The following is a 60,948-nucleotide window of genomic DNA, read 5'->3' on the forward strand; positions in this document are numbered from 1 at the left end:
ATAATTAACTTTAACTTAGATACTTAAGAATAGGAGACCTTAGAAACGTTTTTAACTACTTTTAAACCTTTTACGGATAGCTAAGCCTTTAATATTACGACCGTATTAGCCAACCACTCCTTTATACACTTAATTACACCTAAAAACTAGCCTATAAGCATACCTATTAAACTTATTATGGATGTTATAGACCGCAAATAGGACCTATTTATATATATCACTATAGAACGCTATACCCCTAAAGAATTTTACGGCGTTATAATTAATATAGGTGCCTTTAAGAAGTCTACTGTAGGTTATAGACAATACCTTATATATAAGACCACCGTAAATAACAATACGGACATTAATACTATATAAACTAGGGCTATAAACGTCCAATTTAGTATCGGCTTAACTACATTAATTAGATTAGTTGCAGTTAAGACCCTAATTAGCCTAGTTAACTTCTACGTAATAAAAGCGGACACCCCTTTTCTACTCTATCTTACAGATATAGATAGGCTATAGGTCTACTATAACAATATTACGGACACTATAATTGGCCCTATAACTGCCCTAGGAAGCAAGTATATTACCCTACTAATTATATAACGATTTAGACACCCGTTCCTTATATAGGGAGAGACTTTACAAACCTATATTTAGAAATCTTTTAACTATAACCCGTACTATCTTACTAGTATTAAGATCCACCGCCTATACCGCCGCTTCGGCCACCTATTAGCTAAAAAGCTATATAAAGTCCTTAAACGCTCTAGACATAACGACGTTAATAGGAAGGCAATCGACCACCTAACTAAATACTGCTCTTTTTACTAGAAATACGGACGTTCCCTAGGTAGATTTAAGTTTACCCTTTATAAGGACCTTAACTTTAACCACTTAGTATACGTAGATATTATATATATTAACGGTAGTTTAGTATTATATATAATTAACGAGGCAACCTACTATTAAGCCGCCCGTTAGTTGCAAAATATATTTATAAAATATACTTAGGACATTTTATAGACCTGCTAGATTAATATATACCTTAGACCTCCTAAGTATATTACCCACAACGCTAGTAAGAACTTTATTAGTAAGGAATTCCAGTAGTATACTACGGCTATAGCTATATTAATAAAAGCCGTTCTAGTTAAGGCGTATTAGTCCGTTAGGCTTATTAAGTAAGCTTATCTAGCTTTATAAAAAGCTTACTAGATTATTACGGACGAGTATAAGAACATCTAAAAGGAACTAGCTTTACAAATAGCCGTAAAAGCTGTTAATAATACCGCTAGCCCTAATAAACTGGTACCTACCCTCTTAGTCTATAGAGCCTACCTAAGGATAAGTAAACTAAACCCTTCTACCCCGTCCGTTACGGATTAAGCAGCTATAATATAAAAGGTAATAGCCGAAAGAGTTAAATTACGGGCTAAACAAACTGTTAATAACGCCTTATACTACCGTAACGGACCTAATATAACCCTAGTATATAACCTCCCGCTTAATTCTAAAGTCCTTATATAGCGTAAAAGCGGCAATTAGACTAGACCTTACCATCTACTAGCTATAGAAGATAAGACCTACTATATATAGCTCCCTAGCGGACCGATAAGCTTTAGAAGTATATCTATAAAACCCTATTTTCAGTCCAAAAACACCCATAATGTTAAACTAGATAAACTAGAAGCACCCCTACCTACTCTAGAAGTCCCTTATAAACCTACTAAACCTACTAAACCTACTATAAAGCGTAGCCGAGGACGCCCCCAAAAGCACCCTATAATAAAGAGCTACCTAACCTCTATAGGCATATCCGTAAGGCAATCTCCGCCTATAAATATATTAGTTCTAATATAGGAAACCCCTTTTATAGACTTATAACGTAAAGAGATTAATAGACTACTTAAAAAGGGTATCTTTATAGTTATAATAGAAAGAGACGTTCCGCAAGGCGTCTGTATATTTAACTCGCGCTTTATTAACAAAATTAAGCACCCTAGTACTAATAAAGCCTTTAAAAAGTTAAGGCTTATTATATAAGCTTATAACAACCAGGGAAAGGACTTAGTCCTTATATAATTACCTATAATCTAACAAGTTAGCTAATGGATTATACTTATACTTATACCCGGCCTACAGTAAAATAAACCCGTAGCTCTTTACCTACGGGATATCTTATAAGCCTACGTATAATCCAATATCTACCTAAGTAGGGACATCTTTATACAACCACCGCTTAAGCTTAATTTATAACTAAGAACAATTTTATAGGTTATAAAACCACTTTACGGAGTACCAGAAGCTGGAAACTATTAGTTTAAAATATACTACTAGCACCACGTCTATAAACTTAGGATAGAGTAGTTAACCTATAACCCCTACCTTCTATACACCCTATTAAACGGCGTTAGTATTATTAGACTTTAAATAGATAATACTCTCTTTTTAGCGGACTAGACTTTTATAGACGCTAAAGAGACTAAACTCTAAGAAGCTAAGTTTCTAGTAAAGCCGCGAAAGTAGTTAACTAAGTAAACTCTAATTAAGTTTAACGGAGGCTTAATTATATAAAAGGGCAATTTAATCTAGCTAACTTAGGAACGCCAAGCTTAAAACCTAAAGCCTATTATAGTAAAGCCTATAGACCTTACCAGTTCCTATAAAGAGACCTATAAAACCGTAAATATAAAGGACTAATACGCTGTATAGCGTATAAGAGGCGCCTATATAGCTATAGTCGGCCAACCCAAATCTGCCTATAACTTATCCTTTACGGCCTAGGCAGTAGATCCGTAAGAAGAAAATATTAAGCAGCTTAATAAGCGCATTTAATGGCAAATTAATAACGCGGTAAGAGGACTTACTTTTATACCACTAAACCTAAATTCCCTTAGCGTAATAGTATTTATAGATGCCTCCTTCGCTAATAATAGGGACCTATTATCGCAAATTGGCTTTATAATCGTACTTACGGACTATAATTAGGACGCAAACATTCTATATTAGTCTTTAATTAAATATAAATAAGTAACCCGCAGTGTATTAGCTTCTAAACTATATATACTAGCCTATAGCTTTAATATAGCAGCCGTAATCAAATTAATAATCTAGAAGATCCTATAATTAAAGTAGCTACCCCTAGTTTTATACACCAATTTAAAGTCCCTCTATGACTGCCTAGTCAAACTAGGTACAACATAAGAGAAGAGGCTTATAGTCGACCTAATGTGCTTATATTAGGCCTATAAACAACATAAAATTATAAAGGTTAAATAAATTAGTAGCGGAGACAACTTAGTAGACGCCATAACTAAGGCAAAGCTATATTAAGCCCTTAAAACCCTAATTAATATAAATAAGCTTAACCTAAAGGTTATAAAATAGGTAGAGCGAGACTAACGGAATATTTATAGTTTAGTTACGGCCCGCCGGAAGGCAGTATAGTTTATTTACGGCCTATTAAAGGGCCGTATAGTTCATTTTATAGACCGTAAGTAGGACTTACGGCTAGCTTAGAGCACCGTTTAGAAGGCAGCCTAGAAGGCACCTTAGAAGGGATTTCCTATATATTTCCTTACGTGTTTTATAGTTCTATTAAGGCAATTACGGAGGCTGTATATAAGTGGTTTTATTTTCCAAGTACCGCTAGTATATAATTACAGCACCTAGTATACAAACGCGTATTTACGCGTTTGGTGCACTAACTACCTACATACTAACTAATTAGGGGGAAGGCGCGTTAGTATATAGACTACGTAGTCTACCTTAATAGAATCGATAGTTACCACCATCTAAATAAGCATACGATACTATATGTATTTCGTACCCCTAGATACGACTCACTTATACTATTAAATTAATACAAACAATTAATAACCTAAATTAAGGGTTTATTAAGCTAAGTTAAGCCCCTTTTACTTCCCTTATTCTATTTATAAAAAAGCCTAATAAAGGCCTTTGTTTTTATATTAACTATTAAAAGCTAAACGCTATTGCTTAAAAGAACCAGTACCCCATTCCTTTAATTAATAAAACCTTTATATATTTAAGTTAGGTAAAGATCTTTACCAAACTTAATATCCGCTAAGCTTTTTACTAAATTAGGATAAACCCTATATCTAAATATCTAATAACGTTCCATACCTATTATAGTTCCTATAAATATAAAGTTCTTCCTTTTAGACTAATAAACGGACTAGCTATATACCGAAGGTATATAAATAATATTCTTTTTAATTACCTTAATAAGTTCTGTACAGTATACCTAAATAATATTCTTATATACTTATATAACAAACTTAAGCATTAAGTTTATATTAAAAAGGTCCTAGAGAAACCACGGAACGCAGGCTTATAAGTTAATATTAAGAAATATAAGTTTAGGGTAAAACATATAAAATACCTAGGGTTTATTATAACTATAAAAGGAATTAAGGTTAACCTTAAAAAGGTAAAGATAATCCATAACTAGAAGCCCCCTTATATAGTAAAAGGAATCTAATTCTTCCTTAGTTTTTATAACTTCTACTACTAGTTTATCTATAACTATAGAATTGTAGTAAAACCTCTTATATAACTAACTAGGAAGAATACGCTTTTTATCTTTAATAATAGCTATATAAAAGCCTTTAAAGAGATAAAGGATCGGCTTATCTCTTTTTTAATTCTTTAATACTATAACCTAGACCTTAAATTAATGCTAAAAACGGATACCTCTAATAGGGTTATAGCGGGAATCCTATTATAGTTATATTTAGATAGTGTATAATTATAGCACCTGGTATACAAATGCGTATTTACGCGTTTATTGCACTAACTACCTATATACTAACTAATTAGGGGGGAGGCGCGTCAGTATATAGACCATATAGTCTACGTTAATAGAATTAATAGTTACCACTATCCCAAAGAGCATACGATACTATACGTATTTCGTGCCCCTAGATATAACTCACTTATGCCATTAAGTTAGTATAAACACTAATTAGTAAGCGCGTATATATTAGTAATTACTTAATACCTCCTACCAAGCGATATATACGACAGCGACCACCTGTTTAAACTCCTAGTACAACCTACTAGAAGGTTAGAAGTTGGGGATTACGGACTTATTACTAACTCTATATACTTATTTAAGTCTTAGTATAGTTTACTAAAAGTTTATAAACGCGAATATAGACCTTTACAGAACCCCCTATCCTTAACCCCCTTAAACCTTAAACCTCTTCGGACCTTATAGAAACCTTCTACCCTTTTATAAACTATTACGGACCCGTTAATCGCCTTTACGGACCACTATAAGACCTCTTAAACTATTACGGACCCGCTAATTAATTTTACAGACCGTTATAAGACCTCCTCTACCCGCTATAAGCTACTACTACCTACTACAGCTTATATAGATATACTACGCTATATAATATAGCAGATATAACTAAGCAAATTAGTAAAGGTTAAAAGAAGTAGAGTTAGGGAGTCAACCTTACGTCTATAGACAGCGTCAATAACTATATTAATTTTAAAATCCTTAAATACGGATACTATAAGCTTCTAAATAATAACCTATAGGAGCAATATAAGGAAGACTTTACGGACTTTACGGAAGCTATTCTTAAGGCTTATAACCCTACTACTATCTATAACCTATAAACCCTTTTACGTCACTAAGGTATATAGGTTAAAAAGGATAAATAAGTTATTATTGTATAGTCCTTATACAATATAATATAGGAGGAGGACTAAACGGAATAGACTAAAGAGGAAATTCTAGATTAGGTTAAAGCTACTAATAAACTCTTTACTTCTTTTAAACTTAATAGCATTGCTAGCCTTATACCTAACCTACTTAACTAAATTCGTCCTATAAATCTAAGTAATTTCGGAATTAATCTTACGGGCTAAAGTATACCTAGCACCCAAGTTACGGACTATAATACCCCTATAAACTAAAATACAAACTAAAACCCTCCCATTACCTAAGTTATAGATCTATAACCTATTTAAATAAAGACCTATAGTAAGAAGCTAACTAACTTAGCTAAGCTCTATACCAACAAATCTAAGTATAGCGGTAAAAACGATAACTTTAACTTTAAACTTACTATCTTTACGGACCTCTGTTAGAAGGCTAATATTCTTAAACAGAAATTTAGCTAAGCCTATTCCACTATACTGCGCGGCCTAGCCCTTAACTACTACTACACCAACCTTAAGAGTAACCCCCTTAGTATTCCCTTTAATAAGCTATATAAAGCTATATATAACTACTTTAAAAGGCTAAAATATAGGCGTAATATCCTTACCTAATAGAATGCGATTAAGTTATAGACCGTAATTAATAAGAATACTAAAAAGTTAACCATAGAGTGCCTACAAATTCTTATTAAAGACCTCCGGCACCTATAGCACGGCCTTAATATTAAGCTTTAAACGGACGACTTTCTATATAATAAGCTTATTACGGCTTACCAGGAAATAGAACCCTATAAATACGCCTATTATAAGCCCGCAGACACTATAGCTAGCCTTATTAATAATTTACGGTCCTCTATTACAACGTATAAAGTCTTAAACCCGCTAGGTAGTACTTAAGCCTTTATTACGGACCTATAAAACCCGCAAACTAACTTAGATGCCTACTTTACGGACCGCCGCTACCGCTAGCAGCACCCGCATCGACTAGGTCCTACCCGTAACCCCTATAGTAACTCCTATATAAAAGCATACCCCTATAAATAAACTAATTAGAGGTGCTTTATATGTAGTAAATAAGGATATTAGTCTATAAGGCATACCTAGAAAGAACGTAATAAGTCTAAAAAGAGATTTAATAGACGGATTAACTAGTTTATCTTAGACTATAAAGGAAAGGAAGTAGAAGAGTCTCTTAATAAGTTAATGGAAGCCCTTATAATTAACTTTAACTTAAATACTTAGGAATAGGAGACCTTAGAAACGTTCTTAACTACTTTTAGACCTTTTACGGATAGCTAAGCCTTTAATATTACGACTGTATTAGCCAACCGCTCCTTTATACACTTAATTATACCCGAAAACTAGCCCGTAAGTATACCCGTTAAACCCGTTATAGACGTTATAGACTATAAATAGAACCTATTTACATATATTACTACAGAATACTATACCCCTAAAGAATTCTACGGCGTTATAATTAATATAGGTGCCTTTAAGAAGTCTACTATAGGTTATGGATAATACCTTATATATAAGACCACCGTAAATAATAATACGGATACTAATACCACGCAAACTGGGGCCGTAAACGTCCAATTCGGCATCGGCTTAACTATATTAATTAGATTAGTTATAGTTAAGACCCTAATTAGCCTAGTTAACTTCTACATAGTAAAAGCGGATACCCCTTTTTTACTCTGTCTTGCGGATATAGATAGGCTATAGGTCTACTATAATAATGTTACGGACACTATAATTAGCTCTATAACTGCCCTAAGAAGTAAGCATATTACCCTACTAATTATACGACGATTCGGACACCCGTTCCTTATATAGGGAGAGACTTTATAGACCTACATTTAGGAATCTTTTAACTATAACCCGTGCTACCTTACTAGTACTAAGATCTACTACTTATACCGCCGCTTCGGCCACCTATTAGCCAAAAAGCTATATAGAGTCCTTAAACGCTTTAGACATAATGATGTTAATAGAAAGGCAATCGACCACTTAACTAAATACTGCTCTTTTTGCTAGAAATACGGACGTTCCCTAGGTAGATTTAAGTTTACCCTTTATAAGGACCTTAACTTCAACCACTTAGTATACGTAGACATTATATACATTAACGGCAGTCTAGTATTATATATAATTAATAAGGCAACCCACTATTAAGCCGCCCGTTAGTTATAAAATATATCTATAAAATATACTTAGGACATTTTACGGACCTACTAGATTAATATATACCTTAGACCTCCTAAGTATATTACCTATAACGCTAGTAGAAACTTCATTAGTAAGAAATTCCAGTAGTATACTATGGCCATAGCTATATTAATAAAAGCCATTCTAGTTAAGGCGTATTAGTCCGTTAGGCTTATTAAATAAGCTTACCTAGCTTTATAGATGGCCGTAAAAGCCGTTAATAACACCGCTAGCCCTAACAGACTGGTACCTACCCTCTTAGTCTACGGAGCCTACCTAAGGATAAGCAAACTGGACCCTCCTACCCCGTCCATTATAGATTAAGCAGCTGCAATATAGAAGGTAATAGCCGAAATAGTTAAATTACGGGCTAAATAAACTGTTAATAACGCCCTATACTACCGTAACGGACCTAATATAACCCTAGTATATAACCTCCCACTTAATTCTAAAGTCCTTATGTGGCGTAAAAGCGGCAATTAGACTAGACCTTACCGTCTACTAGCCGTAAAAGACAAGACCTACTATATATAGCTCCCTAGCGGACGATAAGCTTTAAAAGCACATCCATAAAACCCTATTTTCGGTCCGAAAACACCTATAACGTTAAACTAGATAAACTAAAAGCACCCGCCAAACTAAATAAACTAGAAGCACCCCTACCTACTCTAGAAGTCCCCTATAAACCCACTAAACCTACTAAACCTACTATAAAGTATAGCCGAGGACGCCCCTAAAAGCACCCTATAATAGAGAGCTACTTAACCTCCGCAGGCACATCTATAAGGCAATCTCCGCCTATGGATATATTAGTTCTAGTATAGGAAACCCCTTTTACAGACTTACGACGTAAAGAGATCAACGGACTACTTAAAAAGGGCGTCTTTATAGTTATAATAGAGAGAGACGTTCCGCAAGGCGTCCGTATATTTAACTTACGCTTTATTAATAAAATTAAGCACCCTAGTACTAATAAAGCCTTTAAAAAGTTAAGGCTCGTTATATAAGCTTATAATAACTAGGGAAAGGACTTAGTCCTTACGCAATTACCTATAATCCAATAAGTTAGCTAACGGATTATACTTATACTTATACCCGGCCTATAGTAAAACAAACCTATAGCTTTTTACCTACGGGATATCTTATAAGCCTATGTATAATCTAATACCTACCTAAGTAGGGACATCTTTATATAACTATCGCTTAAGCTTAATTTATAACTAGGAACAATTTTATAGGTTATAAAACTACTTTATAGAGTACTAGAAGCTATAAACTACTGGTTTAAGATATACTACTAGTACTATATTTATAAACTTAGGATAGAGTAATTAACCTATAACCCCTACCTCCTATATACCCTATTAAACGGCCTTAGTATTATTAGACTCTAAATAGATAATACTCTCTTTTTAGTGGACTAGACTTTTATAGATGCTAAAGAGACTAAACTCTAAGAAGCTAAGTTCCTAGCAAAGCCGTAAAAGTAGTTAACTAAGTAAACTCCAATTAAGTTTAACGGAGGCTTAATTATATAAAAGGGTAATTTAATTTAGCTAACTTAGAAACGCTAAGCTTAAAACCTAAAGCCTATTATAGTAAAGCCTATAGACCTTACTAGTTCCCGTAAAGAGACCTATAAGACTATAAATATAAAGGATTAATACGCTGTATAGCGTATAAGAGGCGCCTATATAGCCACAGTCTGCCAACTTAAATCTGCCTATAACTTGTTCTTTACGGCCTAGGTAGTAAATCTATAAGAAGAAAATATTAAGCAGCTTAATAATAATAATAATAAATTCAATTTACCGCCCGTCCCGGTCCCCCTAGTGGGTCCACACAGGCTAATACCTTCTATAGGAAAAACTCTAACTTAGAGAAAACCCAACCTCGGGCCGCGTTAGAGAGATAGCAGCGTTCCGATATCGGAGCGCCGGCGGCTTACCTTTTACCTGCCTTTAAGTCTGTATATTAAGCCAACTAGCCACGCTTTGCGGACAATCTTACTCTACCCCCTTCTTTTCTTATCCTTTTACCCTTATTCTTTTACCAGTCCTTTAGGCTTTAAAAGGGCTAGTATCTACTTATATCCTCTATATCTATTACCTTTACTGCCTAAAACTAGGGTAAAATACCTAACTATACTAGCCATTTTGCTGCCGCTTAGGCGCTTTCTTTATTATTTAAAATATCCTAAAGGCGTTTAGAGGCGCATTTTGCTATAAAGTCCGCCCTTTGGTAGTGTGGACACTGGAATAGCATATAGTAGACTATCTACCTTATCTAGCCACATTCGCACCTTAGGAAAACCGCCGGTACACTAACGGATATAAGCTATACGTTAAGCCCTATTACCTCTATACAAAAAAGAAATAGTGCTATAGCCTCTGCTTTTATTAGGCCTTTATATAATAGGCAGGTAGTTATATAGTAGAGTTTAACATACCTACTTATCTAGGCCTCTACCTTAGTTTTTAAGTAGCTTTCCCTTACTAAGCCTAAGGGCCTAGGGCTTTCTATAAGCAGTTAGCTACCACCACTAATAATATAGGGAATTTTACCAGTTCTCTCGGGTATCTTATAATAGGTTATTAGCCTAAGTACTAGTCTACCCCCTAGCAGTCTATATAAGAGTCTCCTCCTAGAGTTAGTACGCTTTTGTACGGCTTAGGAGCCTTCTATAGCCTCTAGTTTTACGCCTCTTATTATTATTTCCGCTAGTACAGGCATAAGCTGCCATTTATAGGGGTCGCAACTCCTGTCTTATGCGCCTACTAACGTAATCCTATAAGGGCGTTATAGCTACATCCTGTAATATAGAAGCCTTAGGTACCTTCTACGGTTAAGGCCTAGCTAAAAGCCTCCCCTACCTAAGTAACTCCTATTTGCTCCTTAAGCGTACCTTACTAGCGTACTACTTTAGTAAGCAGCCGTACTGCCCTAGTGAGTAGCCGTACTGCCCTAGCGAGTAGTCCTATCTATTAATATACTAACACGCGCATCCGTTCTCTTAAGCTATATAGTAGTCTCTCTAGCTAGGATATAATCCTACCTACCTACTAGGTGCACTAAGGGTTAGAGCCTAGCTAAGGGGTAAAATCCCTAGAGCTAGCAGTGGCTACTATATACTACGCCCTATAGGAGGCTAGTAGTAGTATAGGGGCGTAACACCCTATACTACTACCAGTTCCCGTTTTACGTTGCCTATAAAAGTCTCCTTATAATAGGCCAACCGTGTCTTATAGGAGGGGTTATAAATACTTAGTCCCGCGCCAGGCGACCTACTCTACCCTCTCCTACTAACTAAGCTTGTGTCCCCCCTTCTTATAAGCTAGCCTATATCTCTAACTTATTAAGTCCTCGTACGACTGGCCTGTATTTCCTTAAAGCCTCCCCTATATATATGCGTAGGTTACGTACACTACGCCTATTAAGACCCTCCTGTAAGTTACCTAGTTAAGCGCTATAGAGCCGTTAAAGCTGGCCTATATTTCCGCTACTTAGAGCTTTGCCCGTGTTTTTACCTCGTTAAGCTGTCTGGTCGCCGTCGCGTCGCTATTACGTCGCTATCGCGTCTCTATCGTCCAGGTCGCGCGCACTATACCTATTAAGACCCTCTTCTAAGTCACCTGGGTGTTATATACCAGATAGGCCCTCGTAAAGGGGCCTTAACGAGTTCTCTAGGCGGGCCTTAATAAGTTCTTCGCGGTGGCCTTGGGGCCTTAACAAGTTTCATACAATTCTGTAACGCGTTAACCTTAACAAGTTCTTATAAAAAGAGGTTCCCTACGCCCTCGCCGTGTCCCTATAGTCTTAGAGCTAGTGTAAGCCTAAGGGTGTCCTGTTATACGACTAGGACGCGTTTATATTAACTGGCTAGGTAATAAGGCCAGTTTCGGGCCTGGCTACAAGCCAGGTAGTTGTATATCGGGTGGTTTTTATATCTCAGTTTCCCTTAATGGCCCCCCTAGATGGTAGAGTAGGAGCCCTAGGCGGGGGCAGTAGGACTCCTGGTGTTGTTGAGGGCGATGCTTTGTACGATGCTTCGTACGCGTCGCAGGCTCAACACCACAGAACCGCGACGACAGCGCGCTGCACGCGCTGCGACGGCTCCCTACCATCGCCTCTGCACTTGGCCATCAAAAGAAACGATTTCCTGATGATGTTTCCACCCGCGGCGACGTGGACGCGTGTAGTAGGGCTTCGCGGGCAAGCAGCTTAATAAGCGCATTTAATGGCAAATTGATAACGCGGTAAGAGGACTTACTTTTATACCACTAGACCTAAATTCCCTTAGCGTAATAGTATTTACGGACGCCTCCTTCACTAATAATAGGGACCTATTATCGCAAATTGGCTTTATAATTGTACTTACGGACTATAATTAAAACGTAAACATTTTATATTAGTCTTTAATTAAATATAAACGAGTAACCTATAGTGTACTAGCTTCTAAACTATATATATTAGCCTATAGCTTTAATATAGCAGCCGTAATTAAATCAACGATCTAGAAGATCCTATAATTAGAGCAGCTACCCTAGTTTTATATACTAATTTAAAGTCCCTCTACGACTGCCTAGTCAAACTAGGTACGGCATAAAAGAAGAGGCTTATAGTCGACCTAATATGCTTATATTAGGCCTACGAACGACGTAAGATTACAAAGGTTAAATAGATTAGCAGCGGAGATAACCTAGTAAATGCTATAACTAAGGCAAAGCCGTATTAAGCCCTTAAAACCCTAATTAATATAAATAAGCTTAACCTAAAGGTTATAGAATAGGTAGAGCGAGACTAACGGAGTATTTATAGTTTAGTTATGGCCCGCCGGAAGGCCGTATAGTTTATTTACGGCCTGTTAAAGGGCTATATAGTTCATTTTACGGACTATAAGTAGGACTTACGGCTAGCTTAGAGCACCGTTTAGAAGGTAGCCCAGAAGGCACCTTAGGAGGGATTTCCTATATATTTCCTTACGTGTTTTATAGTTCTATTAAGGCAATTACGGAGGCTATATATAAGTGGTTTTATTTTCTAAGTACCGCTAGTATATAATTACAGCACCTAGTATACGAACGCGTATTTACGCGTTTGTTGCACTAACTACCTATATGCTAACTAATTAGGGGGGAGGCGCGTTAGTATATAGACCACATAGTCTACCTTAATAGAATCGACAGTTACCACCATCCTAAAGAGTATACGATATTATACGTATTTCGTGCCCCGGGATATAACTTACTTATATTATTAAGTTGGTACAAATAGATAGTAAATAGTACCCTATTACTTTCTTCTTAAAAATAATAAACCTAGCTAAGTATAACTATAAAGTACACAATAAAGAAATACTAGCTATTTGTTAGGCTATAGAAACGCACTAGCCGTAACTGGCTTAGCGCAGGCGAGGCGCAGGCGAGGCGCAGGCGAGGCGCCTACAAAACATAGTCGCCCCGCACCAGAGAACAGCAGAATTTAGTTCTATAGTTCTACTTTATTAAGAACCAGATACTCTTTACATCCTATTACTATTATTACGTTACTACATGCCCTAAGGACCTTAGCGTCCTAACAGTACTAAATTCTCATCCCTTTTTAGGGGTAGTAGCCCGACAACGGTCTGCGAAGGCTATAACTACGTAGCAGCAACCCTCTATCGAGAAGACGACCTATATTTATTAACTATATCGCAGCCTATTGACCTAATGGCGAGACGCGGGCGTACTAGCGCAGTGCATACTACTAAGACTAGGGATCGGCCCTAGGATAACATAGGCGAACCTATGTCGTCCTAGATAGAATCGGAAGCTATAGGCGAAGGGGATATATAGAAAGAAATATAATAGCTAGAGAATAAGAAGCTACAACTCCTAGAGTAAAGAAAACTATACTTACTTAGAGAAAAGGTGGAAGTACTAAGACGGCGTTAACACGGCAAGGTGACGTTAACTCCTATTCCTAACCTATCTCTATAATCTTAAATAATCCCATTAGAGTACTTAGGGGGTAGCCTAATGCATTCGAGCCTTAAGCGGAGGGCTATTAATATATTAGGTGCTCCATTAAAACAGGCTGTTAAGATAGAGAAGATTGCTCTATATTATAGCAAGTCTATATAAAAGCACTAAGACTTTCGCGATAGCTTAAAGCTAGCATTCCGCCTAGAGCGCGACGGCTTTATAAATAAGGATACTAAAGTCGCGTTTATTATATAATATATAAAGGGGACTAACTAAACCCTTTAGCTATAGTACGAAGATAACTATCTAGATATATAGTTTACCTAGGAGGAGCTTATGGAATTCTTACTTAACTAGATTAAAAGTCCTATTAATTAAGAACTCTATATAGCCCTAACCTATATAAAGGCAATATAGTGAACCGATTAACTAGTAAACGAGTTTACTGCTTACCTAACCTCCTTAAAAGCGTAAATTAACCCTCCTTATAATATAAAGTATCTAATAATATATCTATTCGCGAAGCTGCGGCTAGAGCTATAGGTTACTATTACTAACTATTAAGAATTCCCTTAAACTCGAGACCAGCTAGTTTCCCTAGCTGCCCTATTAAAGGAAAACTAGAAGAGCGTAAGCGCCCTATAGGGTAAAAGCAATAGGCGCGCCGCGAACTTAAATATAAAGACTACCTAGTTAGGTAATTTAGGGAAAGCGGACTCCAAAACTACCGCTAGCGACTTAATAGTAGGGCGAAGCAATACCGCCGGGGGCTTAACTTAGCCTAAAGGAAACTGCTTAAAATGTAGGTAGCTAGGATATTAGTGGCGATAATATAAAGAGTAGTAACGGAATTAACCACTACCTAGCAGCGTAAACGCTACCTCTATACTAGGAAAAGATAAGCGCCCTTAGACCCTCTTATAGCTATAGGGTGCAAGCTCCTACTAAATCATAAGGAAGCTATTACTATCTTAGGTAAAGTCCTCCTAAAGAAGACCTAGAAGGAGACCTTAGTAATACTTAATATTAGTGCCGAAGTAAATATAGTTAACTAGCGATTTACTATAGAGTGTAACTTTAAAACGCTAGACGTAGAGCTGCCTACCTACTCCTAGTTAAATAAGACTTAGGTATATTACTATAAGGCCTATAAGGTACCACTAAGAATAAAGGACAGCTAGGGCAAAATTAGGGAAGTAACCCTTATCTACTATAGAATGGCTAACGCATCCCCTACTGTTACCCTAGGTATACTAGGGTTAAAGAAGGCCCGACTTCTTATTAACTATAAAGAGAAGGTATAGCGATAGAAGCTAAACGGCTTGTCCCTATTACTATAAACCCCTAAGGGTTTTATAGAGTCTCTCTAAATAAAATCTAGAGTCTTTACCCTATTGACTTCTGGAGTAATACCTAGTAAGTAAGATAACAGCAGCTTACTAGTCCTCCCCCCATAGTTAAAGGAAGTTAGTAATATCTTTTCCTATAAGGAAGCAGAAAAGCTACCCTAATACCACTAGGGCGACTATACTATTAACCTAGAAGAGGGATAGGAGGCCCTATATAGGCCGCTCTATAACTTCTCAGCTAAGGAGCTGGAAGTCCTAAGGGAGTACTTAGATAACGCCTTAGCTAAAGGCTAAATCTAACTAAGTACTAGTCTTATAGGGGCACCTATCCTCTTTATACCTAAAAAGGATAGAAAGCTATGGCTCTATATAGACTATAGAGGCCTTAATAAGGTAATAATTAAGAATTGTCTTGCACTACTATTAATTAGTAAGATCTTAGACTGCTTAGTAGGTTCTAAGATATTTACTAAGCTAGACCTAACGTATGCGTATTACCGCCTTTATATCCGTCATAGTAATAAGTAGAAGACGGCGTTCCACACGCGCTATAGCCACTTTAAGTACTTAGTTTTGCCTTTTAGACTAATTAACGGACCAGCAACCTTTTAGGGCTATATTAATCGGGCCTTATTAGGACTAGTAGACGTCTTTTATATAGTCTACCTTAATAATATTCTAATTTTCTCTGAAAATCTAGAGGAATATTAGCGCTACGTAGTAGAAGTATTACGTAGGTTATAATAATACCAACTATATACAAACCTTAAGAAGTGCAAGTTTGGCGTATAGGAGATTAAGTTCCTAAGATATATTATTAGCCCTAAGGGCGTAGCGATAGATTCTAGCTGGGTAGAAGCCATTACCAAGTAGGAGAGCCCTTAATCCTATAGGGATATCCAGGTCTTCCTAGGTTTTGCCAACTTCTATTATTAGTTTATCTATAAATACTCTGCTATTATAAAGCCTATTACTAATCTCCTAAAAGGAGTAAAGAACGGCCGTAAAGCTAGGCCTTTTAATTAGCTAAAGGAGGCGGAGTAGGCGATACACTAGCTTTGCGACGCCTTTATAACGGCGCCGCTTCTATAATACTATACGCCGGGCTTACTAACCTAATTAGAAACTAATACCTCTATATAAGGCCTAGCAGCAATTATATTACAGCTATTTAAAGATAGCCTTTAGCATCCAATAGCCTTCTAGTCTAAGAAGCTTTCGCTAGTAAAGCGCAACTATAAAACCTATAATTAAGAGCTACTAGCTATTATAGAGGCTTTTAAGCATTAGAGATACTATATTAAGGGGCTATTAAGCCGCCTAAAAGTGCTTTTAGATTATAACAATTTAAAGGGTTTTATAAAAGTAAAAGCCCTTAATAAATAGTAAGCTAGATAGGCTATAACCCTAGCTGCCTATAACTTTATTATTAAGTATAGGGCGGGAAAAACGAACCCTGTAGACGCGCTGTTAAGGCAACCCCTAGGCATAGGGGGTCCGCTAAAAAAAAACACTATACTACTACTGCTCTAAAGGACTTTAGGAATATAGGGCCACTAACTTAAAGTAAAAGTCCTATTAGGTGTATAGGAAAGCGAGCCTTCTATAGAGGTGTCGCTTTTATAGCTATAAGCCAGCGACCTAATGGAGGTACGCCTAGGCAATATAGCATTACGGTTTAACTGGGCAACCTATACGTATGCTGTTAAGCAGCGTATAATAAGGACCTAAGTTAGAGTAATAAGCGCTTAAGAGAGTGCCTATAAGTCTAGTACGGAAACAGTTGTTAAGCTTATTAAAGAACTTCAAACTATAGATAACTTTATACTATAAAAGCGCAGCAACAGCGTAGATATGGCGAGACACCGTTAACGCGCCCACTTAAAGCCTATGTGGCAGTTTAATTCTAATAGACTACTTTATTACTGCGGGAGGCTATATATGCCCCTAGATCTAGTAGTTTATATAGAACTCCTACAGATCTACTACAATAATGCCCTAGCTAGGCACTTTGGTAAGAAAAAGACTCTAGATCTACTTATACGTAAGTACTACTAGCCTAGTATAAATGCGGACGTTATAAGCTATATCTCTACCTATAATCTATACTAGCGTATATATACGCCTTAATATCGCCCTTATAGCAAGCTCTAAGCGCTACCTTACTTAGATTAGCTGTGGTAGGAGATTATAATAAACTTTATTATAGGCCTACTACCTAGTAAATGAGGCGATAAGGTATATAACGCGATATACGTAATAGTCGACCATTATACTAAGATAGCCTTATATCTGCCTATAGTAAAAACTATTACTACAACTAAACTTACGGATCTTTTTCTTAATAAAGTAGTACGCCGTTTTAGAGCCCCTAAAGGGATTATATCTAATCGCGGTAGTATCTTTACTAGTAAGTTCTAGTCAGAGCTATACTTTACTGCGAAGATTAAATATAGGCTAAGTACGGCCTTTTACCCGTAAATAGACGGGTAAATTAAACGCTAGAACTAAACCCTAGAGTATTACCTCCGTGTATTCTATAATAAGAAGTAAAGTAACTAGGTAGGCCTCTTATTACTAGCCAAATTCGCCTATAATAATACTAAACATAGCACGATGGGTATAAGCCCGTTCTATACCTGCTATAGGTTTTACCTACGTCTAGAATACGAGGTTAAGGTAGATAATAGTAGTTCTATTCTAGCCGCCTCTAAGAGGATTAAAAGAATATCCCTTAAATATAAAACGCTGGCGAAGCGCTAGGAATACGCCGCCGAGGCGTAGGTAAAATACTATAATTATTATTACTAATTATAGGTATATAAATTAGGGGATCTAGTTTTACTATTAACTAAGAACCTTAAACTAAAAAGGCTAAGTAAGAAACTTATAGCACGCTTTATTAGACCTTTTAGTATAGCTAAACTAGTTAGAAAGTAAGCATACTAACTATATCTACCTACGTCTTACCATATCCACGTAGTGTTTTATATTAGCTTACTAGAGCTATATAAACAATATAAAGGCACTACTAGAGACCCTTTACTAGGGCCTATTAAGCTAGACGATTAAGAGGACTAAGAGGACTAATATAAGGTAGAAGAAGTACGTAGAAGGAAGGGATATAACTAGACCCTATAGTACCTAGTTAAGTAAAAAGGCTAGTTAGAAAAATATAACAAATAGGTCCTAGTAGAGGATATTAATAAGGACGTAAAAGAGACGTATAATAGTTACTTTACCCTAAGGGGTAAATAAAAAGAAAGTAGGTAGGAGAATAAAAAACTTTTAATTATAACTAAGATTACGCCCTACTAGTGGGGCGATGACGGAACGACGGTGGAGTAACGGCAGTACGCTAATAGAAATATAGATACTCTACAGCTCTAGCGAATCCTCCCTCTCCTCCCCTCCTTCCTTATCCTCCTCCTCCTCTCCCTCCTTATCCTCCTCCTCTTCCTCCTCCTTATCCTCCTTACCCTTATCCTCCTCCTTATCCCTTATAATAGGAGGCATATTAGCCTATAGGTACTATTAGTATACGCTATAACGGCGAAATACCTACGCTACGATATGTACTAAAGCGCGCATTATATTAAGAATTCCTTTAAAAGTATAACGGATAGCCTATAATTCCTATACTTAAAGTAGGGGAAAGTCTTCGCCCTTTAGGCGCTAGCGGAGACCGTGCTTAGCGCTAGTACGTACTAAGGCCTTAACATCCTTTATAAAGGACTTCTGGGCGGCAGCAACGCGAGCATTAAGGTTAGCTATATCTCCGCCAGTAACCCGCCGGCGCTTAGCCCTATTAATAAGGGCGAGTAGCTTATTTAGGCGGCTATAGAAAGCCTTAGGGACCTAGTCTATTAGCTATTAGAACCTAAACTAACGCACTTAGACTTACTAGTTAGCATAACTTATTTAGTCATTAGCAGTACCCATAATTGCGGTTAGCCTGCTTGCCGTAGGTGGCCTACCTAGCGGTGGCTACGCGCTTAGCGTAGCGGAGGTAAATTAGTTCGAGTAAGGCTAGGGAAGCACCTTACGAATAACGAGGAAGCTTAGACGGCGTCTAGTAGGGTTAGCGACAGCTATAAGCTAGTATAAAGAATATTTACGGAAGACTCGCCAATAGGCGGACCGGCGGCGCTACGCTTGCGATTTATAATTGATTAGAAGTTATAAAGAAGGCGAGTCGTAGGCTAAACGAATTAAAATAGAATTAGAAGGGAAATCTAATATCCTACTTAGGTGGGAACTCCTACCTTTATAGATCTCTATAAGGTCCTATTATTATATTATCCTATTATTATATTATCCTATCATTATATTATCTGATTTACTTAAATTTATTAAAAACTTTTTATTTAGAGAAGGACAATAATAGCACTCCTATTGTATAATAGCGTTGGCTAAGGACAGCCGCTTAAAAAGGGGGGGGGTAATTATTAGGCTATAGAGACGCACTGGCCGTAACCGGCTTAGCGCAGGCGAGGCGTAGGCGAGGCGCCTATAAAACGTAGTCGCCCCGCACTAAAGAATAGCAGAATTCAGTTCTACAGTTCTACTTCATTAAGAACCAGATACTCTTTGTATCCCGTTACTGTTGTTACGTTACTACATGCCCTAAGGACCTTAGCGTCCTAACAGTATTATTTAATTACTCTTTTAATAGTATATAGAGCTTAAAGATATAAACTTCTAGATTAAGATATATATGGATTATAAAGCCCTAAAGTACTTTATAACTATAAAGCAGCTTACTAAATAATAAGCTTAATAGGATAAAATACTCTTCTAATTTTTCTTTATAATTATATATCGTTCTAGTAAGTAAAACTTTAAGGCTAATACCCTAACCTAAAGAAAATAAAATATAGGACCCTAAGATAAGCTAAAGACCTAATATTAGACGCGCGCCCTCCTTTATCTAGAATAGCTTAACCTACGGATTTTTAAGGAGCTAGGCTTCTAGTAAAATAAGCTAGTACTAATAGAGGAGTCCTTAAATAAGCTAATAAGGCTAATTAACCGCCTCCTAACTGCAAACCGCACGGCTAATACCCTAAGGGCCCTCCGCAAATAAGCCGTAAAAGTAAACCCCAATTTTAAAATAGAGGAAGGATTGCTCCTATACTAGGAGCGGCTTATAGTCCCTAATATTAATAATCTACAGACTAAACTAATCCGCGAAGCTTATTACTAAGTCTTTACGGTATACCCTAGCAAGAATAAAACCTATAAAATTATTAACTGCCGCTACTACTAGCCGAGAATAGTTATAAATATTAATTAATATATACGGAACTATAAAGACTGCTAAAGAGCTATAATCTTATAGGATAAGACCTTAGGACTACTTAAGCCACTCCTAATACTAAAGCGCCCTTAGCAGTATATTTTTATAGACTTTTATAAACTACCTAGGGACCATAACGGATATAATATAGTTATAGTTATAGTTAACCATTTTAGTAAACGCCTATTCTTAATTCCCTATTATAAGAACATTAATGCTAAAGAGGCAGCCTAGCTATATATCTATTACGTCTACTAAATCTATAGACTACTAGATACTATTATATCTAATTATAGGCTATAATTTATATCAGCCTTCTAAAATAAGTTTACCTAGATCTTAGGCATTAAGCTAAAGCTTTTTATAACTTATTACCCCTAAACAGACGGTTAGACGGAGATTATAAATTAGTACCTAGACTAGAGGCTTAGGCCCTTTATTAACCATTTCCAGAATAACTAGTTTAAACTACTACCCTTAATAGACTACGCGTAAGCAACCCTACCCTATAACTCTATAGGGTTTACCCCAATTTAGCTAGAAATGGGATACTTACCCTATATAAGCTTTAACTAGAAAAGGCTAGAAGAACCCTAGACTATATAAGAGAAGCCATCCTATACTAAGGCCTAATAGTACGCCTAATAATTAGAGGAAGCCTAAACGGTAGCCCGTAAGAACTTAGAAAAAGCTTAAAGGTTAATAGAATAGCAGGCGAATAAACACCGTTAAGAGCCTAACTTTGCCCCTAGTAATATAGTCTAGGTTATAATAAGGAATTAGAAAACTTAACAACCTAGCCGTAAGCTAGACTACTAGATAGCAGGACTATATAAGGGTTTTAAAAAGATAGGCAACTTATTTAAGATAAAGCTCCTAAATTTAATTAGGGTTTACCCTATCTTCTTACTAGATAAGTTACGGAAAGCTATAAATAACTTATTACCTAGATAAAAGAATAAGCCTCCCCTACTAGTTTAAGTAAACGGTAATAATAAATAGGAAGTTAACGAAATACTAGCCTATAAGATAGTATAGGGAACGCTAAAATACTATATTTAATAGAAGGGCTATAATCCTAACCTAACCTAGTACCGTACGTGGAACTTTATAGGCTACCCCTAAAAGCTTAAAGCGTTTTATAACTAATACCCTAATATACCTAAACCCCTAAAGTACCTAGATAAATAAATAGAATACTAGTATAATAAAACAATAAGTTACTAGAAGAATATAGGGACAAAAACGCCCTAAAGCCCTAATATAGCTATTTACCAAATTCTGCCATATTCTGCCGTTTTCTGCTAGTACTATAAAATATCAAATATCTAGGAACTTTGACCGCCGGTTAAAGTTATCTAATTAGTTAAATCCATGCCAAGACTTTTAGCGGCTACTTTTTTAAGCCTAGTGCTTCCACTTAGCCTATAATTGCCTTTATACTTAGTCTGGACGTACTTATATCCCCTTTATCTCCTTATCTTATATTTTATAATCCTACGTTTATAAGCCTAGTACTACCCTACTTCTAACTAAGCCTAAGGGCAGGCTTTCTTTCAAAGAGGGGGGTGATGTAACGGCGCTATCGCACGTTACCTGCCAAATTCTACCATATTCTGCCGACCTGCGATTGGCCCACCCAAAGCTAGCGCCTTAGCGGCTTACCCTATATATTTATTTACATCGGTCCTAGCGACCCCTTTTCCTTCTCTTTAGCTTAGTATTTTTATAAGATAACATTATATAAGCTTTGGTTCAGAAGCATTTATACAAGCCGTCACAGTAATTAGGATATATCGGGCTTATACTAGGAGTATTACAAAGATATATAATCCTAAATGCCTCTTCTTTAGCGCTAGTAATAAGTAGAATTCTATAATGCGAGCTATATATAATATATAAACTAAATTGCTTAAAGTAGAAAGACTTATATTTAGTTAAAAGATACCGGAATATCCTATATCTTCTAAGTATAAGGTTAGATATATTATAGATTTATCTAGCCTATAGCCAAATAATAAGAATGTTACTAAAATATATAAAAATATAAGAGATTATATCCTAGATAGATTCTATATATAACTAGGTTCTAATATAGATAGATATAATACTTATATATATTAAAGAACAAAATAAGTATAATATACCCTCTTCTTGGCCTCTAAAAGTGCTTTAGAAGACAGATACTCTATTTAGGCGTGTTTTATTGCGAATATTTAGACCCTTAACTATAAAACTTTTACTATAAGTAAATTACAGTAGAGGACTAGGAAAGAATATATAAATTATAAGAAAAAGTATAATATATCTATAATATTATATTACTATATTTAAGTTATAATATAGACGTTATAAACTCTTATATTTTTCCTTGGCGATTTAATATAATATAATTAAGATAATATTAAACGAAGAGATACAAACACGTAAGATATTTATTTATATTATCTACTCCTATTAACGTAGATATGGGCTTTATAATAGTATTTGTTATATATTTTAGTACTAGATTGCCTACATAGAGCAGAGTACTAATTATAAGCCATATCTTTATTGTAAGGCACATTGCTAGGGTGTATGGTAGGGAGTAGGCAAGCCAAGCATGAGTTACAGAAGAGTCGATAGAAGAGGACGATATAGTAATGAGGGTAGGCAATAGCCTAAGTATAAAGACGAACCGATGACTCATACTCGGCTTGCCTGCTCCCTACCGTACACCCTAGCAATGTGCCTTACATTCAAACCGATAAGGAGGACAGGAGGGCTATAAGCCCGAGGAGCTTATAAGGAGGTTCCAAGGGCTAGCCAAAGGCTACTATAGCCTTGGCAGCCTAAGAGCTTCCGGGCGTGCACCCGAGTAAGGGTTAAAATAACCCTTATATTGCCCCCCCCCCTTCGTTAAGGGGGTCGCAGTCGTCTAAGTTAATGTAAGCGTTATATAAGCAGCTTGTGATTGGATAATCGCCTGGGTCCGAGATAATGGTTCTGCCAAGAGACGGCCCGGATACGTCCTCGTCACCGCGACTTTACTATTAGCACCTCCACTGATCCACGCATTATTTGTGGTTCCCGCGGGGTTGCTTCTTACCTTTTATTCTATTCTAAAGAATCTTAGCCTGATAATGGAAACACACGGTCGTGGCGCTTCTCTGCGGAGAGTGGACCCCAATTATTCTTAGCCTCTCTTATACTCATGCATTTTATGTAACACCCTACCTTCCATCTTACGAAATTAATGATAAGAAAAACGGAGCCGTGATGCATGTACCTTCTTAGGGAGGCAGAGTTATTTTTATGGTGGCTTACTTGGCAAGGCTGCAGCGGATCCACGCAGCAGGTCCTAGCACTGCCCACGAGGGAGAACGCCATTCTCGCTGCCGGGCGCTATCTTTCCCATCCCAAAAGTTGTAGTGGCTTTGCATATGTGGGGTTTTTATGGGATGCTGGCCTTCCAGACGTCTGCGCCTTCCAATAAACGATCATTTATCAGTTGAGGTGAATGTGTACATACGCTCTACCTACGAGATATGTGTCGTGCTTATCTTGCCCCGGTATATGGCTAACGGCCCGGGCTAAATGATAGGTAATGGCTCTGGCCGAACTATAAAATGTATGGATAAGTAGATTTTCCTTTAGTGATGATAAAGTTAAGTGGGGGCCTTAGCAAAGCATTTATCTTTATTTAATGCGTTAGGGGCCACTCCGCTGATTTCCTCGTCTCTTTCTTCTCATTTAATCCTCTCCATTCCATCGCTCTAGCCTGAAATATGTCTGACTTTCCTCCTACCCTTCGTCACACTTCCAGTCAAGATTCCTACCAGGAGGAGCCGGCCTCAGCGCCGGGTCTTCGCTGGACTCCACGACTGGCCATACTTTCAACCGTTACTATCTCAGCCTGCATAGCAGCATCTATCGCCATCATTATGATCTCAGATACAAAGATTGTGGCATCATGGAAGGTCTCGCCCGCAGTACTTCTTGCTATACTTTCATCAATCATGAACCTCGCATTCAGCACAGCGCTGACCGGCGGGGTTGCTATCACATGGTGGCTATGTATTTCTCGCCATCAAGGCACAAACGTATCACAGCTGCACTATATCTGGGATCGGGGAGAAGGGATCGGCTTTATACCTGCCGTTCGTGCACGCTTTGACGCCAGGCGTGTGGCGCTAATCGCAGCCTTCGTTGCCACGGTGCAGTTCGTTCACAATCCCCTGCTGCAAAGAGCAACGCACCAGAAGACCCATGCCCATATCACAAAGTTACCTATGCAGTTGGATATAGCGCAACGTCTACCGGATGGTTGGACAGGCTATATCGGAAACGGCTCAGCTATCACCATGATAGGATCCCGCCTTGGCCTCTCCGATGTACAACAGTGGTGGCGAAACGATACCATCTTGACTCGAAATGAAGATGGTTACAATTGCAATGGAACATGCGAAGGCACGGTCAAAGGCGCAGGAATATGCTATCACTGCTCATCCACTACAGAGTATCTTGACTTATCTACAACCGAGACTGATGGTTCAATCGTCTTTGCCATTAACTCCACCATGGCTCAAAATGCTACTGGCGTACCCTTTCTTCGGTTGACGACTCTCTACTCGTCAGACGTCAACGACTCATGTATTGCAACTCTCACCGTAGATACCTGTGATATTGGAGCGGCTGTCGTAGAATACCCTATTACCATCCAGAACTCTACCGTCTTACTCAACCGTGGCGAGCTCCAGAACATGACGGTCGTCTCGACATATATCTCCGCCGGGGATTTACCCACCGCCCCAAGGAATGCGGGAGCCGGGCCCCTCGCCGGGCTCAACAACTTCTTCGGCTACTATCTATACGCTAACGTCACCGAGATGTATGACCCGGACCTGAACAAGTCCACTTACAGCGGCCCTAGCATGATCGCTGACCTATTCTTCCAGCCCGAGTCGTCGAGCTACTCCGCCTACACTTTCTCCAAATGTGGGCTCAAGTGGTCCAGTCCTACCGAGTACGTCCTGAACTCGATGCACGACTTCATGTTCCGTGCCGCGTTGCGCGCTGGTAACAGCATCGAAGCGCAGACATTCACCGCAAGGCGCACCAGCCAGGCGTTGGTGTTCCACTCGGACCATCGCTACCTTGTTGCTGCTCTGGTTCCCATTCTGCTTGCGCTTCTCTCCGTGCTGTCCCTACTGTGGGGATGGTGGCGGCTCGGGAGGCCGGTTAATCTTAGTCCGCTGGAGACGGCTAGGGTGCTCGGCGCGCCGATCTTACAGACTACCAGGCCGGACGCTACGGTCGAAGAGATGCTGCAAGATGGGGAAATCGGCCAGAGGAGGGTCAGGCTTGAAAGAGGGCTGGTGGTGGATATCACGCATAGTAGGGGAATTAGTGATAAGAAAGTGACAGAGTGTGGACAAGGCGCCCAAGAGGAGACGAGCAGGGCGGGGAAGACTAGGTGTGATGTTGCTGCTGTTAAAGTTAAAGATGGAGAGGAGTGAATAAGATGGGTTAAGGCGCCCGTAGAACTTGCGACGAGCAGGTGGACCGGCCGGATTCTCAGTTTGCCTACGATACGGATCTGAATTTCGACGATATAGATCTGGATTCTTGACAACATCATTCTAGAAGGCTTTAGGCAGTCAGGCCTATCTCCCCCTAGCCAGCCTTGAACCCCTTCCGACGATAACAGTCCGCCTAAAATTCCTACGCCTAAACATGCTAATAATGCGGACGATGCAGACGATCCTATATATTCTTTTTACTTTAACTCTACTTAAAGTAGTAGACCTTACTAATTTTATTTTACAAATCGATTCTATAAGTCTTAGATAATATCTTTTATATATAAAGTTATAGCTTTACTAGTTCTAATTAGGTAAATACTTAAGGAAGTAAAGGGAGAAGTAAAAGATTTTTAATACCTAGCTAGCTTGCCTATATATATAATCCTATAAATTTTGTTTTAAAAATGGATTTTATATATAACGAAGCCTTATAGTAGATACTATGGTAGACTTGTTAATAGGCTAGGTATATAGGTAAACAAGAAGTTAATAACGTAAATATAACTAGTAGAGTAGTTGCTCAATAAATTAACTCTAATTATATTCTAAGATTATAGAATTTAAGTCTATTATTCTATATTGTTAAAGAGCAATCGTATAGAAAGTCGCGTTGATTTTAGTAGGGCTACTAGATAACTAATAGAACACGTTAATTTAGGTTTTACAGCCGTTGCAAAGCACCCCCTATAGCCTTATAATATGGCTCTATATTTAATAAATAAAGACCGATTTTATAACCCTAGAATAGAGCTATAAAATGGGCCCCTATATATAAATTGGATTAATATTAGTGGAATTATATGGGGTGGATTGCTTTAATAAGAGGGTGTGCTGCTGCGGCGTGGCGATTTTTACCAGTAGACGTACGGGCACCCACCTCGTGTACGGTTTTCCTCACCAAAATATCCCCAAATACACCTTTTTATACCACCTATAACTTAATAACCTTTAAATAAATTTTTGCAAGAATTAAAACATGGCTTATTAAATACTGAAACTGTAATTATATATATATATATATATTTTTTTTTTAAAAAAAATAAAATTAAAAAAGGACTTTTTTGATATTAACGAATATTAATAATATTAATATTAATAGGCCTATTATATAGCTGTATTATTTATAAATATATAACAATTATATAAATAATTCTTTTTTATATAAATTATATTAATATTTATAGGTAAACTATAGGCCCCTTCTTTATAAGAGTACTATAAAAAAATTAAGGATATTACTAGCCTATAGTCCCTTAAAAAAGGACTACTTAAGTACCGTAAATAGCTAGTAGTAGTAAAGGAATAGAACTTACGGACTTGGCTTATCGCTAAAGCATATACTTAGGTCTCTACGGCCTACCCAAAAAAATAAGACCTATAAGATTATTAGCGAATAATACTACTAGCCTAAAATAGTTATAGATATTAACCGTTATATATAAAACTGTAATAACTACTATAGGTTTATAATTCCACGAGATAAAACTCTAGGACTATTAAAACCTCTTCTAATACTAGAACGCCCCTAATAGTATATCTCTATAGATTTCTATAAACTACCTTTAGACTATAACGGATATAATATAGTTATAATTTCAGTTAACCGCTTTAGTAAGCGCCTATTCTTAATCCCTTATTATAAGAATATTAATGCTAAAAGAGGCGGCCTAAATATATATCTATTACGTTAACCGAATTTGCGGACCGCTAGATACCATTATATCCAATTATAGGCCGTAGTTTATATTAGCCTTTCAGAACGAGTTTACTTGGATCTTAGACATTAGGCTAAAGCTTTTTATAGTATACCACCTCCAGACAGACGGTTAGACGGAAATTATAAATTAATACTTAGGCCAGAGACTCCGGCCTTTTATTAACTACTTTTAGAATAACTAGGCTAAACTACTACCCTTAATAGACTATACCTAAGCAACTTTACTCTATAATTTTACGGGATTTGCCCCTATTTAACTAGAAATAGGCTACTTACCCTATATAAGCTTTAACTAGGATAGACCGGAAAGACCCTAAACTATACGCAAAAAAACTATCTTATAAGGAGGCCTAGTAGTACGCTAAGCGCTTAGAAAAATCCTAGACAGTAGCCTGTACAAATTTAAAAAAGGCTTAGAAATTAATAAAATAGTAGGTAAATAAGTATAAACACGAGCCTAACTTTACCGTAGGTAATATAGTCTAGGTTATAATAAGGAACTAAAAGACGGGACGGCCTAGCTATAAGCTAAACTATTAAATAGCAGGACCATATAAGGTCCTTAAAAAGATCAGCAACTTATATAAAGTAAAGCTCCCAGATTTAATAAAGGTTTACCCTATTTTCTTACTAGATAAGCTATAGAAAGCTACAAACAACCTATTACCTAAATAAAAAAACGAACCTCCCCTACTAATTTAAGTTAATGGCGATAACAAATAGGAAATTGAAGAAATACTAGCCTATAAACTAGTAAGGAGAACGCTGAAGTACCGTAGTTAGAAAGGCTATAACCTAGATCCTACCTAATACCCTATATAGAACTTTATTATAGTCCCTATAAGCTTTAAAAAAAATTATAATAGTTACTCTAATAAACTAGGACCCCTAAAGTACCTAAACAAGTAGATAAAGTATTAGTATAGCGAAGATAATAAGCTATTAAAAGAACATAAGGATAAGAACGCCCTATAGGTATAATACGGATATATAAAGCCTAAGGGCAGCTTTACTAAGGGGGGGAAGTAATACTATAGTATTAGTAGAACCCGGTAGAATCTAGTTAGTAGAATTTAGTAGAACTTTATAGTTATGTAACTAGAGGACCGTATTAAAAAACCCTACTTTAGCTGGCACTACTCTTCTTCTCCTTTCCTTTCTCTAGCTTTAGGTCCTTATTTATAGATAATCTAATTATATAGGCCTGCATATCCCTCTTGCTATACTTATATCTCGATTAACTAAGTCGCTAATACTAGGGATAGCACGCTGTAGAAAGCTTTAATTTAATGTTTAAAATCTAGGTAAGTTTGTTCTAAAAAGCCAATATAAACTACAGCCTATAGTTAGATATAGTAGATATATAATTAGGCCATCTCCTTAATATTAATATTTTTATAATAGGGGATTATGTTACGGACCTTATATTGGCAGTAGTAGCACTACTGAGGAGAGACATAAACGGACTAGTGGTGGAAGCACGGGAGGTGCTGGAACCAGTCGCACCATGGGACGAGGGGTAGCCAAGTCATATGACAAGTCACGGGAGGGGATCTGTTGATCTGAGGTCTGCTTACGTACCTCACGTACCTTGCGTACCTCACGTACTCAGTATTTCTAAGGCGCAGTATTGTGTATTTAAAGGACCACAGTCCCTACCTAGATAGTTCTCTTCTTTGTAGTGAATCTCAGAATACAATTAGAGTTAATCTGTTAGGCAACCACTCCACTAGTTATGTTATTGTTGTTAACTTCTTGTTTACTTATATACTCAGCCCATTAATAAGTCTACTATAGTTCCTGCTATAAGGCTTTATTATAGATTAAGAATAGGCGCTTACTAAAGCGGTTAATTAGAACTAGAACTATATTATATCCATTATAGTCTATAAGTAGTTTATAAAAGTTTATAAAGATAAACTGCTAAGGGCGCTCTAGTATAAGGAGTAGTTTTAGTAGTCCTAGGGCTTATCTTATAGGGGTATAGCTCTTTAGTAGTTATTGCAGTTCCGTATATATTGGTTAATATTTATAAATATCCTAGGCCAGTAATAGCGGCTACTAATAATCTTACGGGTCTTATTCTTATTAGGGTATATATCATGCGATACGCTACCCATACCTGCGGTATGGGCTGGAGAGCTTATAAGGCATTCCAACCGGCAGTCCGTCCAGTCGCGAGACACTACTGCTACCTTTTTGGTGGTTTGTATGGTCGAGTGGGTTAGGCTTAGGCATAACAGTATACTATAACGACTTAACTATAAGCTTTATAGATTAGCTCTATTTATAGGTTATTTATATTTAGTACTATAAGCCGCCCCTAGTATAGAAGTAGTCTTTCTTTTATTTTAAAATCCTAGTTCTTTTCTACAGCTTATATACAAAGGGCCTCTAAGGCGTTAGCCATATAGTTTACTATTAAAATGCGGCTAATAAGTCCTATGATTTTGTCTAAGTCTTCCTCTATTAGTACTAGCTCGTTTTACTAAAAGTCTATTTCTTTAAGGATCTATAAGTTAAGCTATTTAGGACAGAAAAGGATATATATCTAGTACTAAGCCTTTAGCTTATTCTAGGGTTCTATATCTTACTCCCTTTAGGTTAAAGCGTTAGCCTTAAAGTTTTACTTATTAGAATAATAAATAATTATAAAGAAGAATTAGAAGAGTATTTTAGCCTACTAGGCTTATTAACCAGTAAGTTACTTTATAGTTATAAAGTACTCTAGGGCTTTATAATCCGTATATATCTTAATTTAGGAGTTTATACCTCTAAACTTTATACGCTATTATTACGGAGTAAGTATAAGCGACGATAATATATAGCGGAGTAGATACTGTCGGGAATGAGGCAATTTGCCGTCACGTACGGCAAACTGCCGTCACGTGATGGCAAGTTGCCATCACGTGTCGCCGCGGCACTAACGTGGCGAGGAGCCCTAGGCTCCTCGCCCTTCCTCATTCCAATCAAAAAAAAGCTTTATTAACTAACATCACTATAACCCTACTCGAGTAGTCGTTATTGGTGAGTCACCCTATATAACCAATACTAATCAGTAGTTAAATACACAGTTAACTATAGAGCAGCTAGGTTTTCAAATAGAAGAGATAGTCTTATATAGGGGTGCCATATACGCTTATATGAAATGGATCCCAGCAATACTATACTACCTTAGACTTACAGAAAACTAGTAACAGAAGTGTTACTAAGTACTAGGAGATACTAAGTTACGTCTATTACGTAGAATAACCGCGTTTATAAAGATTTGGTTAAGTACTTTAGGTCAGAAGTATCACTAAACCTAAGGTCCTAAGTTAACGTCCAAAACGCGTTAAACAACATCTTAAATTGCCTACCTCTTAATAGCAAACCTATGAGATCCTATAAAACCGAAAATCCTACCTACCTTCGACGTACGACACCCCGTCAATTCTACACCTACTATAGCATTAACCTACCTAAAGAAGTATAAGGAAAACATTAACCTAAAGACATAGAATAAAGCTATAATTGACTTTACAAACGCTAATGAACAAGACTTAAATAGATTTTTATTATACTATATAGCATATTATAAGGACAGTAAATATAATAATACCGCGCTATAGGAATGTATAAAGGAGGACTTTATTAGATAGATAAAGGAAATATAGGCCCCCGTAAACAAGGATATCATATAGGACTTTTATAACTTCCTTTAGGAGAATAGAGTATTTGTCCCTAAGGACGGGGATACTATTAGAGATAATATTTAGAAGTAGGTTCTTAATGTAAAAGAAGAGCATAAATAGACTATATAAGAGATTAAGCACTAACTACGCACTATAAGGAAGCTTAACTTACAATGGAATCCAAGTAATATACCACAAAAGACGCGTTCTAATTCCATTGCTCTAGGTACAAGTTCTTCTATTCTATATCTATCGCCTCTACCTCTATCTTTAGTTCCCCAGAATTCACTAATTTAACCTATAACTTTAACCACTGCCTCTTAACACAAGCAAGTATAAGATCCCCTTACTTCGCAATTTACTAACCTTTAAACTCCACCAACTAGACCTACGTCCCCACTATAGCCTATAATATAACTCCTACCTCCTCTATCTTAATCTTAAATTGGAGGCAGTTTAAAATTGCTTATAGAGCTTATAAAGCTCTATTCAGATTAGGAGAAGAAGTTTAGCAGGGAATTATATAATATTCTTAATTCAAAACTACGTATCTTCTATAACTATTACCAGAAGGTAGAAATAGAGTCTAATTAATACTATAACGCCTATTCCGTTATGCTTAAGGGCCGAGCTAATACCTTCTATTATAATCGTTTAGTAGGAAAAGGATATAATTTTAACCGCATAATATATAAGTTAAGATGCCACTTTAAAATAGAAGAGAATAAGCAGCAGTATATATTAGAATAGAGAAAGACTACCTTCCTAAGAATCATTGCTATAAACCCAGGTGTCCCTCGGCTTAATTATCTTTAAAAGCTCTTTAATTAACTTTAAACAATTTAGCGTAGTTTATCCAAATTATATTAAGAGGACTTCAGCCTATATAATTAAGTCATTAGCGTATATTAAGGTATTAAAGAATATAACCTTACTCTCTTTAATCCTGTAAATACTTACAAAGGAGTATATACTTAATTAAGATCTTCTATTAGCACCGCTCTACGCTCTTAAGAAGTATAGTAATTTAACGCCCAACTCTAACCTACTTTAATTAACCCGCCTAACCAATACGATTATAACTGGACTAATCAAACATATAGTGGCCAGGGTAGGTAATACGGCAGAGGGTATAATTAACAACCACGAGGTAAAGGTAGAGGTCCTTATAGAGGTTCATTTTAAAGTAATCGCCAGAAGAAGTACTACGTTTATAAGAAACCAAATTACTAGTTAACTAGGCATTCTCTTAATAAATAAAAGGAGGTATATAATAAGTTCTACTAGAGTATAAGAAACGTTAAAAATTATAAGGTTACTATAGCCTACTTCTAAAGCTTCCTAGTTTAATATAAAGGTATAAAAGATCTTAAGGGTAAGGTTAATAAGGCCGAATAGCTCCTTATAGATATAGAAATTAAGGAGTACTTACCTAACCAATACTTTACTAAGTATAGTAAGGTAGATGGCATATAAACCGTCACTATTCTTAATAACTAATCTACGCTCTATTTTACTACGAAGTTAGATATCTTTAATAAGCTAAGGGAGAGTTCCGCGTTCTCCTTTAATAACAGATACTCGGCAAACGTCTTCTATAGTATTATGCTAGATACTAGAGCCGCAGAAGTATCTATAGTAGGAGAACCTTAAGTTCGAGCCCTTCAGTAGCTTAATAGCTCTGTTTAGATTAACTATTTAACAGTAGGCCAATATACAATTCGTTTTGGCAAGGGTACTATAATCTCTATTAGCACAATTAGGGTCTAAACCCCCTTAGGGTATATTACCTTTTACGTCATTCCTATAAATACCCTATTTCTATTTTACATTAGAGATATAGATAAATTAGGCGTTAAGCTTAATAACCTTAAGAATATACTTATTTAGGGAGATAATTAGGTACCCGTTATACGCAAGTAGGGTTACCCCTAGTTACTCCTTTATTAACTAAAAAAGAGTATTACTTAGAGCCATTTAACTAAGTTAGAGTTACGTTAACTACACCGTTGTTTTAGCTACCTATCCATTCACCAATTACTTAGGGTTCTTTAATAAGTAGGCCATAAAGTTAAGGTTAAGGCAATTAAGCATCTTATAAAGTACTACTATTAATACTAAATAAACCAGAAGTCCCCTAGCCGATTTAAGTTTACCCTTAAAAATAACTACAACTTTAACTTCTGTATTATCGTTAACGTTATATATCTTAGCGGTAAGCCAGTACTCTAAGTTATTAACTTCTTAACCTTCTTCCAAGCCACACAATTCTTAAAGGATATGTCAGCTAGGAACGCATAGAATACCCTTTAATTATACTAGATTAATATCTACCTAAAACCCCCTAATTAAATTATCCACAATATAGGAAAGAACTTCTTATCTATAGAGTTTTAATAATAGATAAAGGCAATGGCAATTAAGGTTAAGAAAGTCCCTATTAAGGTATATAATAGTGTCGGAAAAGTAAAACAATATTACGCGCCATTACACCGCGTATATAAGATTATCTCTTTAGAACTAGAGGATGCTAGTAAAAACTTACCTTATAAATAGCTATTAAAGCTATTAACGATTCCGCTAGCCTAGATGGACTTATACCTATATTACTAGTCTTTAGCGCCTACCCTTAAATAACTAATAATTTTTCACTATCTCCCTCTATTGTGTAACGAGCTAAGGCTATTTATAAGGCAATAAAGGAGGTATAATGTCTCTACGCTACACGCTAGGTTAACAACGCACTAGGAATAAGAAATGGCCTAAACACCTTAACTACGCTTAATCTACTACTTTAGTCTAAGGTACGCGTATAGCATAAAAAGGGAGGATAGTCAGGCCCACATTAACTTATTATAATTAATAGTTAAACTTATACTATTTAGATGCCTCACAAACCCACTTAATTCCGTTTAACTATTATTAAGCCTTACTACAAAGATAATAGTTCTGAGCCTTTACAGGATACCATAGAAGATGCTCTAAAGGAGAGCCACAATTAACGTGCTCTAGAAGGCGACCACAATTCTAATACAATTATAGTAGATACGCCGCAACTATGACGCGGTAGAGGTCGCCCAAAGGGATTATAAAATCGCTAATATCTTATTAATTTTAAAGAGTAATTTGTTGCCGCCATTAAGAATAGAGTTAAGCTATTAATAGCCTTTATAACAGCCAAGGAGAAGGCTAACTTTAAACTCACAAAATAGCTCTAAAAGGAAGGTCGCATTATAACTCCAGGAGCTCCTTTTTAAGTATCTAATAAGCAGGAGATTAATGGTCTTATTATAAGAGGGGTCTTTAAATTTAAGAAGTATAACCCTATTAAGTTCGATAAAGTTTGTATCTTTAAATTAAGAATAGTCAACGAGATTAAAGGTAAAGCTACTAATGCCCTATTTAAGAAATTAAGGCTTATTATCCAAGGCTACAACGACAATAGTAAGGAGGTAATTCTTATATAATCTCCTATAATTTAATAAGCCAGTCAGCAAGTTATTATTATACTAGCTTCCTCCCTAATAAAGAATGGAATAGCAATCTATTTATAAGATATTACTTAGGCCTACACCTAATTAAAGACGCACCTTTAGCGCTTAATATTAGTATACCTTCTAGAGCAAATTCGCTACTAATACTCCAAAAATACGATCATGGTTATGCTTAAGCCATTATATAGAATTATAGAGGTAGGAATTCACTAGTAGGCTACCTACAACAAGCACTATAAAGAGAAGCTTTTAATAACTACTTCTATATTTAATTTATGCTTCCTTATTACAACTACGGGAACTCTATTTAGAATCATCAGCATATAAACCAATAATATAATTATCTTAGGAGATAACTAATTCTTAGCTCTTAAAGAAGACGAGCTAGTAAAGGCAAATCTTATAGTAAAGCCAAAGGAAAAGCTTAATTTAATAATACCATTACTCTTTAATAGATATGTCCTTTCCCTAAATAAGGATTCCATTGCTTTATACTAGAAGGGTTAAGGCAAGAAAATTAATGTTATTAACGTTAATTCTCTAAAATAAGGATACGTAGAGCAATGCGCTTATAGAGCTTATATCGCTTCTATCTATTAACCTAAGGCTTTATTTAATCTCTTTATTGCCGCTTAACACTAGGAACTAACTAAGGATAACGTCCTTACCCTAAATAAGCGTCTCTTTTAGCAAATAAACCATCTTAACTAGGGACTACTCTATATGCCTATTAATCTTCCCACCACTAAGCTCTTTATATTTGTTAATGGATTATTTACAAATAATAAAGATTTTAGCTCCTAGCTAGGATATAAGATTATTATCGCAAACAAATCTACTAGAGAGAATAACTTTATAATCTACAGTAATCTTATCTATTAGAGCTTAACTAAGAGTAAGCGTATTACTTAAAGCGTTCTAGCGTTAGAGATATATAGAATAGTTGGCGGAGTTAATATAGCAATTGTAATTGGAACTACCCTAAAGATGATTATAGATCGACTCGAACTTCCCGTTATCCCTATAATCGTATATACCGACTTATACTCCCTCTATAAGTGCTTAGTCAAGCTTAGTACTATAAAGGAGAAGCGCCTTATAATTGATATTATAGCACTTCGTCAATCCTACAAACGGCAAGAACTCTTTAAGATTTAATGGATTAACGGTTAAGATAACCTAGTAGATATAATAATAAAGGCAAACCCAAATAAGGCTCTAGAAACGTTTATTAATACGAATACTTTACGCGTATAAGTTAAAGGTTGGGTTAAAAGGAAGTAAGAGTATAACGCTCTATAGACCCTAATTTTAACCAGCCAATCAGGATTTTCCATGCCCGGTATGGAAAATCGCTATTGGCTCGCTTATAGCTAGCGCCTTGGCGGCCCTGACGGCCCTAATATAATATCTACCTATAACTCCTTAGTAAGAAAGCACCACGTGCTAAGAGGCAAATTTTGGAACAGCAAGACTTATATTGCAATGGTAATAGTAAGTAAAGAGGATCTATATTTGTTACGATAGTTAAGCAGTATTTATATATAGAGGGCAACCATAAAAGAAGAGTTGCCATCACGTGTCGCCGCGGCACTAGCGTGGCGAGGAGCCTTAGGCTCCTCGCCCTTCCTCATTCCAATCAAAAAAAAGCTTTATTAACCAACATCACTGTAACCCTACTCGAGTAGTCGTTATTGGTAAGTCACCCTATATGACCAATAGATACTATTAAGCTATATATATAAACTATATAATAAAACCAAGACGTTATATAAGAAAAGAAGGTAAGAAAACTGTAAGAAAGGGTATATATTATTAGCTTAGTTGCTTAGTTAATATATATATATAAAACAGAATAGGATTTAGGTAGTAATCCTAATAGACTTAGTAGGATTTAGTAGAACTTAGCGGAATATAGTAAAATATAGCAGATTGTTGTTAGATTGCCGTAAATTACTATTAAATTGCCGTCTTGTAGTTAGTCTTTAGTTATTAAGTTAGTAGAAATAGGTAGATGTATATAAGGTATTATGGGAGTATTCTATAATAGTACCCCCCCTTTAAACTTAAGCTTCTATAAAATAGGGTTATAGTAATTCTAAATAGAGTATATAAAAGTCCTTTATAGCTTATATAAGTCCTATAGAGTTAATAGGCTCCTATAAGGGCTTAGTAAAGCCTTTCTATTTCGTAAGGTATATATATTAACGTTTCCGCTTATTATACTTAATGTTATTAATTATTTTAATAAAGTACTTATTTATAAGGCACATTGCTAGGGTATATAGTAGGGAGCAGGTAAGCCGAGCATGAGTTATAAGGAGAGTCGATAGAAGAGGACGATATGGTAATAAGGGTAGGCAATAGCCTTGTACGGAGAGAGACGAACCGATAGGGGAGGAAGGAGGCTGTAAGCCCGAGGAGCTTATAAGGAGTGGCCAAGGCCTAGCCGAGGGCTAGCCTTAGCAGCCCCTAAGAGCTCCTGGGATATAGCCGAGTAAGGGACTAAAAGTACCCTTATATTATTCTTACTATCTACTTTAACTAGTAGGGGAGGGTCTTATATCTATTTAGGTAGGGCGTCTAATATAGGGGTAGTAGGGTAAAGGACTAACGTATAGAATATAGGGTAGATTTTAACCGTATTAGTTAGTAGGCGTAAGAGAAGATAACCTTTTTAATCTTATATAGGCTAGCGTTCTTCTAATTAAGTTTTTTTAGCAAGTTATTTTATATTTAAATTTCTTATATTTAGCTAGATAAAGTTACTAATTTAGTAAGCTAGTGCTAGGGTATAGTTTTTATTTACTGCGGCTTTATAGATAGATTAGGCCTATATTATCTTATTAATAAGGAACTATTATAGTTCCTCTATCTTCTCTATAAATTTATTTACTTTTATAACTTATAAGACATAATAAGTAGGGCGAGAAATATTACTAAAGGGTTTAAAACCTATTTATAGATGCTAGCCGTAGTTAGCTAGAAATGGAGAGACCTTTATAGTTTCTAAAACGGAATTATTTATAGTAAACTTAGTAAATTTAAGCTAGTTAATCTAGTTATCCTATAAATATAACGCATATATTTAAATATACTATTCTATTATAGTATTTATATATTTTATTTAGCCGTTTGTTTTTAAGTAATATATAATAGATAGTAGCACTTTAATATAGAGTTAGGTAGTTAGTTTTTTCTAAAATATAGAGATAAACTAGCTACCTTTATTAGAGATAATTGTTTTAAGGAGTCTATAGAGTTTCTATATATAATCTAAAAATAGTTAGGCAATAGTAACCGTAGCGAAGCTATACGCTCGGCCGCAAGAACCTAAAACTGTTCGCGATCGGCCTTTCTCTGTAGCGCCGCGACCTTCGTTAAATACCGCGAGGCTCCCACCCGTGCGATATTGTTAAATTTTATCGGCGATTGTAGAGACAGTGTTGTATTTGCGTTTTAGTGGCTATAACGGAGGTATACGTATGTATGTATGTATGTATATTCTATTATGGCTATATACTATTTAGGGTATAGGCCGTTACAGAGCACTAANTAAATACTTCCTGCTATTAACATGCTTGCTCTAGTTTAGAAGCCAACTATAAAAACTATATATTTATTACCTAACACCCTGCTTAACTAAGGAAAAAATAAAGGAAAGTAATGTATTACTATTAGAAGAAAGTTAGAGTTTAGAGGCGAGCCTAAGTAAGTAGTTTTTAACGCCTTGTGTCCGCAGGGCTATTCCAGCGTTGTGCGCTTTTTGATTGGCAACGCACTAGTGGAGGTACGTATAGAGGAGGCTCGCGGTGTATTCGGTTAGATAATTAGAGGGGGAATTCTTAAGAGTCTTCGCTTATTAACGTCGGCTTCTATACTCTCTATATTTTATACACTTAGGTATAAACGTCCGGTCTCCTTTATAAATTTAATTATAGCTTTAACTACGCTAATGTCTAGCTTCTAGCGCTTAATTGGGCCGTTAATATTCCTACCTCCTTCTTATCTGTGTAAGTAGCCTCCTAATACATATAATAGATCCCCAAATCGATCTCTATACTACTCTTTTAGTTTAAACCTCTGCTATATCCACCTCTTATAAGAAAAGAGGAAGTACTATATTAATTCTATAAGCCTATAGTTGCATAACGCCATCTCTAATATATTAATTTTGTAGAGATATTCCTTTAGAAATAACTTACCGGTCTATAGCTACGCAAGAATAGTAGCTTTAGAGCTAATTAGCTGCTAGTATAATCCTATAGCCTTTCTAAGGTAGAGTGCTGTATTAATCTTTTTTATAAACTTGCCTATATTAGATCTTCCCAATAAAAGCAGTCCTGTTATTATCTTAGCTTTTTTTAAGGCTTGCGTTATAAGGTACTATAGGAGGCCGTCTCTTTATGGTGGCTCCTCGCCCTCTAGTCTCGTTGCTGCTTTAACAAGCTTATTAGCCTTCTTATTTCCTACAAATCCCAAGTGGCCTGGAATCTAGTATAGCGTGATATTATTTAGCTAGAGCTTCTTTAAGATCTCTATAACTATTTCCTAGTAGGCTCTAGCCCTCTAGCTCTATACTAATAGCAACGCTAATTATAAGTTAAAGAATATTCTTATACTAAAAGCAGGTATTAGAGAACCTACTTAGTTAACAGCCGTACACATAGGGTCCTACGGCTAGTTAGCTGCCTCGCTAATTGCTAGAAGCTCTATTAGGTAGGCGTCAGCCTACTTAAAGCCCGCCACCGTTTTTGAAAGCGTTGCTTTAGATAGCGTAGCATATACGCCAACTCCTGCCCTACTATTACGCACCAATATATTAACGTATATGTTAACCTGCCCTAGCTTATAGTCTTTAATAATAGCTTAAGTATGCTCTTCGTCCTTATATATTACCATATTAGGCTTAGCTACCTACGGCGGGNATATATATAGTTTAACCTCTAATACCCCCTTTACCTAGATATCCTTATATATCTCTACTATCCTTTAGAGCGGCGACTGGTGCTATCTATAGAGCCTCTATCTTTGAATTATTTAATAAGGATATAATTTGCCTAGTTTATAGATTAACACCCAGAACGCGATGGCCTGGTTACGCAGCCTTTACTTAAGAGGGAGTAAGCCTACTTCTACCTCCGCTATTAGCAAAGTAATAGTGCGGAACCCCCTAATAATAGCTTATACTATAATCCTTTACGCCTACTAGAGAAGCTGCTTTAACTCTTATATTGTAAGCGGGTACTATATTAGCAATGCGTAGTCTACTACTAGTAGGACTAAGCTCTTAGCTAGCTGCTTAACGCTCTTAAACTGCAGTCCCTTTAATCTGCGCAACGCTAGCGCCACCTTAGTAGCCTTGCCTACCTTATCCGCTAGGTATACTTTAAACCATAGCTCCTTATTAAGAATTACCCTAAGGAGTTTAACTTCCTATATTGGGGGGATTCCTTTTCCTTTAAATTAGAGCAGTGTAGTAGCATCCCTACCCGCTTCTTTATATCTAGTAAGGTAAATAAATAATATTTTCTTTACTTTAAATTAAGCTCTACTAGTCCTCTCCTATTTCTCAAGCATTGGTATAATCTTGCCCTAGATAATCTACGTGTTTTCCTTTACTGTAGGGCCTATAACCTATACCAAGTAGTCGTCAATAAAGGCCATAGAGCTGCCATTTTTAGGTACGCTTTATATAAGATCCGCGTTAAAGAATAGAAAGAGTATTAGGGCTAGTGCTAATCCCTATAAAAGGCCCGCCTATAGGAGCGCTTATACCTTTAATGTGTATCTATTAACTAGGATATAGGCTTAATAGTTTATATAAAAGTCCTATACCTATTATATAATCGTCTAAGGTATCTAACGCTGCCATAATCTCCTGATTTCCGGCTCTATAGCTATATTATTATATACGCCCTTAATATTAAATAATACTAGAGATAGCGTCTTCTTTTTTTTCTACGCTTTAAATACGTCTTTATAAAGATATAATAGCGTATATATTGTTAACCTTTACTTCCTGGCTCTAAAGTATGTCTTAGGTAGTAGGCTATATTCCTCTACTAGGTATACTATCCTTTCCGCCACTAATAATTTAAATACTTTTCCTAGCGTTAGGAGGAGGGAGATCGGCCTATAGTTGTTTGCTACTATATAGTCCCCCCGCTTTAGCTTCTATAGCGGTATAATCTTTACTACCTTCTATTCCTGTAGTACCTTTCCTATCTTAAGTAATTTAGTAAAGAGAGTGGTAATTTTACCGCTTAGTACGGGCTATAGCTCTTGCTATACCCTAGCTAGTAGGCCGTCCCTTTTAGGAGCCTTATTTAGGCTAGCCCTAAATATAGCTACCTTAACCTTATATTTAGCGATAGGCTTCTATAGCAATTAGTTATAGCTAGTTATAGTTTCCTCCTCTTATTCGCATGGTAGCGGGGCTAAAAAGAATACCTGGAGTAGTTCTCTTATAATATTATAGTTCTCTATAATAACCTCTCCCTATCCTCTATCCTTTTTAATTAACGGTATTCTTGCGAATACGGATATAGCTTGCGGATTAAGGTATTTCGACGCTTTCTATATATTATTACTGTTACTAAGGAATTCGTCCTAATAGAGCTTCCTATATCGCCAAATAGTCCTATAAAAGAGCTTCTTTACTCTTACTGCGATATTATATAGTTTAGGGTTGTCCCTTCCTTACCTCTGTATCGCGCTATTCCTATTCCTCTAGTATATATATAACTTCCTCAGCGTTATAAGGTCTTCGTTCTACCATCTTTTTATATATAGTGATAGCTTAGCCCACTAGTAGTATGCTTTAAGGGCTTTATTAACCTACCTATTAAGGTAGTTAACTATTTTGTCTATATCTTCTATAGGGAATTCCATCTCTTTCTATCGCTCTATATCTTCTTAAATCTTATCCTAGTTTGCATTTTTAATAAACAGCCTCTCCTAGCTCTCCTACGTGTCTATATTAACCTAGAAGCTAGTATAGATGGCTCTATAGTCTAACCCGTACTTATGCTTTTAGATAGCGCACTTTACTAGTTTACTTACTAGGCCCAGGGTTATAAGTATAAGGTTAATCGTTAATATTTACCCCGCGTCGCTCTTAAATATAGGTACTTTTATTAAAAGTAGGCTCTAGAGTAACCGGTCCGCTATAAAATTAATAATTAGCGCACTTTCTTTCTATATTAATGTGGTACTAATGTAACTTCCTCCCTATAGCGGATTATGCCGATTAAAGTCGCCTGCGATTACTACCTTAGTATATAGGTTACGCAATAGTTCACCCTAGACTAGACCATTAATTATCTCCAGCCTACTAGAGAGCTCCTCTAGGTTCTCTTCCTTAGTTCTCCTTAAATATCTATCTAAAATATATACCGACATAATTATAAGTCTCCTTTAGCCGACGTGCGCCACCACCGCTATAATATCTATTAAATCTACCTATAGCTGTGTAGCTGCCAGCTCTTTAGATACCTAGATATATAACTTAACTAGAGAATACCGCTGCTGCCTGCCTATTAGGATAAACCTTATCTACTAGGGATTTAAGCTAGCTAGTACCACTTCCTTATCTAAGAGAAAGTAGTAAGGCTCCTAGCCTAGAATAAAGTGGAAGTCCGCTAGCGCTTCGTTATTATATAGCGTATACTACACTTCCCTATACTTCTTTATGTTCGCCTAAAGAATCTAAAGTTCTTTATTTATAGCGCTATCGTATAAGAATCCTATCTATCTCTTTCCTATATACTAGGTATTTACGGTATAAGGCTTAATAAGGACCCTAGCAGTTTACGCAGTATAGATTTACCGTCTTACACTAGAGATGGCCTTCCCGCCTATATATTTTGTATATATTAGGTTATATATAGTCTCTAGCCCTATATCTAAACCTTTTACATTTATAGCATGCTATAGGGGTACATCGCTCCTTAAATAGTGATATAATAATCGCGCCTTCCCTAAATAATACGTTGTCCGACATAAGCAGCTTCTCTACATCCTCCTTTATTGCTACTTTAATAATTACCAATACATACTAGCCGCGCGGCCTTAGTTATCTAAGCTATCTTATTATATATACCTCTACACCATTCTCTACCCTAAAGCGCTCTATAGCTAACTTACTTACTTTTCCGCTGTTAATATTTATTGCTAAAGGTACTTTAACCTAGTCCGCCTTAACTATATACTACTTAAGTCCAATAAGCCTCGCCCTAGGGATATACAGTTTAAGCTATTAAGTAGTCGTCTGCCTAAATATAGCTTCTTTATCTTTTTCTACTAAGAATCTAATAATACTTGCGCTGTCGCTTATTTGCTATACGCGGAAGTCCTTAAGTATAGCTCCCGTAAGCCCCTTAACATCCTTTATACCTTACGTAATAGTTTACTTTACTACTTTAGTAATAGCTACCCTCTCTATTACCTCTAAACCCGCTTAGCTAATATCTATTACTAGCTGCTAATTAGGTTCCTTGGGGTTCCTAGCGCTTATTATTTATGGTAAGGTTATCTTTAACCCTACTATACCTTTACTAGCCGCTACTAATACCTATAATTATATTAGAGCTAAGGGAGTGTTTAATTGCGCTTATAAGGACTAAATAGCCTTTTAGAGTTTGGCATTTTACTTTTTAAGGCTTTACTATTCTAATTTAATGTCTATAAGGTTATTTCTAATACTCTTAATAATACTATTCTAGTTTATAATAATATTGCTCTACTATACTATAGTTTCTTTAAGGCTTTTAATAAGTTAATAAAATTTATTATAATTAATACCTCCTCCTTTATATTCAGGTAAGGTAGAGACTCTTACTATAGGGAATAGAGGCAGTATATGCTATATAGCTTATAGTCCGGTTTATAGTGCGGTTGTCTGCTATTTAAACTATACTAATATTTAGGCTCGTGTCCTTAGTAACTACTAGGCCTCTTACACCTTCGCGCTTAGTTTCTTTGTACGTCTTAGTGGAGCTGCTAGCGGGTCTAGAGGTGGTATTACTAATACGCGTTCAGGGGTCAAAGCAGCCATCGGGGCTCCGGGGCTTCGTTCGGTGGGCCGCAGGGGCCGCCTTGCCGCGGGAACTAGCTAAACAAAAGACCAGGATTCGATTAAAAGAATGTCCGAGATGAATATCCTCCTCTTTCAAAAGATTTCCCCGGTATGGTCAACGGAGGTATACAAGGGGGTAACATCAATGCCTTAGACGCCCCCCCTGCTAGTATGGAGAGGAAAATAAGCGAGCCCTAAGTAGTATAGCAGGGCTAGGTTATTTTGTGTACCATACTAGCAGGGGGGGCGTCTAAGCAATTCGTGTTACCCCCTTGTATAGCGAATTTGAAATCTCGCTGCACTCGCCAAAGGAGGGGTGAAGCTGGTTGTGTGATGCACTGTAACACTTATTGAAGGGCAGCACGGAGGTCGCTAACAAAAGTTCTTGCACCTTCCTAATTAGGAAAGCAATGTACTAACTCTCTTAGTATATTAATAAATATATTTTTGATATATTTATATAAAAAATTTGCAAGCCCTAACGTAGGTAACGGGGTTTTGACCGCTTTCTGGGTTATGACCGTTTTGAATACCAAAACTTTACCTAGGTTATATCTATCACGCCTAGGTAAACCTTAGCACGACATACCGCCTTTTAAATGTATATGTTACTTTAATTTTAGCAGAACAACAGAACTTTACTTAAAATAGCAGGCGGTACGCTAGCGCGGTTATAACCTAGGAAGTGGTCAAACCCCTATTACCTACGTTATATGAATTCTAAATTACGTAGCAGTGCTAAAAATTACGCATTTGTAGCGGTGTCGTGTCTAAATTTACGTAGGGTAGGCTGATAGCTACGCACCCGTGATTGCGCGTGCGCGGTCGCATACTTTCCTAATTAGGAAGGTGCAAGAACCTTTGTTCGCGACCCCCGTGTTTGATGTTCTAAACTATTCCTGCAGTAAGCCCAATTAGGAAGGCGGTGGTAGCCGACCGTCATAACCATGCCGACCGTCATAACCCTATCACGTACGTTGGTAGAAAAAGGTGTATTTAGGTAGATTTTGGTGAGGAAAACCTGGCACATGCACGAGCCAGCCTAGAATTCTAATTGACCCAGGAGTTTGCAGGAGTTTTTCAGCGTCCGTATATCACCCCGTGTCGCCCGAATATTCTGCAGAGCGTCGGATTTATGAGATAACTTTGTAGTTAAGTTCAGAATTCCAGGCACAATGAGGGCATCACAGTTGCGAGCAGTTACTCTAGTGCTTATCCCATTATTCCTGAATAGCGCTAGTTCAGGACCTATTCCGCGTCCCTCCGATTTGGCTGGTAAGTCACTCACCTTGCGACGCTTGCCCACAAGCTAATTTTAAATCCAGCACAACAGCAATCCTGTCCACAACTAATAGATGCTACCATTGAAACTCTCACCGCAGGCCTCGACCGCAGGCAATTCACCACTGTGGATCTTGTGAAAGTACGTGCCGCTCATTTGATTGGAAACCAACCATCTCCTCTTGCCCGCGATAATTTTAGAGCCATTGACCTCTGATTCTACATTGTCATGCTTCCAAACTTTACCTTTCTATTCGAGAGATTTCTCTTGGCTTTTGTCACCACGCCATCATTCTATCGGGCACGTCATAGTCAAGTGAGCACGGTAATAATGTTCGCTAGGCATACCTGGCAAGGATTGCAGAAGTCAACGATGCTTTACATGCGGTGACCGAGGTCAATCCAGATGCTCTAGCAATCGCGGCTGAGCTGGACGCCGAGCGTGCCGCTGGATCCATTCGAGGGTAGGGCTTGCAATAGACACCGTTGAAGCACTTTTCGTTCGTGGCTAATGATGCTAGGCCGCTCCATGGAATACCAATTCTCGTCAAGAACAACATTGCTACATATGACAAGATGAACACTACCGGTGAGTCGAAAAGGCTTTTGCCACGCGAAAATAGCTAATATACTATCAGCCGGTTCCTGGGCGCTACTCGGAGCTAAGGTGCCCAGAGACGCAACTGTCGCGCAGAAGCTCCGGGCTGCTGGGGCGATTCTCCTTGGAAAGGCCAATCTCAGCCAATGGGCGGACTGGAGGTCTCTTAATTCGAGCAATGGCTGGTCGGCGCTCGGCGGTCAAGTTTATGGCCCCTATTTCCCGGACGAAGACCCGAACGGAAGCTCAAGCGGCAGCGGTGTAGCATCCACGCTTGGCCTAGCACTGGGTTGCTTAGGGACCGAGACAGATGGCTCAATTTTGTCGCCGTCTTCGCTTAACAACCTAGTTGGGATTAAACCGAGTATGCAACCGTTCAATTTTCCAAGGTAAATCAAGGTTGACACAAACGTAGGTGTTGGACTAACATCCCGGCACCTGGTTATACCAGTAAGCGAACATCAAGATACCGTTGGGCCCATGGCGAGAACGGTCAAGGATGCAGCCCGAATTTTACATGCTATTGCTGGTGTAGATCCATATGACAACTACACGTCTGCCATACCCAAAAATGGAAGCATTCCTGACTATGTTGCGGCCTGTAATCTCTCGGCACTTTCTGGCGCTCGACTAGGCGTTCCCCGTAATGTTATATCACTCTTTTCAGACAACACGACTGGACCAATAACCGATGCTTTTGAGGAGGCATTGGGGATTTTCGAAGCCGCTGGTGCTATGATTGTCGACAATACCAATTTTACTGCTGCTAAAGAGTTCAAAAACTCGACATTGCCGACGGAGATCCTCAATGCTGACTTCGTTGTAAATCTGCAAAGTTATCTTGAGCTACTGACTGACAATCCCAATAACATAACATCTTTGGCTGTCCTGCGGAACTTCACGCAGGCATTTCCGCTCGAGGACTACCCGATCAGGGACACAGGTGAGTGGGACAAAGCTCTACAGAATTGGAACAACACAGACCCTCGCTTCTGGCCAGCGTATCAGCAGAACATGTTTTATGGCGGCGAGGGCGGTCTTCTGGGAGCCATTGAGCGCAACAATCTTGATGCCGTGATCTTACCAACAAAATTCGGACACGATTACGCAGCAGTTATAGGCTCGCCGGTAGTCACAGTGCCGTTGGGGTCTTACCCAGCGGGTACGCCAATTGTGAAGAATTCCTGGGGATTGGTCCAGTCAGCTCCGAACCTTCCGTAAGTCATTGTGAATCGCCTGTCTGAAAAATACCTGATTAATCGTTTCTTACAGCTTTGGAATAAGCTTCCTCGGTCCAAAATTCACAGAGACTACACTCATAGGACTGGCGTATGCCTTTGAGCAGAAGACCAAGATTAGAGACAAAATCCAGCCGTACATCATTCCAAGCATTGAGCTTGCAGACGTTATGGGAAAATAAGTCTGGGGGTGGTTCGCTAGGCTGGCGTAGTACGTCTTGGGTGTACGTGGAGGAAATAACAATATCTGTATATAGCCCGACGGACTGCCAATTGCATGCGTAATCGCGCCAATAGGAATCGAGACGAAGGGTATAGGCCCTGGTACGCAAGATGCGTACATAAATATTTATCGGAATATTAATATGGTTAGAATGCTGAGGGGCGAACTTTGCTTTTGCGGCAATTATTGGTAACATCACTGCAAGGCAAGGTGTGAGTTGCCGGGTCGGCGTATCCCTCGCACAGATAATAACGCTCTGTGGAATGCGGCCCGTGCGCACGTCTTTAATTAGTGCGCACGGGTCGCATTTTATAGAGTGTTATTATCTGTGCAAGGGATAACTTTGATTAGGCTTCACGAAAGGACGAAAACACCAAGATCTAGTCAACAATGGCAACTACCACTGCAGCCTTGACCGCGACCACGAGGGAACCGGAGAGCGGAGGCGACCTTTCCAAGACGATTAATATGCGGGATCTAAAGCAGTCTATTAAAACAAATCTTTCATACTTGATTAAGGACCCAGGGCACGAGCATGAGAAGCCGTATACGGTGAATTATGATACCGGAGGAGTCATTCCGAGAACTAACACCAAGAATGAGAGCAAACCAGTCGTGGTTCAAAATTTTCGGGACATCCAGGATGCCAGAAGTTTTGAGGAGTACGGATTCGGATCCGTGAAGATTGACAGCGCGTTGGCATCTGCTGAGTTCAATGACGAGGCAAGGGTGGAGGAAGTGTATTATCCTGCAGCAAAGAAAGTGCTTTGGGAAATGTTTCCGGATGCAACGAGAATCGAAACGTTGGATGGGGTAATAACGTGCTTGTTATCATATTCGAGACTCTACACTAACTTCTCAAGCTACGCAAACGGCATTCTCAATTTCCTATTGCCACCGGAGAGACGTATGAGTTTTACCAGCCCGCTACACTTGTTCACACTGGTAAGTTTGGCAAGATATTCGAGTGCCGCTGTAAGCTCATTGAACGTTAGATTACACGCTTGAATCTGCGGAACGGACTGCTCGTGCGGCATTCGAGCTGTCGCCTGATCAATATCGACGCATTATCACTCTGAAGTAAGCCCTCTTCTGCTTAATACATCGCACGCTTGGAACCACGAATCTGACTTCTTCAGCTTTTGGAAGTCATTTCAAGGACCTGGCAATGACTGGCCACTGGCACTCTGCGACTGGCGCACCATCGATCGCAAATCCGAAAGCATCACAGCGGATGTAGTATTCCACAACAGATTTACTGAGAACGAGAGAATCTACTACAGCCCGAAACATAGTGGTAACTAACGACACTTATTCTATCGCTATGGGTTACAGAACCTATTGGGAATACTATCTCGAACAAACTGCTGGTAGAAACAGACCTGTGTCAACGCCTTCACCTGAAGACATCTTCAGATTCTACCAGGCCTATATGATTGCGACCAACACCAACCACAGCGTTCCATCGCCAAAGAAAGTGAGCGTGTGGATCCAGACGGCCGAACTCTCAGTCGCTTTCCTGGTTATCGTCATCCTTCTATCCCATGACGTTCTGGGGTACTGGGCGCTACTTCTTTTTCCTGGGGCGTCACAAGTCCAAAATTGAGGAGATGTACATCCCCGATGGCAAGATAGAGTGGATGATACATGAGGCCAAAAGCGCGCCGGTTGGTGTTGAGGAGGAAATGATCGAAGGACCGAAAGTCAAGGAGAGAGATCACTTCCGAGCAGCAACCTTTGGCCACTCACCCTTCAATGGCTCAGACGCCGGATTGCAGGCTCCGGGACTTGCTAGGGTATACACCAACCGAAGCTCAATCTTTAGTGCAACGCCTAGTATTAAGTCCGCTAGACCGAAGGTCAGGTCAAAAGCTCCTTCAGTAGCTCCCTTCGCGGCTCCCTCCACTCTCGTTGACCGGAACGAGAAAGAAGGCCGACATGAACTCAAACAAAAGTCGAGCTCCGTGAGCTCCGATAGCACGGTTGAAGTAATCGTGTCCCCTGCTCGCAGAAGCTCCGAAATTCCACCGCTCGACACTGGTGTCAAGTTCAACGAAAAGATGCTTGATCCTAAAGTCCAGGGAAGGTCATCGTCAAATAGTTCACTGGGAAATGTTGTATCACCTGCTCGCCGAAGCTCTGAGATCTTTCCTCCAGACACTCCCACGAGCATGAATGAGAAAGATCACCTTCAGTTGAGAGTAGGACTGCGTCGTCCAACGGGAGTCGGTCTTCGTCCGAGCAGAGAGTCCACTCAGCGGATGAGTATCCAGTCTAGCTTGTCGGAGACGGTGAAACCGCCTTTAAAAGAGTAGAAAGCCGGTGGTCATGTAAAGTAAGAAGTAAGGTCAGTAGGTATTTCTCTCTCCAGGGCTGTAGTGATGGATTCGGTCGGTTTGAATTCATTTTCTTTCATCGGCTGTATTTTTCTTCATGCAAGATTTACCATGTAGGTTTTGCTGTCCTAATTATTTATCCTTCAATCTGTACTAGGGGTCATGTTGGATAAGCTCTCCGGAAGCGGCGCTGGAGGATGGTCAGCCCCTTCACGAATTCGATTACGGCTCATGATGTTATGTAGCGCGAATTCGGATACTTTCTATGATAAGCTTTCATCATGCATGGATCTTTTTTCACAAGCCTGAATAAAGTGCACTGGTATGAGCGATATGCAGGGAGTGATTTCAAAATAACATGATGCATAACAATTGCAATGTTGATGAGTATAAAGAAAGAATAGAGAGAAGATAGTTCTATCCCTTGCAGCGGTGTAATTCATCCTACTGTTACCGATAAGAGCTGACCAATAGAATCAATGGGATCAAGGCTCCGTGATGAGAAATACAAGTCGTAGAACTCGTCGATTTTAACATACAATTGCTATATACACTTAATCCTTGGAGTCGAGTTGCTCTATATAAGAGAACTAACATTCATTATTTCTATAGAACGGTATGTGGCAAACAGAGCAGCCAAATAGAGTTCTCGGAGCCATGGTTGTCAAAATTCGTGAAACGAAGACGGTTTACCGCGAAATCGTGCCGTAAGGTCTTGAACTGTAAGTACTAAACCTAGTGGTTTCCGGCGAGGTTGAGGTTGGGCTGGCTGTAGGAGAGCTGGGGGGAGGGGGGATGCTAGTACTGAAGCGTATGTACGTGGTTGTAGAGGGGGGAATTAAGGTAATAGTTTACGTTTCGGTAATAGCTGAGGTATTATATGGCTTTAAAGCGGTTTTTAAGGTATCTGGGATATTAAGGCTTAAAAGCAGGTTTAGAACCAAGTTTAGAACTAAGTTTATAACTAGGTTTACTAACTAGTTTACTAACCAGTTTAATAGTAGGTTTACTTAGGTTTACAGTTAGATTTACAGTTAGGTTTATAGTTAGGTTTATAATTAAGTTTATAGTTAGGTTTATAGTTAGGTTTACCCTTATATTTACCCTTATATTTACACTTATATTTACACTCGTATTTAAAACCGTATTTATAATCGTGTTTAGGATTATATTTAGAATTATATTTAGGATCGTATTTAAAATCGTGTTTAGGATCATATTTAGGATCGTATTTAGGATCGTATTTAGGATCGTATTTAGGATCGTATTTAGGACCGTTTTTAGGTCCATGTTTAGGTCCGTTTTTAGGTCCGTTTTTAGGTCCGTTTTTAGGTTCGTTTTTAGGATTAGGAGCAGGCTTAGGAGCAGGCTTAGGAGCAGGCTTAGGATTACTTAGGAAGATATTCTTCTACTTTATTCCGCCACTATTAAGCATCCCAACATGCCCGAACGGGCTCATATACGCTTTAATAACGGGGGCGAACCAGAGCGCTTTCCCCCTAAATTTGTTATAAGCCAAGATCACTGCACGCCCACTCGATTCAAGAAACGGAAACGCGCCGAGAACCAACCCAATTCCCTACTCAACAAACCTCAGACTGCGAACCCGAGTCCCAAGACGCTATCACAAAATCCCAAAAGCTCTAATGGGACGGGATACGCGCCAAGGAGACAGCCCAACGGCGTTAATACAAACGGACCGTTCAACCTCAACAGACATTCTCACGGCAATCCGAAATGGGATAATAAGGACATGAGAGGGCAGTATGGGCATCCGATAAGGAAGAAAGAGGCCCTCCTTCCTATTCGAAAGGCTCTCCCTATTTGGTCGCATGCAGCCGAGATCAAGGAAGGCCTCCGAGGTTCCAAAGATGTCATGTTGCTGGTGGGAGAGACGGGAAGCGGAAAGAGTACGCAGGTCCCTCAGTTTCTCCTTGATGAGCCATGGTGCAAGGGATGTATAGCTATCACACAGCCGCGTCGAGTGGCTGCAATCTCGCTGGCAAGGCGTGTGGCAGAGGAGATGGGCACACTACTCGGTTCTTCTTCTCCCTCAAGCAAAGTCGGTTACTCCGTTCGATTCGACAACTTAACCTCCCCAAATACTCGAATCAAGTTCCTTACAGAAGGCATGCTGCTTCAAGAGATGTTGCGGGATCCATGGTTGAAACAGTACAGCGCGGTTATTGTGGACGAAGTACATGAGCGAAGTGTCAATGTCGACTTGCTATTAGGCTTCCTAAGAAATCTAGTGACAGGGGATAAAAAAGGACGAAATGGTATGCCACTCAAAGTCGTCGTAATGAGTGCAACGGCGGATACAGAGAGCTTGTTCAAGTTCTTCAACGCAGGTTATCAGAAACGAAAGCCTAAGCATATTCGAAATGCTAACAGTATTGATCACATGCCCAATGGCACGGAGGATTCAGAGTCATCCTGGTCCGGTATATCATCATCCGAGGATGAAAAACCCAGGGAAAAGTCTTTAAAAACACCCCAAGCGAAGAGATCTCCACAATCAAATACGAATGGAAACGTAAACCATTCTTTAGAGTCTACGGATTTTGTTTCGAAGTTTATCTCGACTTGCTATATTGAAGGGCGACAGTATCCTGTCAAGATATTTTATCTACCAGAACCGACACAAGATTTTGTTGAAGCGGCTCTGAAATCAATATTCCAGATTCACTACAAGGAGCCCTTACCTGGAGATGTGCTCGTCTTTCTTACTGGTCAAGATACAGTTGAAGCTCTTGAACGGCTTGTAAATGAATATTCGCTCGGAATGGAGGCCGACGTGCCGAAGGTTGGTTCCGGTTCTTCTTCTCTAGTACATGTACAAGTGTCAGCAACTAAATTCAGGGCCTATTTTAAAGGCTCGAAGGTTAACATCATCTGCATCATTCTTGTTATACTCTACTCTTTCGGCTTTGTACCTTCTAAACCTCTAACGGAAATTAGATCCTAGCACTTCCACTCTTTGCTGCACTCCCTCAATCGGCCCAGCAGAAAATTTTCTATCCAGCACCTCCAAAGACTCGCAAGATCATCCTCGCCACCAATATCGCCGAAACATCAGTTACAGTTCCCGGTGTTCGCTATGTTATTGACAGTGGCAAGGTAAAGATCAAGCAATTCCGTAATCGCCTAGGCCTTGATTCTCTATTAGTCAAACCTATCTCTCAATCCGCAGCCATCCAACGCAAAGGCCGTGCAGGCCGAGAGGCACCGGGGCAGTGTTACAGGTTGTATACTGAGAAGGATTACCTTGAGCTGCAGCTACGCACGACCCCAGAGATCCTAAGGTGCGACTTAAGCCATTCTATTTTGACAATGAAAGCGAGAGGAGTCAAAGACGTGGTTAGTTTCCCATTTTTAGACCCTCCAATGAGGGAGAGCCTTGAGAAAGCATTGCTCCAACTTCTTCAACTTGGAGCCTTAACTGAAACCGGCGAAATAAGTGATACCGGCTTGAAAATTGCGAAATTGCCTCTTACACCAACCTTGGGTAGGGTTCTAGTAGAAGCAGCTAATCCAGAGCGAGATTGTTTGTTGGATGTTATTGATATCATCTCATGCTTAAGTGTAGAGAATATCTTTCTCAACCTTATCACCGAGGAGAAAAAAGAGGAGGCAGAAGTTGCCAGACGAGAATTATATCGCCGTGAAGGTGACCACCTAACCCTTCTTACGGCCGTTCAGGCCTATGCATCGGAACGGACGGATCGAAAAGCATGGGCGGAAAAGCATTACGTTTCGCATCGGGCAATGCAAAATATCATGGTAGGATGTGCCAAGACCGATATCAAATGCTGCGACTAATTTTATGCAGGATATTCGCAAGCAACTCCGCCAGCAATGTACGCAGCTGAGGTTACTACTAGAATCGGCAGATACCTCTGCAGCACCTCAATCTTCGGAAACGCGCTCAAATAACATTTTGCACTGTCTACTTCGAGGTTTTGCTGCCAACACCGCGCGCCTGATGCCAGACGGCAGTTACAGGACATTAATGGGTAATCAAACAGTGGCCATTCACCCCGCAAGCGTACTCTTCGGGAGAAAAATTGAAGCTATCGTATTCAGTGAGTTCGTCTTCACGAATAGGAGCTATGCCCGTGGAGTGAGTGCTGTGCAATTAGATTGGGTTAGCGAGGTCCTAGCAAGCCTGCATTGATAGGCAGCAAGAGTAATTGTATGCAAAGTGGTTTTGCTGATATCTCATCTGAAGGTTCAATTTGCCTAGATATAGTAGGGATATATTTAACCAAGATGCTTTTTACCACTATATATGAATCGTAGTACATTCTCATCTCCTCCGGCCAACTCCACTCATGCCAGCATCGCCGCCTTTATCAGCAATACTAACCACTTCTCCTATTCCAGCTTTCTCTTGCTCATCCTCCAATGCCATGCCAGCATCGCCGCCTTTATCAGCAATACTAACCACTTCTCCTATTCCAGCTTTCTCTTGCTCATCCTCCAATGCAAGTATCTCTTCCCGGCAATCCCACCATTTCTCCTCCGCTTGGTCAAAGGCAGCCTTCTTGAGTTCCTTGACAGATTTAGCAGCGCTGCCTGTAGCTTTACTGAGTTGTTCCACGACAGCCTCCTGCCATTGCACTGAGGTTCGAGCATAGAAATCTCGCAAGGACTCGAATGGTCGAGGATGTGGTAACGTGTCAGTCAGAGCAGACGTTTCCTCCGCGTTCCCTGTTTCTTCTTGCTCGGTAACTTCTTTCTGCGTACCCTGCGAAATCGAGGTTGCAACGGTACTGGCCGTCTCTGAGGGGTCTCCGTCCTCACCCTCTTCGGAACTCTGGTCGTCCTCTTCATCCTCACTGTCCTCGTCCTCGCTGCCCTTCCAGTCCTCAAGTTCGCGCCTGTAGATCTCCTTAAATCCATCAAGCTTTCCCAAATCAATTGCCCACATTTCATCAAACGTGTATTCCCGATCTGCCTTCTCAAAAGTACCACTAAATATATATAGCACATCGTCCTGCACGGTAAGCTGGGCATTAAACCGCGGGTGCGGCATCTCGAACACCTTGGACTTCTCCTCTTTTTGCTCTTTATTTTCTTCAACCTCTTCACCAACCTTTTCGATTTCCGTATTCTCTTCTACTTCATCACTCACTAAAATCCTGCCCTTCATCTCCAATGCTGCCAGATTCCTAAGTAATTCCTCCTCATCTGCCTTACCTCTTCCCCGCTTTCCCCTCTCTCCCTGAACTGCTTTCTTCGGCTGCGCCCGCGGCCGTCTGAGCGTCAGTGGGAAACACCTATTTCGATCCACATTCCACACAAGCAGCGCATTGAAAAACTCGCTGTCAATCCCTTCCTCGCTCTCTTCCACGTCATGCACGCCGCCAAACATGATGCCGCGGCCCTTGTGGAAAGCCATGGTCGCACCAGCGCGCGGCGGGTTAGGTGGGTTAGCGGGCCGCTTGCGGCGCTCCCAGTAGACTTTGGGGAGGGCATTGGGAGGAGCGTCGGCCGGGAGAGGGTTGATGCGGAGGAACCAGGTGTCTTGGTGCACGACAGGCTTCAGGATAGAGCGTGTGCCGCCGCCACTGCTGCTGCTACCTTTGGACTGCTTGTTAGATCCGGTGGTGGCTTTGACACGAGAGTAGCCGCCGTATAACACGGCTCCGGAGTCATGTGGGAGGAAGGAAAACGAAGACCTGGCATCCGGTTTTGGGCTGGCAGGAGGTAAAGTAGGCGAGTGCCATTGGAAGTTTGTGCAGTCGTAGATCCACAGGTCGGAAAGGTACCTAGTCTGCTGTGACATATCTTGGAAGCCACCCCACAAGATGATGAAGTTCTTGAAAGAGGTCATGCGATGCCCAGATCGAGCTGGAGGACCCTTGCCTTTGCTTTCCAGCCGTGTCCATTCCCTGCTAGTCGGCTCAAGACGCCAGAAGTCGTTGTAGTGGTAGAACGTACCCTGTTTCGGGGAGGAGAATTCGCCGCCGAAGAGATAAATATCCTTCGTGTTCCCACCACGGCACCAGGCATGCCCAGAACGTGGGAGCGGAGAGTTAGGAGAGGTGACACGGCGCCATGTATCTCGCGGGATGTTATAGACAAATAGATCGTTGTAAAATGCCGCAGTTGCACCATTGAAATACTCGCCACCAAATAGAAATAGCTCATTCTCATTTGCAGGAGACGCAATCAGCGTCGCGGAACTCCGTGGGGATGGCGGTTCGCATGATGATTCAGTGACTTTGAGAAACTGCTCTTGTTGGCGGGCGTATTCTGCAAGCACAGCGTCCAAATCAACATCTTCAGCGTCGCTATCATCGTCACGAGGGCCTTTTGTTTTAACTTTCTTCTCCTTTTTAACAGCCTTCTTTTCTTGTTTTTGTGCTACGCGGGCCTTTTTCTCGGCCGTTTTAGCCTTTTTGTCTTTCGCCATAGGGACGTTCTAGAAATGAGATGGGGAAAAAGTCGCGGTGTGATGGTAGGCTCACGTGGCATTGTGCATTTCTTACCATCGTTAGTATTTTATGCAGGCTTCTCCCCGCAGTTTCTCCGACGCCCCAGGTACATTTACAATATTTACAATAACACCACTCGCGAGGAACAACCCTAATTCGACGCCGGTCTCAACTCCAACATGATAGCCGCCGCCAAAATCCTCGAACAGAGGACTCATCTAGTTCCAGGTAGCATCATGACACGTTCCAACCCCTTCACCAGTATAATCATCATTTGTCCGTAGGAAAGCTCAAAATAACCGAGCACTTCTTCGAGGTCCCGCGTGACTACACAAAACCCTCCGCGGGTACTCTAAAGCTCTTCGCCCGGAGTGCGCGCAAGGCTGAAAGGCCCGCCGACAACAGCGACCCCGAAGACAAGAAGAGATCCCAGCTCCCATGGTTTGTGTATCTGCAAGGCGGACCGGGGTTCGAGTGCCGTTCTCCACAAAATAATGCTTGGACGAACACAATTCTGGATAAGGGGTACCAACTCCTTTGCCTTGACCAAAGAGGCACCGGCTTGAGCACCCCGGTCACAGCCTCGACTTTAGGGCTGCGAGGCAACGATCCCGTGCAGGCGAATTATCTAAAGAGTTTTAGAGCAGATAGTATTGTCAAAGATTGCGAAGCTATCCGAAAAGCGTTGACAGCTGACTACCCGGCTGAGAAGCAAAAATGGACTGTTATGGGACAGAGTTTCGGCGGGTTCTGTGCGACCACATACTTGTCTTTCTATCCAGAAGGATTGAAAGAGGTTTTCATTTTCGGCGGGCTTCCTCCCATGGTGAATGGACCAGATGAGGTGTACGAGAGGCTTTATAAGAAGGTTATTCAGCGGAATGAGGCCTACTACCAGAAATATCCGGAGGATGTTGATAGGGTGAAGAAGATAGTAACTTTGCTGCAAAAGTTTGGAGATAGTACGGTAAGGCTGTCGTCAGAGGGATCACTAAGTGCAAGGAGATTTCAGCAGTTGGGTTTGCAATTTGGGGCCCATGGTATGCAATATTTTGTCCTGTAGACTTCAAACGCTAACATTTCTCCAGGGGGGATCGATACAGTTCACGGTATGCTTACTGATATATCATAATACGGTTTCTAAATGCTAACGTCTGCAAAGAGCTTGTCCTCCGCGCTTCATCCGATTTATCTCAGTTTGGACATCTAACTAGGGGAACATTATCGTCAATAGAGCAATCACTCTCCTTTGACGAAAACATCCTCTATTCAGTCCTTCATGAGCCCATATACTGCCAGGGGTAATTATCCCCCATAATTTCACCACCAGGTCTAACTTTCCGCATAGAACGGCATCCAACTGGTCAGCAGAACGTATCATCCAGAAATACTCTGAATTCTCTCTCCCAAAGGATGGCCCAATCTATTTTACTGGCGAAATGATGTACCCCTTCATGTTGAACGCTTATTCCGAACTCCGCAAAGTCAAAGCCCCTGCTGAGCTCATTGCATCTTATGCCGACTGGCCCTCTCTCTATTCCCTCCCTCAGCTTGCGCAAAACACTGTGCCTGTTTACGCTGCAGTTTATATTGACGACATGTACGTTGACTTTGACTTCTCTATGGACACTGCCGGGAGAATTAAAGGATGCAAGACATTTGTGACGAACGCGATGTATCATGATGCAGTGAGGAGCAGGGTAGATGATGTGATGAAAGGAGTGTGGGCGCTCAGAGATGATGTGATGGACTAATAGCACTTTCACCATCATTGTGCTTGGCTGTGATAGCAGCCAAAAATGCCGAATCTAATGTCGAAGTAATAGTATTAGACCAGATAGATTCGCTAATGATTCGATTGAAAGGCACATCAGTCATCAAAGATCAAGCATCTCAGAATGCTAGATTGTTATGCCAGTATTGAAATCACTCTTGACATCAAGCGCCCCCAAAGGTCCTGGGGCAGCTGTGACACCCTGCTTTACTTGAGCTATTCACGAGATCCCACTGGGACGCCCAGTTTCCAACGTGAATCTACGCGTTCCGCTGACCACGCAGAAGTGTCCTCGCATCTTCTAACTCCTGCTCCAAATCCTCGTTCCAGATCCATCCCATTCGACCTTCTAGATTTCGCTGCAGCTTGACCAAATCATCACCCTCAAGCTCGAATTCATACAACATCCCCGCCTGTCTACTAGTAGTGACTAATTTCTGGGTCCTGGGTCTCCTTATCGCGTCGTACGCTTGAAAGGCTCCTTCCAGTTCCTCCAACCTATCGACATCCACAAGAAGGTTACTAAGGACGTAAGCGTCTTCAATCGCCATGCCAGCCCCAGCACCTTGGTGAGGTGTCGACNCATGCGCCGCATCTCCTAATAAACACACGCGGCCTTTGAAGTAAGATTTGGCGGGCGGATGGTCGAACAACGCCCAGGTATCCGGCTTCTGCATTAATGAGATAATTTTGCGCACATTGGTGCCCCAGCCAGAGAAGTCGGAGAGCATTTCCTCTTTGGTGGTGTGGACCACCCAAGTGTCTGAGTCCCAGGTTGGGCGGGAGTTGAAGGCGACCACTGAAGTCGGGTCAGTTCAGTTAAATAGGATGGCAGGTCTCTCGTGGTAATACATCAGTAGGAACAGGGGGAAGTGAAGAAATACAAACCATTCATTGTCTTCCCCTTTTCGATTGGGAAAGTGAGTACATGCCCATGGTATCCAAGATACATTTGACTATTGCGTGCCAATTCATCGCCTAGTAACTCCACGGCTTCGTCCATTGGTATCAGGCCTCTGTATGCGTACTTTCCTGAGAACACTGCATGAGCAGCTGGATCCTTCCCGCCTAACACTATTTCTCGTGTCCTTGACTTGATTCCGTCACACCCAACGACAGCGCTATGTTGAGCTGTCGTCCCATCTGCGAAGTGAAGCACGATGTCTCCACTACTGTCTTCAGCAGTTGAAATGTCAACGAGCCTTTTGCCGAACCGAGAGACGGATTCGGGGACCAGCTTCACCATTTCGTCAAGAAAATGAGCGCGGTGTACGGGTCCTTGGCCCAATGGACACGTCACTTGGCATATCAACTCTCCCGACCGCCCTTGGCCATTCTCTTGGTCATTTGTCCTGACATCTCCGTTGTTTTCCCCGTTATCCGAGCGCTGCACTTCCGCTCCGCGTACCTGAGATTTGCCCAACCGCGCGTCTCCGACCCTGAAATCGAACCAAACCGCCTTTTTGCTCTCCCACTGATTCGAAGTCGCGCGTCTGTCAAATCCTTCCTTGATCTCCGTGTCAATGAGCGCCATGGCACGAACAGCATTCGAGCCAAAGCCCACTCCAGCGCCGATTTCACCAAAGCGGGCGGCGGCTTCGTAGAGAGTAACCGGAATTGAGTTGCGCAAGAGGCCTATAGTGAGTGTTAGACCTGCGATGCCGCCGCCAACAATGGCGATATTGTAAGGCTTTTTGGATTCCGACATGGCGATCGATAGTACCGGCGAGTTAGACGTTCTTAGTGTTGAGGGAACTGTACACAATGAAGTGCTTTCAAGAGGCCATGGTCACGGCGGGAGGAACCGGGTAATATACTCGAAGCAACCCATGGATCGGCGATGGAGAAGCACATTATTGAGGTGCTGTTTGTGCCGAATAAATTACAAGTGCACTATCGATGGGACACCTGGCTCCTGAGGGAGTGCTGACTGCAGCGACGTCATGCATGGTCGAAGGTTTGTTGGAGTACGAAGCCCAGAGAGTGTAACCGAAAGCTCTGGGGAGTTAGTAGAAAGTCCTACAAAATTCTTACCTACCCTACCTTTTATGTATATATTATAGATAATTAGGGGGGTTCGTTCTAGAGTCCGTATATATAGCTATATAAAGTACGGTTATTATTAGGGCGGAGACTTTAGTTTACTTATACTATAACGTTTAGTAATATATTATTTAAGATTATTTAAGAGTTAGCGGGCTTTTAAAATAATATTAATATTAATTAACCGGCTAGATCTATTAATTATTAGAGAATATATTAAGTAAAAAAAATAAGAAGTCCTTTAAAAGCTTATACTTTATATAAGAAGCTTTAGTAAAGAACCTATTATCTGCGCTAATTAGATAGATATCTAGCTAGATATTCACTATATCCGCTAAGTAAAAATCTAATATACGCTAACTCTCAATTAGATCCTAAAAATAATTATATCTTTTAATTTAAAAGATATAATATTACTAGGTAGAAACTAAATTTATTTATAGTTAGTATATTATAAGTACTAGAAAGCGTAGACTAGAAGAGCTATTTAGCTTTATTATATAATAGTAGCTATTATAAATATAAATAAACTATATAAGGAGTTTAGAAAGCCTAACTTAGAAATCTATACTCTAATTTCTTTAAATGCGCTTATCTATAGCGCTAATATGGACATGTCTATGTGGCTAAGCGAGCACTGCAGCAGCACCCCTGCATCTCAGCAACACCAATATCATCAACATTCACAAAATTGAGCCTTGCTTGCTTGCTTTTTATATTAGTCTTATTTAAGAGCCAATACCTTATTTACTTAATTTCTAATAATTAATTGTTGCTGTTAATAACTTAACGACCTATACGCTCGTCTAAACCTTCGCAAATTGTTCGTAAAAACCTTAAAAACTTAACTAACAACGACATACTTGACGAGCTAAACTCCTTAGAGGTTACCTACTAGTCTCCCTTACCTTCCCCTATACCTTTAGGCGATATGCCGGCGTTATAGTCTCTATCCTCTATAATAGCGCCTCTCT

General features: G+C 39.3%; 8 protein-coding genes across 8 annotated transcripts; 6 read left to right on the forward strand and 2 right to left on the reverse strand.

Moving 5' to 3' along the window:
* Positions 1 to 24,277: 24,277 nt before the first annotated feature.
* On the forward strand, positions 24,278 to 26,256 carry K441DRAFT_729380 (uncharacterized protein; the record flags this gene model as incomplete). The annotated part of the gene is made up of 1 exon (XM_067654193.1): positions 24,278 to 26,256. One exon carries the CDS (start codon positions 24,278 to 24,280, stop codon positions 26,006 to 26,008), a length of 1,731 nt encoding a protein of 576 aa, XP_067508700.1. The 3' UTR covers positions 26,009 to 26,256.
* An 18,781-nt stretch (positions 26,257 to 45,037) lies between these two features.
* K441DRAFT_602297 (amidase signature enzyme) lies at positions 45,038 to 47,559 on the forward strand. The gene is made up of 8 exons (XM_067645262.1): positions 45,038 to 45,048; positions 45,112 to 45,313; positions 45,364 to 45,461; positions 45,662 to 45,783; positions 45,841 to 45,908; positions 45,958 to 46,281; positions 46,333 to 47,134; positions 47,190 to 47,559. The coding sequence occupies exons 2-8, from the start codon at positions 45,214 to 45,216 to the stop codon at positions 47,335 to 47,337; spliced, it is 1,662 nt and encodes a 553-aa protein (XP_067508701.1). The 5' UTR covers positions 45,038 to 45,048; positions 45,112 to 45,213; the 3' UTR covers positions 47,338 to 47,559.
* A 287-nt stretch (positions 47,560 to 47,846) lies between these two features.
* K441DRAFT_539099 (uncharacterized protein) lies at positions 47,847 to 48,683 on the forward strand (the record flags this gene model as incomplete). Its single annotated transcript, XM_067642544.1, has 4 exons — positions 47,847 to 48,191; positions 48,242 to 48,323; positions 48,374 to 48,458; positions 48,518 to 48,683. 4 exons carry the CDS (start codon positions 47,847 to 47,849, stop codon positions 48,681 to 48,683), a joined length of 678 nt encoding a protein of 225 aa, XP_067508702.1.
* A 239-nt stretch (positions 48,684 to 48,922) lies between these two features.
* On the forward strand, positions 48,923 to 49,693 carry K441DRAFT_673561 (uncharacterized protein; the record flags this gene model as incomplete). The annotated part of the gene is made up of 1 exon (XM_067650661.1): positions 48,923 to 49,693. One exon carries the CDS (start codon positions 48,923 to 48,925, stop codon positions 49,691 to 49,693), a length of 771 nt encoding a protein of 256 aa, XP_067508703.1.
* A 1,450-nt stretch (positions 49,694 to 51,143) lies between these two features.
* Positions 51,144 to 54,322, forward strand: K441DRAFT_652542 (P-loop containing nucleoside triphosphate hydrolase protein). The gene is made up of 4 exons (XM_067647385.1): positions 51,144 to 52,520; positions 52,676 to 53,497; positions 53,547 to 54,128; positions 54,207 to 54,322. Exons 1-3 carry the CDS (start codon positions 51,156 to 51,158, stop codon positions 53,889 to 53,891), a joined length of 2,532 nt encoding a protein of 843 aa, XP_067508704.1. The 5' UTR covers positions 51,144 to 51,155; the 3' UTR covers positions 53,892 to 54,128; positions 54,207 to 54,322.
* On the reverse strand, positions 53,934 to 56,177 carry K441DRAFT_652545 (galactose oxidase). Its single transcript, XM_067647386.1, has 2 exons — positions 54,143 to 56,177; positions 53,934 to 54,064 (listed from the first exon to the last, which is right to left on the reverse strand). Exons 1-2 carry the CDS (start codon positions 56,133 to 56,135, stop codon positions 54,024 to 54,026), a joined length of 2,034 nt encoding a protein of 677 aa, XP_067508705.1. The 5' UTR covers positions 56,136 to 56,177; the 3' UTR covers positions 53,934 to 54,023.
* A 100-nt stretch (positions 56,178 to 56,277) lies between these two features.
* Positions 56,278 to 57,999, forward strand: K441DRAFT_652546 (alpha/beta-hydrolase). Its single transcript, XM_067647387.1, has 5 exons — positions 56,278 to 56,385; positions 56,442 to 57,197; positions 57,246 to 57,266; positions 57,320 to 57,458; positions 57,506 to 57,999. The coding sequence occupies exons 1-5, from the start codon at positions 56,337 to 56,339 to the stop codon at positions 57,909 to 57,911; spliced, it is 1,371 nt and encodes a 456-aa protein (XP_067508706.1). The 5' UTR covers positions 56,278 to 56,336; the 3' UTR covers positions 57,912 to 57,999.
* A 192-nt stretch (positions 58,000 to 58,191) lies between these two features.
* Positions 58,192 to 59,639, reverse strand: K441DRAFT_684213 (FAD/NAD(P)-binding domain-containing protein; the record flags this gene model as incomplete). The annotated part of the gene is made up of 2 exons (XM_067651758.1): positions 58,192 to 58,730; positions 58,820 to 59,639. The coding sequence occupies 2 exons, from the start codon at positions 59,637 to 59,639 to the stop codon at positions 58,192 to 58,194; spliced, it is 1,359 nt and encodes a 452-aa protein (XP_067508707.1).
* Positions 59,640 to 60,948: the final 1,309 nt, after the last annotated feature.

Source organism: Cenococcum geophilum, assembly GCF_001692895.1.
Source record: "Cenococcum geophilum 1.58 unplaced genomic scaffold K441scaffold_4, whole genome shotgun sequence".
In the NCBI taxonomy this organism is placed as follows: Eukaryota; Fungi; Ascomycota; class Dothideomycetes; order Gloniales; family Gloniaceae; genus Cenococcum; species Cenococcum geophilum.

Coding starts and splice junctions, on each gene's coding strand:
- K441DRAFT_602297 (XM_067645262.1), top strand. CDS start 45,214: ATGAGGGCATCACAGTTGCGAGCAGTTACTCTAGTGCTTATCCCATTA. Junction 45,462..45,661: donor CCACTGTGGATCTTGTGAAA/GTACGTGCCGCT, acceptor AATGTTCGCTAG/GCATACCTGGCAAGGATTGC. Junction 45,784..45,840: donor GCCGCTGGATCCATTCGAGG/GTAGGGCTTGCA, acceptor TAATGATGCTAG/GCCGCTCCATGGAATACCAA.
- K441DRAFT_652542 (XM_067647385.1), top strand. CDS start 51,156: ATGCCCGAACGGGCTCATATACGCTTTAATAACGGGGGCGAACCAGAG. Junction 52,521..52,675: donor TGGAGGCCGACGTGCCGAAG/GTTGGTTCCGGT, acceptor AACGGAAATTAG/ATCCTAGCACTTCCACTCTT. Junction 53,498..53,546: donor GGGCAATGCAAAATATCATG/GTAGGATGTGCC, acceptor AATTTTATGCAG/GATATTCGCAAGCAACTCCG.
- K441DRAFT_652545 (XM_067647386.1), bottom strand. CDS start 56,135: ATGGCGAAAGACAAAAAGGCTAAAACGGCCGAGAAAAAGGCCCGCGTA. Junction 54,065..54,142: donor GGTTAGTATTGCTGATAAAG/GCGGCGATGCTG, acceptor TTGCTGATAAAG/GCGGCGATGCTGGCATGAGT.
- K441DRAFT_652546 (XM_067647387.1), top strand. CDS start 56,337: ATGATAGCCGCCGCCAAAATCCTCGAACAGAGGACTCATCTAGTTCCA. Junction 57,198..57,245: donor TTTGCAATTTGGGGCCCATG/GTATGCAATATT, acceptor ACATTTCTCCAG/GGGGGATCGATACAGTTCAC. Junction 57,267..57,319: donor GGGGATCGATACAGTTCACG/GTATGCTTACTG, acceptor ACGTCTGCAAAG/AGCTTGTCCTCCGCGCTTCA.